The sequence below is a fragment of the Acomys minous genome, assembly GCF_964271855.1.
Source record: "Acomys minous genome assembly, chromosome: 2".
Taxonomy (NCBI): Eukaryota; Metazoa; Chordata; class Mammalia; order Rodentia; family Muridae; genus Acomys; species Acomys minous.
The window spans coordinates 118,830,582-118,896,335 of NC_140484.1; the positions used below are offsets into that span (position 1 = coordinate 118,830,582).

The window sequence follows — 65,754 nt, forward strand, 5'->3', positions numbered from 1 at the left end:
ATGCTTTCTTCTGCAGTTGTCACAGCAACAGACAGCCTAAGGAAGACAGCATCTTTCTCCTTTTTTTGACATGCATCCAGGAAAGCGCACAGTACCACAGCACTGTGGTAAGTGTCGCCTCACTACGGAGAACGACGTGAGGTTTAGAGAGAATCTGGTTGGCCTGTGTAGTCCTATGCTGTGGCACATGATGACATGACTGCTCCGATGTGTTGTTAAGCAGAAGGTTTTTTATTGTAGGTATGAGGAAGACCACAGCCAGAGGCGTCTGGGATGATCCAGAGCAGAGAGAGAAACTAGTAGATTAAACATGGCCAGCCGACTGGACTCTGCCAAGAGAGGAGAGTGGGAGATGAAGAAAAAGAAAAGACGGAGAGCGAGGATCAAGGGAGGGCATGAGAGAGGACTGACAGAAGAGGATGGAAGAAAAAGAGCGTAGCACAAACAGTAGGGCTATAAGAAGAATGAGAGGCTGGGAGGAGGGAAGTTTCTGAGCCGGAGAAGTTTGGGGTAAGGGGTGGTGTGAGAAGAGCCAGAGTGTCAGCATGGACTCTGAAATGTGTAATATGTCCTTGTGATATGGAGGAAGCCTGGGGATGACCGTGAACTTCGTTATGCTAATAGGTACCACAGATGGCCATTTGTCTCTCCTGCCAGGGATAAGGGGACTGGCTCCTTTGGTAGCTTCTGAGGAATAGTGGCTTTTGTCTAAGCACCAGCATTTGGATCTAACAGACATCAAAACAGTAAATCTGACTGACTCCGAGGGACAATTGAGTCTGCTCCTTACAGCTAGAGGGTTTATGACTTGCTTCCCGTGGCTCTCAACATCACAGAGAAGCCAAATGGAGCTGTTAACTTCACCTCGGGCAGACAAGAACAGGAACTACAGTGTGTATTGGTTATCTTCTGATGAAGCAAGACACGTTTGTTTATAAATTCTATTTTTAAACAGCCCCTTGAAGACACTCTAGTAGAACCAGAAATTGTTAGGAAGTCTTTCTGATGCCCCACATCATTCTTGGAACCATTGCTCCTAGAATCCCAATGTTAGGGAACTAATAGTCTCTGCAGATTCAGAGAACCGCCCCCCCATGTCAGCATTGCCACGTGGGTATAGTTCAGATGTGTTGTGTGTTCTACTGTCCAGATCAGGCTGGGATGATGGGAAGTACTCAACAGGTGTCTGGGAAGCAACACGCGTTGTCAGGCCAGAAGGCATCCACAATTGCCCAGTTTCACAAGGCTGACTAAATTGTAAAGCCAGAGGCAGAACCAAGCCACCCAGAAGGGTAGACCAAAGCTGGAGAAATTCAAGCCGAGTAATTCCAAATGGGAAGAGAACAGCAGACCCTTTCTCTGACAGTAGCTTTGCTCTGTAGGCCCGTGTATGCCTTCCTGTGTGCTACCTTCTTCCCTGCTGTTATACTTTGGCTCATAGTTTGAGGGTGCAGTCACTTATGGTGGGGAACAAATTGCAGAGTTCATAGCAATGGAAGCATGCAGCGGGGTGTAGTCAGCTCTGGGCGGACCAGCAGAGGACGACAAGCACTGGAAGTCAGTCCTTCATTTACACGAGGACCCTGGCCCAAGATGGTACCATCCACACTCACAGTAGGCCTCTCTCTGCTCAGTTAATTTCTTGGAAATAGCCAGAAGTCTATCTGCTGGGTGCTTCCAAATTCAGACAATTGGACAGTGAAGAAGAAGCAACACAGGTTGATGGATAAAGGCTGGGTGGTAGAGTCAAGGTGCATGAAAAGCAAGTGGGGACCAATGGGTTCTTTCTTTCTGGCCTGGAAGGCAATGTCTTCAGAGTGGGATTATTTAGAGCACACGTTATCTCCAGATGTCCCCTCTACCCATCCTTGGCTCCTGAGTTGGACAAGGTCTGGAATTGGCTGATTGTCTCATGGGAAGATTTGTCCCCACTAAGAACTACAAATGCTAAGGCTCCAATTCTGGCCTCAGAATTCTGGGACAAACTTTTTCTGATGTCCAGCACTGGAGAGGAATAGGCATTGGGACTCTCCATGGACACAGAGTCCACTCTGTTCCCTTTTGCTGTGAAGATGAAACTTTAGATGTAGAGCAATCACAGGTTCTGGCTTGTCCAGAGAGAATGACGTTTCTCAGAATGTGCTAAAGTCTCCCTTCAGCTTACCCCATGTGGGTACGCGGGTCCCATTGTCCAGGACACATGTCAGACAAATCTGCAACAGAGCCCTTGAGCTCCTAAAGAGTGGTGGGATCTCGAAGGACAGTGTTTCCACCAAGATGATGGAAGAAGTAGAACTGGAGGGAAACTTCCCTCTACATGACCCACAATGCATGCGCCATTTATTGAGAAGTTTATAACTGTGACAAGGGAAGAAGTAACCACCTTAACCTGTGCTGGGGTGGGGAAGGTCACTTGGGTCCCTGTGGCTGTCTGGATACACGTATGAATAACTGTTGATTTCCATCAGATGCTTTCTTCTCCAGGATCTGGAAACAGGCATAGAGAAAGCTAGAATAAGCAGTAAGACAATAGTCCCCTCTTTCCTGACTGTTAGACGACAGCATGTGCTTAATTACACAATAAACTGCCTCTCCGTTTTGCATTTCCACCAGCAGTTATGAAAACCTTTCTCTTCCTCAGCCCTAAGCATCCATCCAGAAGAGCCATTGCCTCACTCCGCCTAGTCTTTGCGTCTTCTGTCATCCAATAAGCTAAATATCAAGTGGCTTGCAGGGGCGATGGAGGCAGGGAGGGGCTGGAAACTCCTGTCTCATTTCCTAAGGAAGTATACTGGGTCAGATGCAGGCCTCTAAGTGCTTGTGCAAGTATGAATGCTTTTGAGCTGAACACTGACTCGCCTAGATAGATCACCAGTGGGAGAAACAGAGAAAAGATGCCTTCCAGGCATGTTTTGGCAAATCAATGAACTTAATCCGAGTTGCAGGAGTATGCATGAGGGGTTGCTTACAGAAGCCAAAGCAACTATACAGCTAAAGGGGAAAAAATCACTTCCCCCTCCCCTAATAGTTAGCAGCTAATAGGTAAATCCTGGGGCTGGAGGTCTCAAAAGTCTCTCTCCCATTAGCTTCTTTAAAACAAACAAACAAAAAAATTATAACCGGGCGGTGGTGGCGCACGCCTTTAATCCCAGCACTCCGGAGGCAGAGGCAGGCAGATCGCTATGAGTTCGAGACCAGCCTGGTCTACAAAGTGAGTCCAGGACAGCCAGAGCTACACAGGGAAACCCCCTGTCTCAAAAAACAAAACAAAACAAAACAAAAAATTATGCGTATGATTGTTTTTCCTGCATGTGTATCTGGGCACCTTCTTAGTGGGTGCTGGAAAAGTCCAGAAGAGGGAGTCAGAGCTCTTGAACTAGAGTTACAGATGCTTGTGAGCCACTCTGTAGATACTGGGAACAGCCTGGGTCCTCTGGAAGAGCAACAAGCGCTCTCGGCCACTGAGCCATCTCACCGTTCTCGCCATCCTCCTGGCCAACTCCATATATATTCTGAAAGCCTCTCCCTTTCTTTGTAATGGAAAGCCTAATATTGTGAAGATCTCCTTGGGGGAAATCACAGCTGCTGAGTTCAAAAGTGCACTGCCTGGACAATGCCACTCTACACCAGTTTGTGGGAGGAGTGATGAGTATTCTAATTCACTCTGGATTATACAGAAAGCTCTACACTTCCTCCCTGTCCAGACCATGCCATCTCCTTCTAGAATAAACCAAGTTAATGACTTGTACTCTAACCTTAGGATGGAGTGGGCTTGTAAGGCCCAGAGAAGAGAGCTCATAGACAGAAGGAGAGCGGTAGAAATTCTAGAACCAAGCACATAGAAGAATTTAACTACACAGCTTCCACGATCACAGGTTTTAGCAAACAGAACCTTGTAGGTCTCCATCCTCCATCCTCTCCCCACGTCTCTGCTGACTGCCATCTCTGTTTTATGGCCATTTGGGATCATTTGATGTCTATCCCATAATTGTGTTCTTGCTACGTTTCCTTTACACCGGAAAAAAAAAAAAAGATAATGTGGTTAGAATGCTTTCAAAAGTCCCTATGGAAATTAGTTTTCAGGGTTGTGTATCACATAGTGACAACAACAGAACAGCATACTTCCCCCTCAGTCCTGCTGAAACTCCCACCTCTCGGGGGTTGTGTGCAGGGTCCTAGTTAACAGGGTTAGGATCTGACCTCTAGGAACTGTGGTCTCCAGCCCTGTGACAGTGAGTTCAAGTCCTCATTGCTCTCAGGTGCAGTGGTTCAGCCTTCTGTACATCCTGAACAGGGCTGGTGTGTGGGGCTCAGTCCTCTGCTTGTTTTTACAAGATTGGTGTGTTCAGCATAGGTCAGTACCTTTTTTTTTTTCAGAGTCCATCTCTGAAGCTTTCCCAAGAAGGATCTAGAAAATTAAGCCTCATGAACCTTCCTCTTCATCTTTCAGCACCCAAGTGCTCTGCAGGCACCTAGATAACCCAGGCCACATCGATGCAGATGGCACCTAAGGATGATAAATAGGCCCATGGAATAGAGGTACAATAATTAAATGAAGGCCCGCAGTATAATGCAAATTTTCCAAATGATAGCATTTCATTTTTATCCTCTGTCATGTATGCCAAGCCCGAATCATCACAGTTTCCAAATTAGTAAATTAGAAATGCAATAAGATTCCTTTTTAACTTCATCAAAGATACAGTTACCAGAGTTGTTGATGTCAGGGCCTGGGCCCTGGCAGCTCTATCAAGCTAGGTGTGCCCATCTCTCCTCAATAGCTTTGTTAAAGAAAATTGACATGGACTCTGTTGCCTGCTTTTCAGTCATTTCCGCCTGGCAGGGCTGCCTTGCCCAGCCTCAGTGGAGGAGGATGTGCTTGGTCCTGATGTGACTTGATGTGCTAGAGTGGGTTGGTGGTAGGGGCTCCCCTTTTCTGAGGAGTAGGAGAGGGGGCATAGGGGAAAGGAGGGAGGGTGTAGCTAGGAGGAGAGGAGAGCGGAGGCTACAATTGAGATATAAAGTAAATTTAAAAAGAAAAAAAAAGAAACATGTAATAGTGCAAGGCAGAAAAGATACTTGTAATCAATATGAAGAGAAATAAAGAAGCCCAGTTAATGCCCTACCCAAGTCCATCCTCAGGGTCCTAACGGAGATTCAGTCTTACACAGTTTAAATAGCAGGAGGAGGAATGTGCAGCTAACCAGTCCTGGTCAGGGTGTGGTCCTGCCCATCACTGACCTATCGTCTCAGCTCCAGTCTCTCCTGAAGCTGGGAAGAGTGTGGAATGTCTTTGCAGACACAAGTCTCACCTTTAGCTGACACTAGGCTTCAGCGTGTTCCTTCTCCCAGAGTGAGACTCCTGGGGAAATCCCAGTTTCTTAGGGACCGTTGTTTTTGTTAGTCAGAGAGCCAAAGAGAAGGGCACAGAACACCTGCTTTCCTGCCAGGACTGTCACACCACCACTTAATAACCTTCATCTTTCTTACAGTTGGGCAGGACCACACGCTCAGTTACCCAGCACAGTCTCACTGGCCAGACAGCAGGCCTCCACCGGGTCTATGAACAAGTCCCTGTATCCTCGGCGTTGGCAAGCTGTTTCCTTAGTCCATGGGAAGATGCAGTCACTTGGGTTAGCTTCTTCCTAAGGACTCCGATTGTCTTCAGGCTAGTTTCTCGGGAGGAGGAAGGTATTTTCAGCATTCTGTCTGTGTACATCACAGGCTAAAAGAGCTTGTGCGGTGTGTTCACCGGGGAGTAGCATCGTGGTGTATCAGAAACACACTTGCAATGTTTCCTTTGCAAATTCCTACATGAAATAGAATCAGTTATCAAAACTATAACTAATACCGAGCTCTCTAGCCAAACATCTGTGCTGGTGTTAAAATAATTTTGAGAGCCATGATAATCATCACTATAACAACAATTCATATTAAATTAATAAACCCAGAGCATCCTGGCCAGAGTTTTATCGTGAAGTTTAAATAATAAATAATGCTGTTATTACCGACATAGAAAAGCATGGCTGCCAATTTGGGAACTCACACTGTGACCAGGAACTGTGCTGGCCTTATAATCCACAGTATTGCTAACAGCTACGAACTTGCCAGGTTTCAGTGTGACGACCCTGCAGAGTGATCTCTACATTGCATGTAAAGAAAAGTCTCAAAGCCTATCAGTGCTGGCCCCAGGCAAACGCAAAGTTAAGGTTTAGACTATGTAACCAAAGGCTGTGTTCATAATCGAGCACAAAGCAGATTGGTTTTGGCTGAAAAAAAAAATAGATTTTATTTTAGGAGAATGTTAAGGACTCAGTTGTTGTTGCTGCTTTTAATTCACCCAAATAGTCTTTTTTTTTTTAAATAATAAAGATGGAATATGGAAATTGTTATGTTCGCTTTTTTCCTGTCATGCCATAAAAACCAAACTAAAAGAGACAACTACTGTAAATAAAAACATAATTTGCTATCAGCGGAGGGTATACGTCTGCTGTGATAGCTACTGGGTTGTAAAAGAGTCTGAGTAAGGCAGCATCCTGAGTGAGCTATGTTGGGCAGAGTGAAGAGGGCAGTGTGTTAAGAACAGAGAGAACTAGAGGGGCAAATTGTTTTAAATGAAGCTACAGATGAATGTTGTTCATTTCTCAGGGAGGCATGGTGAGGGGTCTACCATACTTGTAAGTGGCTAGGAGAGCGCAGGAAGCATATTTATAACGAATGTGTTTGCAGTGTTCCTCTTCTCAAGTTCTCCCCAGAGAGCTGGGTCAGTTCTCGACCAGCTCATCTCAAGCTTCCTCCCCAAGCTTCCCCACTGATGTTGAAATGTTAATAGTCGTGATAATCAGGGCTATAAAGACAGTGCAGAGCTTTCTGGCTATGCTTCTGTGGTGGAGTTTTAACGACATTGCCATTGCGAACAATGAACAAATAAAAGACAAGATACAATTAACCCAAGCGTGGTGGCATACGTCTAAAATCTCAGCTAATAAAAAGACTAAGGCAGGAGGATCACAAGTTCCAACCCTGCTTGGGCCATGGAGTGAATGCAAAGCCAGTTTAGTATCATCTCAAACTAAAATATACCAAAGTATAAAATCGTGGGTGTTTCTTTTTATGCCCACCCTAGCAAAGCCAGCTGAATACCATCTCAAACTAAAATCATGTTTTTCTCTATGCCCACCTTGGCTCCTGAATAATGAATGACACAGAGACCTATTATATTTATTAAAAGCTGTAGGCACTATAGCTGGGCAGATACTGAGCTATTCTAACCTGACTATGCTGGCCTGGCCTAGTTCCCAGCCATATGGCCTGTTACCTGTCATCTTAGTCTCACCCAGGCTGTTCCTTCCTGATCTGTGACCTCATGGCCACTTTTCTCTCTCTGGTTCCCACCTTGGATCCCCTCACTAGGCTGGCCGTGAACTCACAGATACCCACCTGCCTCTGTCTCTCAGTGCTGGGATTATAGGAGTACGCCACCACACCTAGATACAAAAAAAAATTTTTTTAATGACAGAAAACAACAACAAAACATGTTAACCTTAAATGAGAGGCAGGAGCACTGAGAGTTGAGGGAAACTCTGCACCAAAAAACATTTGTTAAAAGAATATTAAAGCTATTGTTATTTTTCTGCATTTGAGTAATAAAGAACCATGTTTCCCTTGTGTGTGCTTTCAAACACCCATTCTATCTTTAAGGCAGGATATCAATATTAGAAACATTTATTATGAAACTGTTTTTCGCCAAAGAGCATGCCAATTTACCTGAAGTGTGCTTCAGGAAAATCTGCCTTGCAAAATCTTGACAGATCTCCTAGTTAATTTCAGCTGTCAACATAAAAGAATAGTCTAAGGGCTCAGCCCACCATAGGTGGTGCCATCCATGGGCCGGTGGACCTGTGTGGAAACATAGCTGACCATGAGCTGGGGAGCAGGAGGAAAGAGTGCTCTGTGATTTCTACTTCAAGCTCCTGCTTTGAGTTCCTGCCTTGAGTACTTCCTTCAGCAATGGACTGTGATCTGGAAATATAAGCCAAATAAACTCTTTCCTCCCCCAAAATATCACAACAACAGTAAAGCAAAACAGAACGCCAGATTTTGATATTCTCTTTCAAATATCTTTCTTATCAAATTTGACTTTATCTTTGTTTCATTTTGTAGTGCGTTGAGTAGCTAAGAGGGTACAATTTATGGCAGTGGGGTGGCCAAAGAGTCTGAGAGGGTGAAATTTTTACCTGAATTTGTTAATCTTTTATATTTCATTTCAGTGAACACGTTATTTATCCATTTAAAAACTGAGTGTCTTTTTGTGCTATATTTCAAATATATCAACAAATTAAATTAATACATCTATCACAGATATTGGCCCAACGTTTTAAATGGATTTATCACAACTACATGTAACATTTAAAAGTACTTTCTAGGCCAAAAACTCTTCTGAGTCTCTTTTAGAGTTTTCATTCATTTTTATTCTTACAAAAATTACCTCAAAGTATAGATTAGCACTGACTTTGTTTTAAAGATAAAGCGACTCTATTAATTTTCTACTGTTACTATAACAAATTACCCTGAGCTGGTATTTTAAATAACAGAAACAGAAATCAGTCAGGCATGGGTGGCAAATATCCTTCATTCCAGCAGTTAAGAGTCTGAGGCAGGTAGACACCACGTTTGCAGCCAACCTGTGGTGCACCTCAGAAGTGTAGGGAGATGTAGTTACTTTTCAAGTACTATAATAAGGCAATTTATAGAAGAGTTTATTGGGGCTTATAGTTTCAGAGGGTGAGTTCATGACCGATATAATAAAGAGGACGGCAACAGGCAGGCAGACATGGCACTGGAGCAGTAGCTGAGAGCTTGCTTACATTCTCATCCACAGATAGGAAGCAAAGAGAGACACACTGGGGATGGCCTGGGCTTTTGACACCTCAAAGCTCATCCCCAGTGACATAGCTCTTCCTCCAAAGCCACACCTCCTAATCCTTCTGAAACAGTTCCATCAACTCTGAGCCAAGTATTCAAACAGAATTGTGTCCTTCCAGTTCTGGAGACAGAAGTGTGAACTCCAGGCAGGGTGCCGTCCCTGTGCCCACGTATAGTGAAAGGACGCTCCCTTTGGGAGCTCCAGGAGAAAGCATCCCTTGTCTTCTCCAGCTTCTGGAGAGAGCTAATGACCCTTGGCTTGGGGCTGCATTCCTTCAGTCTTGAAGACCCAGATCTTCCGAACTGCCTCTTCCTGTCTCCCTGTCACCTCTTCTGCAGTGTGGGGTGAGCCTTCCCTGCTTCCTCCCTATTATAAGCTACCTGTATATATGTCCGTGCACCTTGTGCACATCTGGTGGCTGGCGAGGCCGGAAGAGAGCATTGGATCTCCTGGAACTGGGGTTATAGATGGTTGTGAGTTTTCATATGAGGACAGGAAACCAAACCTGGATGTTTTGGAAGGGCCTCAAGCGATCTAAAACACTCAGTCATCTCTCCAGAAGAGATTTTAAAAGTACTTTATGAAGCAAGAAATGAAAGCGCCCATGCAAAATATGCTAGCGAGTGTGACACGGACACGGTGTCTACAGCCACAGAAGTAAGTCATCATGCATCTTGAGTCCATTCAATCTGTGTCAGACGTTCTAAGTTTCTTAAAACAAACATAAAGAAACGAAGAGGTCAGTAGATCTTGAAGGAAACAATGATAATTTTCCTGAAAGGATTTTCTAATTTCATCCCAAGACCTAAGCAGAAACCTGGACCCATCTGTGCTACAGTAACAATTCAACACAGAATAATGTTTCCTCTGGCAACTGCTCTGCTCAGTCCCCTTGGGAATGCCAGATGTTTTTGGCTTCCCTTCATCTGCTGATAGGCACACAGTAGCTCCATAAGAACGCTAAGGATATACTGTCAGAGTTCAGTACCCTCAGCAACAGTGGCCACTGTGACGACTCAGTCCCTGAGCCACAGGGATGAAACAAGACCACCTAAAGATCACTATGGGAAAATCTCAGCCAATTCCAAAGCTGTTATTTGACGAGGAATTCAACTGCTGGTTTGTTTGTTTGTTTGTTTTTTAACTTTAAAGAGGTTCTGTTTTCCCCTTTCTGAAGATGGTGTGTGCATGCTTGATCAGACGCAGGAAGAATCTTCTTCCTTGACAAAGTTTGACAACAGTCAGAGCAGAAGGTTCCAAAGCTCACGTATATGTCATCCTCATCCCAACTTTGGATCAGTTCCTCTTCATCATTTTGAAAGTCACAATATATTGATTTTTTTAAGTTAAAGCATACAAACTTGTATGTGTTTATTGAGTACCGTGCGATGTTTCTGTGTGTGTATTCCTACAGGCTAAACATGTATATCCCCTGCTTCTTCGTGGTAAAAATGTGTTTCTCTCTTTTCCAAGGGATTAGGGAGAGATAGGGTCACACTGTAACCCAAGCTGGCCTCAAACTCATAGTGATTCTCCTGTCTCACCCTCTGGTTCTGGGATTACTGGGGTAGGGGCACCACACTCAGTGAAAGCATTGTCTTTGAAGGGGTTGTGTTGTGTTGACAACCCATTTTTGCTTGTTTCAAGGAGCAACTCTGGTAAAGGCGAGCTCCTCCCCAGCACCCCCCGCCACACACATACACACACACACACACACACACACACACACACACACACACACACACACACCTGGGTGTCCAGGTGACTTTTAACTGGAAACAGCTAGAAACTGTCCTGGTGTCTCAACCAATTTAGCTACAGCTCAGATCTCTGAAAACTCTGTTTTGACTATCTTCTCTGTTTTACAAACCCTAAACATTTCTCAGCTTCAAACCAAAGCTTTCAGAGTTGTAAAAACAAAGTACCAAGCATTCAACTAAATCCCAAGAGCAGAATAAATTGCCTTCTTATAAAAACCGAGGGCTAAAACCTTGGTACCTAAGAATCAGGCGCTTAGCAGATGGAGGCAATAGACTAATGTCTACAGGTCAAGATGCTCTTGGGATACTAATGCCTCGGAATAGAATTCACTTAGGAGGATAAAAAAAAAATACTTGATCGGCAATGTAGGAAATGAGCGGTTTTGTTCCTGTAAGTTAAGCCACTGGGTAATTTTTATTCAAATCTTCTGGGATTTATAACTAAATTTTAGTCTGTTTTCTTTTTGGAAGTGACACGATCCACATGCTATAAAGTTAGGTCCTGTCTTCGCTCCTCTCTCCCGTCACTACCTTTCTTCTTCTACCATGTAAACCCTGTAAGCATTTATAGTACATAAAATAATAGCTGTATGTCACTTTGACCTTGTTGAGATCCCTTTTAAGAAGAATGTTTGACTTGTAAACCTTTGGGGGCGGTCCATTGCTGCTATCACTATGCAAATGCCGAGCTGACCTAGAGCCATCCAGTAGCTCTCAGGGTCTAATCACTCTCTCAGAGTGAATGTCATCCATTCATGCATCCGGAAAGATGCATCTGTACTTGCCCTTTCTGCCCCCCATCTCTGGAGTCCAGAGGGACAGAACGCTGAAGAAAAGGGGGGCACTGGGTCTGAGTTCGCCCACAGGACAGTAAGAACCAACTGTCAGGGCCTCATCCACATGTCCCTAGCAGGACGGGAGACTACAGACCAAAGAAACCATGAGGAGATCCCTACGTGAAGGAGAGATAAACATGGTTTTTTGATATGATCCCAAGAGTGGGATGGGGAATGGACTTGTGAGAGAACAGGTGACGTTAATCTAGAAGACGAACCACCTTGTATGGGAACTTGATTGTTGCCAGCTGAAGAAAACCCATGATCAAAACCCGTGACCAGACTCTGGAGGGGGGGGGGAGGTATATATAGGAGCCCAAGAGAGGTGGCAGGGCAGTCGTTCTGGAGACCGGAGATAGTTTTAGCTGTTCATCGCTCCACTTTGAGATGGTCTTAGAGAGAGCCGCTCGAGGGAAGGCTTCAGGGCTCTGGGCTCCAATTGAGGCTCCAGGTTCCAGTTGAGACAGGTTCCAGCGGAAGAAATCCTGCTGACTGCACCAGGAGAATCGTTCCTGGGAGCTGATCTCCTTAAGGTTTCATTATTCTGTTCTTTAATCTCTTCTCCTTTTGTTTAGGTTAGTTGGATTATAATTGAGGTAATCTTGGTTAATAAGTTCATAATGAAATATAATTGCTAAGAAAATTGAACCTATACCTACAAATGTGATTATGTGAAAAACTTTTATTTACATTTGTTGTACACTTCAAAATAACCAGAAAAGGGGATTTGAATACTCCCAGAACAATGAAATAATGAACACTCCAGACCAAGGGCTTGCTCATTATCCTAATTTACTCTAGTTACATGCTGTTGTATATCAGCATAACATAATACCCGTAAATATGTACAATCATGTCAGTTAAAAATAATTTAAAACTTGGCAGTGGTGGTGCACACTTTTAATCCTAGCACTCGGGAGGCAGAGGCAGGTGGATCTCTGTGAGTTCGAGGCCAGCCTGGTCTACAAAGTGAGTCCAGGACAGCCAAGGCTACACAGAGAAACCCTGTCTTGAAAAACCAAAATTAATAATAGTAGTGGTGGTGGTGGTGGTGGTGGTGGTGGTGGTGGTGGTGGTAGTAATTTAGAGTTATTTAATTAACAATTATTTTTAAAGTCCTTTTATCGATGCCCATAAGAACATGTTAAATCAAAACAAATGTAAAAAGAGAATTATTCATTTCATAAGAGTTCTCTTTTGCCTTTTACCAGAGTTTTTTCTTGTGGCCAGTACTTAAAGCAGTGGGGTTATTTGCTAATAAATAGAAAAGGAATAAATGAACAAACAAGTGAGACCCTCTCATGCTCCCCCACTTGCAGTTGTCAATGCCTTCCTTCCTGCTCTGTTGTCTGGGGCACTGCCCTGGCCTCCTCTCACATATGTGGAGTCCTTAAGGTGAGCAGATCAGTCAGCAGAGCCGAGCCATGCCTTCCAGCACTGTTTTACCCTGTTCAGTGCCAATACACAGGTTAGTGAACAACACACTGCAGGCAGCGAGCGCTCTGGGTGTTCACTAGCATACAGGTTTGCAATTCACAAATGCACAAAAGTCCTCTGCTTGAGGTGAGATGTTTGGCTGAAAAGCCAGCGTACAGCTAACAGGGGAAATGCGGAGGAGCCCAGCGACAGGCCCTGTTTTCCTATGGCTAGGACAGGGAAGAGTTTCTGGCCTTTGGATGAGAAAGGTACCCCATTTTCAGAGGCTATTTATTGTTTGATCTCCAACATACATGGATCTCCAGAATCTTTTTTTTCTGAAGATTTCTCTTTTTTGAGAGAGGCAGTGGAGGGTCGGGGTGGGGGTGGGGGCGTGGGGAGAGAAAACCGTGCTCATTCAGGTGTGCACAGAGGACAGAAGAGGTCTTCTGGTTCCCTGGAGCTAGAGTTACAGGTGTTTAGTGAGCTTACCTTGGGTCCTCTGCAAGAGCAGTATGCTGTTTTTACCTTCTGGGACATCTCTGTAGCCCTTAAACAAAAAATTAAAAATTAAAAATTAAAAATAAAAAAATCTTAATTTTTCTCAAACTCTGTTCTATGGGTTCAATCTTTATGCATATTGCTATGTTCATACTTACTACACATAAAACTATAACTAATGTAATTTAGTTGTAATTATCAGAACACGCTAGCCTTTCAGGCTGAAGTAGCATTTCAACAAGTAAACAGGAGTTTACTTGTAAATGGTAGATGGCAAGGAAAACATGGGTAGAACTAAGGCGACTGTGGTCAAATGTAAGTGGGTAAGTCTATAGTGAAAGTAGCCGGATGGTGATGGTACTGTGTTGTCAACGTTTCTGTAAGCTTGGCATCTTTCAAAATACAAAACCAAAAAGATACAGAGGTGGGGAAACAGAGCGCTATTGTCTATGACCAAGTAGGCAGTGTGCTTGCTGTCTTTAAGCCTCTTCTGAAGAGATAAGAATAGGAACGCAGCACCCTGCCTTCTGTGCTCCCTAGCTGTCAACCACAGTAAGATGTAGGTGAGTTCGCAAATCTTTAAATCCTATCTGAGCACTGGAGTTTGTAGATGGGGTTTGGAAAGAACCAAAGCATCCCTAGGCCGCTGGGCCATGCCCCCTCCTGTCCAGATCCCAGCCAATCAATGTGGGCACGCCCACTGCACTGTTACATATGTATGACCCTGCCTGGCCTCCTGGCTTCTTTTCTGCCCCCAGGACCAGACAGAGGCAGGCATTTGCTCCAGCTTCTGAGAGTGGAGAGCAGGTCCACTCTGCAGGCCCCTCTCCGAAAGCTCATTTGCAACAGACCCCCTGCTTGCAGGCTCCCAGCTTCCTAACTCCCTGGCTATCCCCAGGGACCACTGACTGCAGACCAGGCCTCATGAAAGCCTCAAAGGCATCCCAGCGCTACAGAAGCATCCGGAGAAATGCCAGCCAGTGCTACCTCTACCAGGACTCCCTGCTGCTTAGGTGAGTGCCCTGCTGGGTTCTGCAAAATGAATACAGACTTACTTCTGGTGGGGTAGGGGTGGGGGGCGGGGGGTACAAGGGGTCATGTGGAACTGGGGTGGGGTCACAGCAATGCGCAGACAGGGAGACCGCTGCAAGCTACAGTTTCTTGACCAGAGCACCAGGCTCCAAAGCCTGTATCCTGTACTCACTTTGTCGCCCGCCAATTCTACACATGGACTTCATCTGCTAGTCCCTGTTTCCTCAAGTGCCGAAAGAGAGCAGACAGGACGTCTGCCACCTCGGATAAATCAGGTGTCCGTTGGGAAAAGCTTCCGATAAATTAGTAGTGAGCAAGAGTGGGAACAGAATGGGTTAGGTTTCTATCAGGGTTATTTTTTGTTAAATTCTGAAAGCTTCTCTGAGTCTAGAGAAATTTTTCCTTTGAGGAAATAAAAAACAGCTCAGTTAGAATCGGAGAAAATGTTTTCTCTTGCAAAAGCCATAGATTATTCATCTCCTCCTAAAAATGTATTGAGTTACATATTAAGTATTACTAGGGGGAACAGCCCTGTTATTATGTTGAAAAATGGTTCTACAGAGTAGCAATGCCCTGGGGGAGTTTGCCCCATGCTGTCACTTAACTCATTATTGTTTTGTTTACAAAAAACATGGCCTGCTTCTACCTCTCTTGCCTTGTATTTAAAATGAACACAGTGAACCCAGAGACATCTCTAGGTGACACAGGTTTCTGCTTATTTCTTCTACCTTCCAAGTCAAAGGAGGAGGAATCCTGTCTGTAAGCTTTGCTGGTCACCTCGGTGAGCCTGTAGATGACATTATGTCCCGTGTCCAAACTACTGCTCCTTAAGAGTGGAATCAGACACGAGAGCTCCTCTTCCCCTTTCTCCTCTGGCGTCTCTTGCCTTGAGAAGTCACTCTTTTTCACTGACCACTGAAGTAATAGACTCCCACAAATGAGTCTCTCTGGACTGCTGACACTACCAAATTCTCTGACACGGATCCTTACACACACGCACACTATCCAGACGACCCTGAGACAGTGAGGGGCAGAAACTGCACAGGAAAGATGCTCTTCACTGGAACAATTCTGTAATCAGACTCCCTCCACGATGCCCCTTTTCCATTCAGTAACTCCGACGACAGCTTTAATGCTGATGACACAGGAGACACCAGTGACCCAGAACAAATCTTCCAGAATATACAGTTCCAGAAAGATCTGGTGGCAAATATTCGCTGCAGACCCTGGACGATGAGGCAGAAGCTGCGGGCACTGAGGTAAGGGCCTCCACAGCAATCACTGGTAAGAGTGAATGTGTTTTCCAATAACCAACCGCATCCTGCCCATGGAAGGATGAGGTGAAGAGTGATGCAAGGACTCTGACCGTCTTCTTGAATCTGACTCAGAGAAGTCCCAAAGATGCTTGAGGGAGCCATCTAGTCACATACCTGTTATAGTGCATGTGTGTGTGTGTGTGTGTGTGTGTGTGTGTGTGTGTGTGTGGTGTTATATGAGTATGGGGGGTGTGATTGTGTGTGTATGGTGTGTGTGTTGTGTGCGTGTGGGGGTGTGAATTTGGGGGGGGTTGTATGAGTGGGGGGTATGAGAAAGAGTGGGTGGGATGGGGTGAGTGTGTGTGTGTGTGTGCGGTGTGGGTGTCATGAGTGTGTGTGTGTGTGGGTGTCATGAGTGTGTGGGTGTGGGTGTGTTGTGTTATGTTGGTAGACAGTCTGGGGTTTCCAAATACTAGATTTTCACATTATCTCCAAACTCATAGGAGACAGGGTGAGAGTCAAAGAGACATCCACTTAACTTCCATGCTTTTATCTCCCTTGGGAAGGACATCTCTGCAGGAAGCCAGGTTATTGGGATATTTTGAGTCTATTAGAGAGTCTGTCTCAGACATAGTTAACTGCTTAGACTTTGAAGACAGAATCCCTCCCTGAATTCAAATGCTACCTCTTCAGATCTCCCACTCTTTGATACTGAGCAAGTTTCCTAATTGCTCTAGATACAGCATACCCCCCTCATTTCTCTGTCTTTCTGTATGTATCTCTGTCCCTCTGTCTCCCTCTCTCTCTCTCTCTCTCTCTCTCTCTCTCTCTCTCTCTCTCTTTCTCATGGGTTTTCAAGACAGGGTTTCTCTATGTAGCCTTGGCTGTCCCAGACTTGCTTTGTAGACCAGGCCTACCTCCACCTTCTGAGTGCTGGGATTAAAGGTGTGCACCACCACGCCACTAGCATCTTCTCTTTAAAGCTAAAGTTATGGTAAACAGTGACTCCTACCTCCTGTAACAGTGTTGTTGGAAAAATGCCAAGAGCTAGGCATTCAGGTGTTTTCAAAGCCACTGCTAGTGGCACCCCTCAGAACCAGGACCACATACTATGGGAGATGAAGCCAGTCTTCCATGTCCTCTCTCATCTCTGTGACATTGGAATAGAACCCAAAGCTTGCTCGTAGAGTCCATACTCAACCACTGAACAACATCCCAGGTCTCTAGCATTTTAAATATTCAGGCAGCTTGATCCTTTTGTTCACTCAAGTTTGAACTCCTGAAGTTTGAGTGTATTGAACATTAGATGTGCTAAGCACTGTTGGTGTTAGCTTTACATTGAGTATGAAATATTCACACCTAAGAGTGGGGGGTGATTGCCACAGACCCCATAAGGGAAGTTGGCGGTATGGTCTTCATGACCCATGTCGCCTAGGTACCATGAACCAGCAGCATACATTCCTGAGAAAGCAGCCCTATACCTGATGTGCAGGCACCTACTGTATGCCCAGAACTGCGGTCACACGTTGCTCTTCAGGGCGGTTTTTCTAGATGTCAGTGTGCATTGCTTTTCCTTCGTACTTTCTATCTACCAGGCTTGTACGTCATCCTATCAAATCATCCTTTTCTGAGATTTGAGTTCCAGTCTGAGCAGCATGACCCTCAGGCTAAAGACACCCACATTTTCATCTCAGAAGACTAGAACAGATTTCCCTCTGCCCCCTTTCCACGGCTGTTTCTGGATCTCATCATTTCCATTCCTTGAGGGTGGGCAGCACTCTGTCCACTCATCAGACGAGAAGACTGAAGGAGACATTAAGAGAACAGCCTGCGCAGATACAGCCTGCGAGTGCCAAGCTCAGCTTTGAACCTGATACCCGGACTCCCAAGTCCAGGGTCTCTTGTGTTGAGCCATAGGGATTTTATGTAATCTTTGGAACAATTAATTCAAAACTAAATAAGAATAAGTCCTGTAGCCTGGGACAGTGGCACGCACCTGTAATCCCAGCACTCAGGGACACAGAAGTTGGTAGATCTCTGTGAGTTCAAGGTCAGCCTGGTCTACAAAGTGAGTTCAGGACAGCCAAGGCTACACAGAGAAACCCTGCCTTAGAAAATAAAAAACCAAAAACCAAAAACACACACACGCTTTCTCTTTCTCTCTCTCTCTCTCTCTCTCTCTCTCTCTCTCTCTCTCTCTCTCTCTCTCTCTCTCTCTCTCCCCCTCCCTCTCTCTCTCTCTCTGTGTGTGTGTGTGTGTGTGTGTGTGTGTGTGTGTGTGTGTGTGTGTGAAGGGGGGGGCAGCGTGGGTGAGAGATGACCTGTGTGTATACTAGTAGTGGCCAGGAGTCAGTATCAGGCATCTTCCTCTTCTTCTGTTTCTCTCCACTTTATTCTTTGAGACAGAGTCTCTCACTGAACCTGGGGTTCACTATTCTAGCTAGACTCAATGCCTTGTCTCTTCTCCCACCTACCTGGAGCTAGACTTACAAATACATGCTACTGTGCCCAGCTTTTATCTGGGCTGGGTATTCAACCTCACTTTCTCATGCTAATACCATAAGTAATTCACTCCTTTGAGCCATCTCCCCTGCCCCAAGTTAAATCTTTGTAATATTGAGTCCCAAGAGAATAAATGCTTACCATACTTTCAGATGCCTTTAGGAATAAAACACAAACCCAGGTGTCTGGTGGGTTCAGTCCTGCTCCCTGACTCACCAGAGCCCCAAAATGATGGACATGGGTCATGCCTCGAGCTGACAGCAAGGCTCCTTTGTCATCCCCTTGTAACCCACATCTCTTGCCCTTTACCTTGAAAAGCTACTGGAGTGCCACTTCACTAATTGGATCCACCGAGGCTTATCCTGGTGTCTGTGGAGGGTGCAGAAAGCACTAAACCCTGACGGCTTAGATCAAGGAGTGACACCAACACCAGGAAAAGCTGCTAGTCCATGAGGATGCGGCACACACTTGGTTCCTGCTCCTGGGCCTGTGTTATGTGGTCCTCTCCCTCATCTCTTTACACCTGTCATCCTCTACCACACAGCTGCTGTGCCCACTCATCTTTATCACTGCATCTTGGCAGTTAGGTCATCTTTACTGAGTAGGGAGCCCTTCCAGAAACACTTTTTTTTTTCATGTCTGTGCACTGTCCTTGACCTAAAATAAAGGTGCAAAAAAATACATGCAGGGAACAAAGTTACAAATAAGACTATGGAGATGCTTGCTGTTTGACTTTTACAGTATTTTATTTTTTGGAAATGCATACTGTATGTATATATAAAATGTGCCACTAATGTGATGGCCATGGTATGGGGTAGGACATCAACTCTTACTTTTCTGCACTTGTTATTTTGATCAGAGTAGGCCCAGTATGAGTGGTGGGCTACAATAATGAAGGGGGAGACAGGAAGATGAGGAAGTTCAAGGCCATTCTTAGCAATATAACAAGTTCAAGGATAGCCTAGGTCACACAGGAAACACAGTCTCAAAAAAAAACCCCAAAATATAATGAAGGTATCCCTGTTAGTGGAACAGAAGTCTAAAATGCAGATATTGGGGAAGTTATGATTTGAGGAGGTTACCTTTTCTGTGGAAATAGAAATTGACTTGCCCCTTGTGTCTCCTAAAGGAATTCCTTCTAGTGGGTGTTATCAAGAGGATTTGGGGAAGGCAAGTACAGGATATAATGACAGGTTTACTAAATAGACTTGTCAAACCAGCTGACTGACTAACTCTTTAACAGAGACAGTGATCACTAGCTGTGGATGAGCATCTCTGCCGTGGGGTTGGGTATCATTGGGTTATCTGAATGATGAGCATCTCTAAGGGCCTCTGATATCATCCTGGCCCATGGTGCTAACATTCACATTCCAGTCTTGTTATTCATTGGTTATTATGTTAATTGCAACTATCCCAATCAAATCAATCCCTTCTATGTACGTACATGTCGTTACCTGTGTGTGCGTGCATGTGTGTGTGTGTGTGTGTGTGTGTGTGTGTGTGTGTGTGTGTGTGTACATATTGGAAGTTAGAGGACAGCCTCCCGTGCCATGCCTCAGGACCCTTTCAGCCTCATTTTGTGAGACATGGTGTCTCACTTGTCTGGCACCTGCCTCACCAAGCAGGCTAGGTTGGCTCGCCTGTTTCCGTACTGAAATTCCAAGTGGTCACTATCACACCGGCATTTTTATGTGGATTTTGGAGATTGAGCTCATGTTTTAATGCTGCAATGAAAGCATTTTATTGGCTAAATCATTTCTCCAATTCCAAGTTCTCTCCATTTTTTAAGGCCAAGCATTTTCCAGGTGGTAGTGACACACACCATTAATCCCAGCCTTCAGGAGGCAGAGGCAGGTGGATCTCTGAGTTTGAGGCCAGCCCTGGTGTACAGAGTGAGTTCCAGGAGAGCCAGGGCTACACAGAAAAACTCAAAACAAGGACCAAACATGTGTTGTTGGTCATCTGTTGAGACTGGATCAGGTCTATGGCCATGTGAACACAACTTTGTCATACTCATTAACCTGACAGGGCCTGTCACTTGAAGCAGGCTCCTAGAAGGTAGCCGTGGTTTTCATGATTAAAGAACTGACTAGAAGGGGCTGGAAAGATAATAATCTTCCTGATGAACCTGGCTCATTTCCCAGTGCTTACATGACAGCTGGTAATGGTCAGTAGCTGCAGTCTCAGGGGAATCTAACTCCCTGACCTCCACTGGCACTGCACTCATACACATAAAATAAAATAAAATCTCAAGAAATGTAATAAAAATAAATACCTGGAAGAGGCAGGCTGTCAAGTGGAGGAGCTGAGGTATGGGATGGTGGCCACTATCAGAATGCCCAAAGCTGGTGATCCCAACCAGCTTAGGACAAACTTGGAGAAAATCAGTCATAACTAGCTGATATGAACTCACTATTTGCAATCAGTTCATCCATGTAAATGATAAGACAGTTTTAAGATGTGTGTGTGTGTACACCATGGGTGTACAAGTGTCTATGGAGGTCGGAAGGAGGTATCCAGGCCCTTGGAACTATAAGCCACCTTGTGGGTTCTGGGAACAGAACTCAGGCCCTCTGAAAGAGGAGCAAGCACTCTTAACTGCTGGACCATTCTCCAGCCCCTTAAAACAGTTTTAAAGACATTTTTTTCTCATGATCAGAAGTCAGGAAATGAAATATTTTTACCTCTACCCCTGTATCATTTGGTGTTCTTTTCCTGCCACGTCTTCATGTATTTTGAAAACTGATGAATGTGGTAAAGTTGCGGTCACTTTTGTGTCTCTCTTCTCTCAGACGAGCAAAGGAGATCGTGCTGAAGTTTGAAGGGAGGCTGACCAGGACGCGAGGCTACCAAGCAGCAGGAGCAGAGGTAAAGAACAGCCCTGCAGCAGGCCAGCCGCGTTTCCAACTGCCTCTTGAACCCAGCAGCTGCTGTTGCCTCTGTCGCCCCCACATAGGTTAGGAGAATCCATCACTGTTATCTGTAAAACAGGGCATGAGCCAGCACATTTGAGCTCCGCCCAACCTCGACCTGGGTACCACCAGGTATCAGTGGTATAGTATAGATAAGTCTAGTTCTTTAGGGAAAGGAACATTTTGGGGAGTTATCCAGCACCTTCCTGATTCCACCCCATACATACAAGTGCCACTGGCTTAGTCCCCGTATCTGGCTACGTCGTCACGGACTGGCGCTAGCAGTGATTCAGGTGTCCCACCGCTCATCCAATAATCCAAGCTACGGGACTTGATTATTCTTTTTCCTAGGCAGCAGGTTGAAACTATACTTTGAAATCCCTCATCGTCAAAGAGAGTCCATATTTTTTGTAAAATGCGGAAAATCATATCTATACTTCGTCATCCTCAACTTAGTATCTTTCTAAAAAATATATTTAAATCTTAAATCTCATTTAAGACATTAGATAAATATGTAATTTTTATTTAATCTGGTTAACAGCTCTGGTTTTAACTTTTTCCTCCACTTAAAATATTTTTATGTTGACCTATAGTTTCTATGTTTATCATTTTATAGAACTGTTTAATATTCCATCTCACCAATGTCTATTAGTTTTGTTATTCAGCTGCTAAGAGATATTTAAATTGCTTCTAGCTTTTCCTTATTACTAACTCTACAAAGGGCATCTTTGCCATATGTATATTCTCTTGTCCTTTTAAATTCATTTTTAGGTTCAATGTAGGAGCTGTGTCCACCTGAGGTATGGGATGGTGGCCAGTATCAGAATGCCCAAAACTGGTGATCCCAACCAGCTTAGGACAAACTTGGAGAAAATCAGTCATAACTAGCTGATATGAACTCACTATTTGCAATTAGTTAATCCATGTAAATGATAAGATAGTTTTAAGATGTGTGTGTGTGTAGAAAATGTAGAAAACATTGAGTTTGGAGGGTTTTTTTGTTGTTGTTTGGTTGGTTGGTTGGTTTTGGGTTTTTGTTTTTTTGGTTTTTTTTTTTTTTTTTTTTTTGGTTGGTTGGTTGGCTTTTATTTTTTGTTTTATGGGGGGGAGGTTGGTTCTTGGTAAATATTATAAATTATTTTCCAAAGTCTTGACATTTATATTATCATGCAAAAAATTAAATAATTGACCTGGCCTTATAACATCTGCACAATTGTTGCATGTTATATTTTAAGTTTATTAATTAAACAGGAAAAATGCAAATACATTCTTATTAAATTTTCTGAAACAAAAATATTCTTAGTAAATCTCAAATTAAGGCTGGTTATTAACTTTCTATGTCTAAGAATTATTTTTAAAAATCCTCCAAGGTTAGGCATTGGTGTGCTTCCTTCTCACTCTTCAGAGACTTCTTCTTGTTTTATGACCAAAATAATTTCTGACTCCTTACGCCAGCTGCACTGAAAGAGAGTTGATGAGATAAAGATCCAGAACAAAATCTTCTCCCTATATTCTCGTGTACTTCTGATCTGTGCTAGTGTTCTATAAGCCATATGAGATGCTGAGGGAAATGGTTTCCAATAATACGAAACCTTGCATTGCTTGACTTCAGACAGCCCATAATTCTCTCTCTCTCTCTCTCTCTCTCTCTCTCTCTCTCTCTCTCTCTCTCTCTCTCTCTGTGTGTGTGTGTGTGTGTGTGTGTGTGTGTGTGTGTGTGTCTGTGTGTCTGTGTGTCTGTGTGTGTGAGTGAAACATTTTAGCATCATCCAATTCACTATGGATAAAAAAAAAAGCATAATCTTACTTAAGGTGAAACTACATTAACAGGCTAGGTGTGGTGACACATGTCTGTAATCCCAGCCCTTGGGAGACTGAGACAGAAAGATTTAAAGTTTGAGGCCAGCCTGGGCTACAAAGCAAAACTCTGACCAAAACGTATTTAAAAGATGGAGATCACTTATAGGAGAGGTATTCTGATTTATCAGAAGAAGGGTTTTGTAGCAAAAAAAAAAAAAAAAAAAGTAGCCCAAATTTTCTGCCTTACTTGGACATTATCTAGTTCTTATTGGGTATGTTAGTTACTGTTACTGTTGCTGTGATAAAACACCAGGTGAGGCTATGAGCACTCACACCTCACTCCCGGTGACCATACCTCTTCCAGCAAGGCTGCATAACTAACTCCCCAAATGGCGTCACCAACTGGGGACCAAGTGTTCAAATACCTGAGCCTGTGGGGGACATTTGTCACTTAAACCACCACAGAGGCTGCAAGTCTCCAGCTCCTTCAGCGTTGCCCATGCCTGAGGTAAAGGACGTGGTCTTCCAGTTAAGCTTAGTTTGGGGCATAGAGATGGTAACTGCCGCTCCAGTCTACTTGCTAAATATGGCTGTGTATCCCACTCAGTGGCAGCTCAGGTGCATCCTTGGAAGCTAGACCATCCCAGCCTCCCAGCATGGAAGAGCCTTGGCACCCAGCACTGGCAAGTGCCCATCTAGGGCACAGACTTGCTTGTGGTTCGCTTTGCTGCACAGGGATGCCATCTCTTCCTCAGTTGGCACTTCTGCTTACACTCTGCCCAGCAAGAAAACACAGCCTGGGGGGCTCCAGCCTCTTTGGGAATTAAGCATTCTTCTCAGGAAATACCATGCGTGCTGTTTTAACAGTTAGCTCAGGTGGATAAGAGCTCCCCATGCCAAAAAAAAAAAAAAAAAAAAAAAAAAAAAGGCAAATTTACTAGGTAAAATAATTTACCAAATGACCCAAACTTACCAATTACCAGAATTTCCTAGCCAAAATAAAGTTACCAAAACCCGGTAATCCAAGCCCACAGTTGCAACTTAGTTCATGTAATATTGGTGGAGTTTTGTTTTGTTTTCTTTTTTTTCCCCCATCCATTTTTACTTAGCTTTTAAGACCTTGGCCCAGTCTAGTTTCTTAGATCTCCTCCTGTGGGGGGTCCAGGAAGGTTGGGTAATCACTAGAGAAGCATGGGATGTCTTGCCCATGCCTTACCTAATGGTGGTCATAAACAAATCACTGTTTCCAATCACGTTTGTTTCTAAGATTATTAGCATATGCTAATTATATATACATGGGTTTCACCTTTTGATCATATTCACTCACTATTACTCTCTCTTGTCCCCCTTTTACCCCGCTGATCCCTTCATGTCCCCAGGTGGAGCTTCTACTCTCATGTCTCTTGTTTGCTCATAAATCAGCAAGTTGAACTAAGTTAATTATATTAACATGGGCTTATTTACAGGAGCATGAGCAACTTCCCAGAGGCAACATGCCCCAAACCCCACCCCCGCCACCCAGCAATCATTAACTGCCTATAGACCCTAAAGGACAGGAACAGCAGCCTCCTGACCCCTACTCCAGCAGCAGTCCTTGGTTGTCTGTGAGCCGTAAAGGAGGGGCAGGAGCTGGTTAAGTCCTTCCTCCCTCCCTGATGCTCCTTGGTAGGCCCAGTCCTATAGGTAATCACAGCCACCACTCAGAGTGGGAAAGTGCAGTGGCCAGGCTGCACCTGGAAGGCAGCATTCCAGGACTTTCCACCCTATGCCTGCTTCTAGGAGGCCCTTTTAGGTAGAGCTCTCGTTACCAAATACCACTTACGTATGGGGAAGCTGGCTTCTCAAACCTCATACTGGTAGGAAGGTTACACCTCTCACCTACACAGCTCCCCTGATTTAGCCTGTTTCACGCACTGAAATCCTCAGACAATTAACATTGGGGAAAAGACTGGGTGCCAATCACCGAGCCCCACTGCTCCTTCTACAGATGAGCCAATGGCTGCCGAGGGTTACAAAAGAACTTTGTACAGTGAACACTAGAGCTCAGCTCTCTGGACTCCTGCCCTGGGCTTCTTTGATTTAGGACTTTAAAACAGTGTGGAGACTCCATGTTTATTAAGCTCCCGCCTTTGCTGAAGGAAGTTTTGAGCAGCCTTGCCTCAGGGGTCCTAGGGACAAGAAGGGCCAGAAAGTTTGTATTTTCCAGCTCTGGGTATAAGGCAGATGTGCCAAATGCTGATGATGCCAGGCAGACATATGGAAATTGCAAGAGAGACCAGTGACCCTAGCAAGGAGAATTCAGAGACAGACATATTTCTTCCTGGCTACTCACATGCAGTCCATGTAATTGCTCACGGGAGTAGCGGCTGTCTTTGGCTTGGCTCTCAGATCATGAGCTGAAGACAATTCCAACTTCTGATAAACCTCAGATTTCCATGTGCAAGCAGCCGTCTGGCCTCAGCAGACGCATCCAGAATGACATTACCCCGTGAGCCTGTGTCAGGGCCGTGTGTCGTCTTGCAGTTGGGAATGCAATAATCACATTTGTGGTTCTTCCTTGTGCAATGATATCATTTGCTTCCAACACAAACCAGGACTGTTTGTGTGTTAGAATGCACAACCTGCCAATTTTGCCGGAGAGCAGAGCTGGCCTGGGCCACATTCTGCTTTACTCTCCTTTGAGAAAGTCATGGTTTTATACTCTTGGCCATTGTGTGATAAGTCCAGGAGACAAAATTCCCAAGCTTATTCTTGGCAGCTTCAGCGAGGACAGGGGCTGAGAAATGTCTTATAGGATGTGAAATGCATCTATGGTGGAGCTAATTTTCAGGGAAGATTCTAGTCTTTCAACTGGGGTGCAAGTAGAATCATTGGGGGGAGCTGGTGAATCAAATCGATCCATAGTCTCCACTCAAAGGGCTACTGGGGTTCTGTGGCTGGCTCAAGTGGGTACCCTGAGATACCATTCCTCATGTGATGTCCACGTTCCTAGCCCTCTACCCATGAATAAGGCAGACTGTGGCCCAAAAGAATATAGTTTTCGGGGCTGGGCTGTAGCTCAGTTGGGAAAGCGGCTGCCTAGCATGTACAAAGTCCCGATCTCAATCAGCATCACGGAAACTGGATATGCTGGGGTCCCCACACATGGGTGGTAGTGACAGCAGGGTCAGAAGTTTGAGGTTATCCTTAGGTACGTAGTGAACATGAAGCCAGTCCAGAATTCATCAGATTCCATCTCCAAAAAAGGAAGGCTGACGCGATAGCTCAAAGTGCAAGCCATATGTATACTGCCTGGTCAGGACACAGGCAAGATAAAGGGCTACTTTATTCTTGGAGATGCTTCATGGCATGAGAAGCCATAATTAAAGGGTATGTCTGGGAGCCCCTCCTGCACCCAGAACTCCAGAGCCCTAGCTATTGCCGAGGTTATGAATGAGAAGTTTTCTAATCATGGCCTCTCCTGTCTAGCTCTGGCGGAAATGCGCTCGTCTGGCCTGTAACTTTGTGGTCATCTTCATCCCCTGGGAAATGAGGATAAAGAAAATTGAGAGTAAGTATCTTCTAGAAGAACGTAGGCACCGTACGGCTGTGGCCAGCCATGGCCTGAGAGTCTGATAGGTCTTGGCTGTCATGGAGCAGAATCAGCCCAGGGCACTTGTGCAGCTAGAGGCCCTGTTCATGTGGGACACAGAGATGAGGTCCTAGTGCCCTCACCACCTCCCGGGATGGGAAGAGTCCCTGTGACGCCTTTCCACACCCCTCCACTGCCCCATGTTCATTCCCAGCTCAGTCGGTCAGCCAGACAGCGGACTCTGAAGGATCAGTGAAAAGTGCAAGGATAAAATAGTGACTTCAAGACATAAACGTGGAAATGTATGTTTCACAGAATAGACTGTAAGAATTTAGAAAGTACATGCTAAAAATAAACAGATCATACCCCAAGTCCCTGTCTTTACCGCCTCCCACCACACACAGAGGAATGAAGAAGCTTTAAAAAGTCCCAAAGAAAACCATGAAGTTGGAGCCAAGATGGCGGTGTTCTTCTGAAGAGACAGGGGAACAGTTTTGGGTTTTGTTTTTGTTGTTGTTGTTGTTGTTGTTGTTGTTGTTGTTGTTTTTGGTTTTTTGGAAGTTGTAGACTCTCTCAAAAGCCAGCTCCTGACTTTAATACAATTCTACAACATGCTCAGTGTATTGCATAGAGCCCTTGATCAAATGGCCATAAAATGCAAAGATAAAAACATCCAAAAGATAAATGTAGTGATAAGAGTAAGAAAATAGGCTGGAGAGATGGCTCAGAGGTTAAGAACACTGGCTGCTCTTCCAAAGGTCCTGAGTTCAATTCCCAGCAACCATATGGTGGCTCTCAGCCATCTATAATGAGATCTGGTGCCCTCTTCTGCTGTGCAGGCAGAACACTGTATACAAAACAAATAAATAAATCTTTAAAAAAAAAAGAGTAAGAAAATAGTCCTGAAAAATTGCATGACCAAAATGTTAAAATAAAATACATTATTAAAAGCTAAACAAGCAAGCAGCGTGGTGCAGTGTAGGAACTGACCAGCTTTAAAGACTAGGCAAGCATTTCCTAAACAGGAGTTTCTGTATGGTCTTTCTGCACCCCACTGTTACTGGTCAACAGAGATCACTCTGTAAACATTGCTGAGACCCTTGGCTTAGCCAATTCAAAAAGGAAATATCTCTCTCATTTTAATCTTACACTGAATATATGAATGTATGATCAGAAATCATGAAAATCGTTAGAGAAAATATGAGAAATTACATCTTAACCTGGAGACCTGTTTGACCACTAAAGCAAATGGAGGAAACTGTCTAGAAAATTGCCTTTTCATTTAATTATTGGAAAAATAGTTTTTAAAAATTTGTGTGCGTGGGTGTGTTGCCTACATGTATGTGTCTGCACACCACATGTGTGTATTGTCCACAGAGGCCAAAAGAGGCTCACAGATAGCAGTGAGCCACCATATGACTCTGAGACTCATACCCACCCAAGTCCTCTGAAAGAGCAGCCAGCGCTCTTACCCACTGAGCCACCTCGCTAGCCTCAGAATATATATATATATAATCAGGGCTGGAGAGATGGCTCAGAGGTTAGAGCACTGGCTGTTCTTCCAAAGGTCCTGAGTTCAATTCCCAGCAACCACGTGGTGGCTCACAACCATCTGTAATGAGATCTGGTGCCTTCTTCTGGCATACAGATGTACATGCAGGCAGAACACTGTATACATAATAATAAATAAATCTTTTTTTAAAAAAATCAAAAGCTAGATGGAAAGTTAGAAAACACATTTCCAACATTTCACTAGAGTTAAATGTTCTCTTAACTTTAAATTTAGAGGAAGTAAGTGAACACAGAGCATTTACATACCCTTTATCTGGCTCCCCCAGTTAACACCATGATAGTTTTAATGTTGAAATTAAGACATAGGGCCTGAGAGAAATCTTGGGAAATGCTAAGTAATGCAAAATAGGAGGAAAGTATATGAAACCCTTCTGGGTTGCTAACAATTCCAAAACATACATGACTCAGTAAATTTGACTCACCCTAATAGCTGAGCACAGCACATAGATTGTCAGTATTTTTGGTAAACTAGAGCTGGTCTTTCTGTATGTAGAGCCAGAGGCCAGGCACAGGATGCTGACCCAGCTAAGCTGGGCATGGTGGGGTGGGGCAGGGGACAAGGATGACAGGGCACCAATATAGCATCGCTCTTCCTGTGTGTGTTGCTGGCCAAGGTGAACGACAGTGACGCTGGGTGTGGCCTTTCTGCACCATGAGGGTTGAGCACAGCCACTCTGCCCTCTTTCCATAGGTCACTTCGGATCTGGCGTGGCCTCCTACTTCATCTTCCTGAGGTGGTTATTCGGAATTAACATAGTACTCACTATGATGACTGGTGCGTTTGTTGTCATTCCCGAGGTAAGTGTTGTCCCAGGAGCTGGGAGGGGCAAGGCGTAAAGAACAGGTGGTTGCTGCTACCTGCTGCTCTCACTGTTGTACTAGGAAGGCTAGGTAGGATATGGCAAGCTTTCTGCCAAAGAACACAGTGATTGTGTCAGACTCAGTCACCACTACTCAAATTCACCGTGAATCCCAAAAGGCTTGAGCACTGGCAGAGACCAGTGAGGGCAGCTGAAATCTGAATTTCATATCATGGTGTTTTTCTTTTTGATTATTTTCCCCAACCACTTAATGATGTTTAAAAAAAAAGAAAACATTCATATCCATATCGCCTCCATGCTAATTTGCCTGCCCAGTATTCCAACTGAACTCCATCCTTATAAACAGAGCCATTCACTCCCTCAAGGTATAAGAGGTCCAGGGGCCTCATCAACAGTGCATAGATTGTCAGTATTTTTGGTAAGCTAGAGCTGGTCTTTCTGTATGTAGCGCCAGAGGCCAGGCACAGGATGCTGACCCCTTGTATTTCCTCAAGTGGGCTTACACAGCAACAGTACAGGCAGGCACACACTAATCAGATGAAAGAAAACTCAGGCACACGTTACTTTCCCATTGAAGAGAATCAAGCAAAAATCTACCGCAGCCCTAGAGATGCCATCGTGGCATCTGGACAGACACATGTGGACCCACCATTCCTTTTATCTGGTCCTCTAGCCTGAAGAAACATAACAACCCTTCCTCTCTCATCAGCTGATTGCAGGCCAGCCCTTTGGAAGTACAGTCAGCAAGACCATCCCCCGGGAGCAGGTCATGTCTGCACAAGATCTGGACACTGTCTGGTCCCTGGGGGTAAGGCCAATGTTGGCTACACCCAGGCCATTGCAGGGCGTGGGGGAGAGGGGGAAAGAGTGGCTGAAAGGGCTACAGTTCTGGGACTTGGAAATCAGAAACACCTCAGTACTCTCTTTGCAGGGCTACCTTCAGTATTCCGTCCTATTCTACGGGTACTATGGAAGAGAGAGGCGGATCGGGAGGGCTGGCTACCGCCTGCCCTTGGCTTATTTCCTGGTCGGGATGGCAGTGTTTGCTTACAGCTTCATCATTCTCTTAAAAAAGTATGACTGTCAATTTCTCAAAAACCATGTCCAGAGTTAGGTTAGTACGTGTGTGATCTTGCCTTATCTTGTCAATAGGCTTGCTAAAGTTAAGAGTCACTGTAGCCATTTTGGAGAGGAAGAGACCAAGGCTCAAGAGTTACACTCATTTTAGCCAGCACTTACCGTACTGTGACTACTTTGTGCAAGGCTCTGTGAGGGGGTCTGATTTAGATGTCATAGCTGCACTAATAAGATATGAGCAGTGATGTCTAGGTGACTAGGGGTGATAAAAAAGCAAACAGCTCTTTGGTTGTATGTTTATGTGAGACCAACTATAAAGCATCCCACTTACATGCCTCCTATTCATTATTGAGAGAAGGTCACAGTATAAAAGAAATTAACCTAGCTAGAGTTAAGTGTCCTGCAATGTACCACTGTGAGCTCCACCAACTTCACCCAGAGCTCTGTGGCAATTCACTTTTCCTCTGTGCATACATTGGCCCAGAAAAGCACCAAGCTCCTTTTCAGGTTAACGTTCTATGTTTCTGTATAAAGCTCAAGGTGGGGAGGTGCAGAGTTCACAAAGCAGCCTAGAGAAGCCCTGGCCCCCATTGCTTCCATGTTTGTCTTTGGACATCATTACCGCGCCCCCTGGTGGCCGGGTAGCAAAGTGCACATAGAGGTGCTTGAGATCAGAAACTACATAGCAAATAAATAGGCAAACCCACAAACTTTGAAGAGACGTACAGTGACTTGGAAAGGCTCTTCAGATGACCAAAGGCTCTCCAGCTTAGCTGCTGTTGGCCTTGAGACACCACCAGAACAACTTTAACCCTTTACTAGGTGGTACTCTTTAAAAGCAACTCAGAGCAGATGTGAGCAAGAGATGTAACTGGGAAAGAAGGCCAAAGCTTATTACCAGAGAAATGGCCTAAAAGACAGAGAGGGATTTCTCCCGCCTTCAAAAATATACAAAAATGTCCCATGGAGGAGAGAGTTGGCAGTTCTTGGGGATCCCATGGGGAGCAATTACCATAGGCAGAAGCTTCAGGCACACAGCGTCAGCCCAGAGGGAAGGGGAGGCCTGTAGCATCACAGCTGCAGACATGAGACCTCCATGGACAAGCACACCTCACTGGCCACCACAGCGCTGGTGGTGTGCGATCACATGATGGACTCACGTGTTGATTACCGTTGCCCTTTACACACAGATGAAAAGATGAGCTGAGGGGCCAAGTGTGACTAAAGTCCAGCCAGTGACTCTGCTCACAAGCAGAGACTGAGGAGCTATGTAGCACAGCTTTACCCAGGTCACACAAACGCTCCATGTCCATTTGTGGCGCCATGGAGGGAGTGATCTCACCCCTGAGATTCACTCCTCATGTACTGGGGCCTCTCTTGCAGAATGGCTAAGAACTCCCGCACCAGCCTGGCCAGTGCTTCCAATGAAAACTACACCTTCTGCTGGCGGGTGTTTTGTGCCTGGGATTACCTCATAGGAAACCCAGAGGCTGCAGAGAGCAAAACAGCCGCCATAGTGAACAGCATCAGGGTGAGTGAAGGGGGCCGGACACCAAGACAGTCAGCGCCCCCTGCTGGCCAAGCCAGCACTGCTCCCTTCCTTCCCAGACTGGCAACAGGCTCAAATAAAATATATTAAAAAAAAAAAAAAAAAAAAAAAAAGTGAACGTAACCGGAAATGCACCTCAAGAACCCACAGGATATGAGAACAAAAGCTCCATATGTCTCTTTATTTCTGTGTATTGTTTCATGGTCTTAAACTTCTTATTTGTGTATGTTTAATAATTTATACAACAGACTAAAATCTATAAATGAATAAGTACGTCTACATTATACATATAAGTTTTTTTTATCTTTAACTTACAAGTCAATGTGATCAAAATCAGTCAGAGTTTTGGGTCATCTGAATGTCACAGGCAACCAAAATACAGGGAAACTATTCTGAGAGAGAAAACACTTCCATCATTCAAAGTGTCACAGCCTTTCTCTGCTTTCTTTCCTCCTAATCTTAATTCTTCTGCTTAAGTAAGTATTAGATGATTGGTATCTAATTTGTTGCTATCAGTAGAAACTTATATAAGAAAGTCATAGATGTTGATGATAAGATTGAGATAATAGATCAGGGGTTTTTTTTGTTTGTTTTTGTTTTCAGCACCAGGCTGGCCTCACACTTAGTATGTAGCCAAGAGTGACTGGGTCCTCCTAAGGCCTGAGATTACAGGGTGTGCCATCGTACCCAGTTGGATAAATTATTCTAGTGATTATAATTGATTATTATGCTAAGCTTCTAATGCCGTGTGTAATTTTCCTCCAAGGAAGCCATACTGGAAGAGCAAGAAAAGAAAAAACACAAAAACATGTAAGTATTAATATGCCCATTAATTTTTGCCTCATTTGGTAAAAAAGTTATCTTATTTTCATAATTGTTAGGCAGCTACTCTTTCCTCATAATGTCAATCTCCTTAGCAATGTGACCTGGGGGAACCTCCTCCTTTCCACAGCAGCCTTCAGGGTTGCTTCCTCCTTTGGGACCTGCTAAAACTGGACAGGAGGTCTGAAACGGACCGCTTTCCTGTTCTTTTCCTTACATAATTAAATAGCTATTTTTAGTAACAATTTCTAGTTTGCTAAGTGAAGGGAACACATGAGTGTAGTTAGGACTAATTTTATTTAGAAACAAACCTCTGAGTGCCTAAGAGGCAAAGAGCATCCTGCCACTACCACAGTCTTCGTGGATGATTTCCTGGGGGCTCCATTTGTCGCGAGGTCTTTAAACAGAAACCCACTGCAAGGGCATTGCCACCAAGGGGTGACAGTCCTGTCCTCAGTAAAGCAGACACCTCCACTTGCCTCACGTCATTGCTGATTTCATAGTCCTTCTGGGAATGCTGGGAGCAGGGGCGGTGCTGGAAAGAACTGCACACAGGCATCTGGGAGAGGTGAGTTCTAGCCCTCCCTGGCATAAACCCGGTGACCCAGAGAGCTGACCCACAACCTTTTGGACTTACATTTCCTCTCCGTTGAAACGGCAGGATGGGGTCCACCAGGTCTCTCAGAGGCCAGAGAACAAGCCCCGACAGGCACCTACAGTCCCTGAAAGCACTGACATCAGTTTGCATTAGCATCCCTGGCACTGAGATGCACAGTCTGTATCTTTAGCAATATCTAATCAAATTATTTAAATGATCCCTGGCGTTTGAAAATGATGGCCACCTTTAAGTTCACTCTTGATCCAAGAGGGCTTATCCAACAATTCACTGCTGGTGAACCAAGGAGGAACTAGTTTTCTCAATCTTCTTCCACAAACCCTGGTCTCAGTCCTCTTCTTCAGAGGAAGGCAGACATATACCAGGTACTCAGGACCATGACAGAAACAGAGAAAGAGGACAGTTTACTCCAGGCCAGTATGGCTTTACTGGTGTAATCATCAGGAAAGATGTCCGGTGCTTGGCCGTGAGGAGCCAGCCTCTGTATCCTCTGTTACATTCCCCCTAACTGGTGTCTTCTGAGTAGTCACCTGGCCATGGTGACAGTGTGCTCTGGAGGCGAGAGCCTACCTCACTCAGTTTTTTCTACCCCAGTGCTCCACAGTTCTGGGCCTATGGTGTTTTCCTTCCAGAATGAGGAGTAGCCATGTCATTTAGCACACTAGGTTTTCTTTTCGTACCTGGAAGATGTCATTCGCCAATCCATTTAGGAATCAGCTTCTTTTTATGCATATGAAGGGCAAAATGTACATAAAGGGAATTATCTTGACATGCCCAAGCTCCCCCGCAGTGAGACTTCCTGGGAGGAGTGATTCAATTCTTATGTGCCCTTTCAAATCATCTGGGCCCCTTCTCCTGGCAGAGCTGAGCAAGTTGGCTTGTACGTGGCATAGCAACCCCGACATTGCTCTGAGCAGCTCTCACAAGGTCCTGGTCCACACTCATGTACTGTTGTCTATAGTCTGGATACGCTCTGGAGAGAGTGCCCATGGATTCACCCAGGGCCACAGGAAATGGAGTGGGTGCCTCTCTCTCTCTCTCTCTCTCTCTCTCTCTCTCTCTCTCTCTCTCTCTCTCTAATGCTGGGTATTTGGGGAGCAGTCCACTGCCTTGAGAAAGCATCCAGGTGCCTGGAGCTGTGGCCAGCCCCGTCACTCACCCTCATGGTGATGGCTCGCCTGACCTCCCCTCCCCCGACCATCACTCCTGTTTACTGGAATTCTTTCCCAAGTCAACTGCAGACAAGCAAGCCTTTACCTAGAACTCTGGTTTCAGAGAAACCAGGCTAAGGCTGGCCCTGAAAAAATGGGCAGAAGAAAAGGCTCTGGGAACAGACCAGCCGGTCAGCTTCCCAGGACTTAGGAAAGTGGATATGATCTATGTAAATTCCAGAATTACTAATGATTTCCAAATCTTCTCACGCCATCAGAGGCTTTTGGGAAGTGAGACCAAACACGGGAAGGAATGTTCCCAAATCCCGTCTCATGGTGGCTGAGCTTCTTGGTTACCTCCTGGCTCATGGGACACATATTTATTAAGCACTTAGCTGTGCTGAGGGCTGTGGACACAGGGATGAGAAAGACCGAGGAGTCTGTGATCCCTCCCCCTCCAGGGGAAAGATAACTAGCAACCAAGTAAATATCTGAGAGATGCCAAACTCACGGTGTGGAGTGATGGCAGATTCACCAACTGTCGTCTGAAAGACAGAGGGCCAGGCTTTCTCCCCTCCCATTCCTCTTTGCTGGGAACTTTGTATGAATTCTGTCTGTATCACAGGACTCTGTGTGGGGGGGTATGGGGGGGAGGGTATGTATATATTGGTTAGTGTATGTGGGAATACATATGCTCATGGATGCCAGAAGTAGATACCAGGCGTCCTTCCTCAATTCTGTCTACCTTCATGGCTTAAGACCTGAAGTTCATCAATTTGACTAGCCTTGCTGGCCAATGAGTTTCAGGGATCTGCCTGTCCCTGCCTCCCCAAAACTAAGTGCTGGTGCTACAGGCATCCTCCACCTTGGCTGGGCATATTTTAAATGTGAGCTCACGCCTGCATGACAAGAACTTTGCAGCTGTGTCATCTCCCCAGGCCTGTGGGATTCCAATTTTAAGTGACAAACCTCAAACTGAAACCCACATACTTGGATCCTAAAACCAATGTTTAGTGGTTTTTTTGTCCCAAGCTGCCGGCTGGCCAAATTTACAACTGTTGATCTCCGGAAAATGAGAAGTTGGGGTGAGGGTGGGGGGAGGAGCAGAGAGGCCCAGAAGCAGGGGAAAGATCCCCTCCCCAAGTCCCACCATCTGCATCCTGGTCCTGCTTCTCTCTTGCAGGGCAGTGACTGTCTGCCTGAGAATCATCGCCAACATCCTGGTGCTCCTCTCACTGGCTGGGAGCATCTACCTCATCTACTTTGTGGTGGACCGGTCCCAGAAACTGGAGCAGTCAAAGAAGGAGCTGACACTTTGGGAAAAGAATGAGGTACCCAGAGGCCAGCAGTTAGGCTTTATAAAGCAAATGCTATTGGGGGTGGGGGGTGGGGGATGGCAGCATTGCCTTCTCATAGGTGAATTAGATAGGAAGCTCTCTAGAAATGAGGATAGCCTGCTAGCTCTAGATGAGAGTAGGAGTCTCCAGCTCTGGTAGCATCAGGTCCTGGTGAGATAGCTAGAAGACCTTGGCTGAAGAACTCCTCCAGGCATTCACACTGACCCTTATGGTTCAACTCTGCCAACCTAACTTCTGTTCCTACACGTCCACAGTCTCAGGCATGAACTCCACACACAGACCTGCATCGGTAACCATGCTGACCCACAGTGTGCGCCTCAAACCCCACTCGCTGCCTCCATCCCATTGAGGTCATTTCCAAAACCAGCCACACAAACTGTTCATGTATTGAACAACAACCCCCGCAACATGCACACACACACAGACACACACACACACACACACACACACACACAGCTAAGTGCTTAATAAGGGAACATTCCCTCCCATGTTTGGTCTCACTTCCCAAAAGCCTCTGATGGTGTGAGAAGATGTGGAAATAATTTTTTATCCACAAATAGAAAAGTACCAAGTAGGGGGTTAGGGAGAATTTCAGAATTTCTAATATTTCTGTGACTGTTGTCCTGAGCATTTGGCCCAATTTGCCTGCCAAGATTTGAAAGACAAAAATAGCTCCAAACCACCTTTCAGATTACTCTGATTAAAAACAAAAACAAAGAACAAAAGACAAAAACAAAAAACCCGACTAGCATCCATTTTAAAAGCAGTTAGAAGGGCATTCACCTGTCCTGCCTATGTTCACCTGTGCTTAGTTGTTTCCTAGAACTGAGATTATACCAGGTAGTCTTTCTCACATCTCCTTTCATTTTATGCCAATTATGTGGGTTAAGTAAATCTGTACCTTTTTGCACACTTACAAAGTGGCAGACCTTTTAACATCTGCTCAGAAATCATTTCTTAATTTAGCTCAAACATCTTGGATAACAGCTTAAACTCCTCTCTTCTGCCTAAGTCCAGACAAACAAGAGCCAGGCATGGCGCTCCGGATAATTAATCCCCAGCGTACAGAGGGATATTCAATTACCTCTCTGCCTTCCCCTTTCTGATCGCAATAAGTACAATTATTTCCATCCTCCACCCAAGGTCAGGGAGGTATAAATACAATGAGATAGTGGTTGGCAAATGTGACAGAAATAGGACTGAATCCCAGTCGGCATGCTTACGTAACCCTAAAGGAGAGTTCCAGAAAGGAACACCCCATGGTGGAGTGGTGGTAGCTCTGAGGAAAAAAGGGGGGCTATGGTTCAGAGACCAGGGGAGGTTTATGAACAGGGGCTCAGTGTCCCCATGAACTACCATTCACATCGGTAGGTGGCCAAATACATAACCAGATGTGGATGAGAGATTTGGGATGAGGAAGCATGTTCTCTCTCCATAGGTGAGCGTGGTGGTCTCTCTTGTCACCATGCTAGCACCATCTGCCTTCGACCTCATCGCCGCCTTGGAGATGTACCACCCACGAACGACTCTGCGCTTCCAGTTAGCAAGGTATATAGATAGCATCCTGGTGGGAGGAGCCTCAAGGTGGCTCATCAGCCTCGCGGTGCATCAACAGAGGGACAGAATCCCTGCAGAGCTAAAGCATGCTTCCTTTTCCTCCACACTTGGCATAGAGATTTCCCTAGGGACATAGTGCAAGAAAAGCTGGGCGCAGTAGGAATGAAAGGGGAGGAGCCAGGGAAGGAGAGAACAGAATGGTGCAGACAACACAGCTGGAGTTACGGGTAATGAAGAAAAGGAAGCAGAGAAAGAGGAGGAGGGACGGAGAGGAAGAAGGGGGAAGCTGACAGGAAAAGCAGACGCAGAAGAGCAGCAAGATGATGGAATGCATGTCTGGTTTCCCTCGTTATTGAATTCCCTCTGTGGTTTGACTCTGAGTGGTGAAATAGCCCTTCATTGTTTGCCAGACATGAGAAAGGCAGCCCGTACCCAGCACAAGCTATATAATGCTATGGGATATACCAAGGCAGCCAGTGGATGCCACAGCAAATACCATCAACAGATGTGGCGTAAGCAGACTGAGTCCAGGGGAACATCCCAAGACTGCCTCCGGGAGAGCTAGAGCCATGTTCATGTCTAGCAGGGGTTTTGTGGACATCTTTCTGAAAACCTGCTTTTCTTCCCTGAAGTTCTGTCTCCTTTATTTTAAGTTGATGTGTTGGTAAGCAGAGAGCATGACGTAGGGGACAGCGGAGCCCTGGTCACTTGCTCCCTACCCTGTCCACACTGTCTTCTCCATGCTATCCCACTGATACCTCGTGACACTCCGTAAACCTCAGACCACTCTAAGAAGGATTGCTTCTGCTTAGGAGTCGGTAGATACCTTCTGGAACAAAACATGGCAGTCAATATTTTTTATTCTGCCACAATCCAAGCTCTAAGGGAGGACCGTGAAAATAGCCACTGCTGATGGAGCAAACAAAGGGCTGGGCTGTCAGCCAGCACTTAATTTACTAAAATAGGTGAGAGTATTGTTTGACTTGAAGACTCTAGTTACCTGACTCCTAAAACCCTATAGTCATAAAGACAGAAACCCATCACTAGAAAGATCCAGAAGTTGACCAAAACCTCACAGCATGGGATAGACCTGGGCAAGCCTTGGGCCTCCACACCCTCACCCTGCTGCTTTCTCTTCCACTCTGCACCTCTCCAGCCTGGATGAGAAGTGCCTTCCTCAGTTCCTTCCTTGCCCACAGGCACTGGAGAGAATCAATTCCGTTATTGCATTTGGTGTAACGGCAATCCTATTAAACAGATTGGCCTCGTTTTTCATATTCAAAACTAAAGAAACAGAGCCACGGAGAGACGTAACCCCAGACAAATGAGGCATAATTCTGGTAATAAGAGCAAGGCATATTATTTCAGGTCCATTACTCACCAGGAGACCATGATCCCTTTCATCTGAGATGCAGTGAGATCTCAGACAACAGCCCAGGCTCTGCTGAGAGCTAGCTAATGAGGCCCTTCTTCCATCAGCGCTCACCACGAGTACCACTGGAGGGGCCGTGGCCCACATAGGCCGAGGCAAATGCTAAGATCATCCCGGGGTGATGTGTAAGGGAGTCCCTTTATAGTTTTAGAGAAAAAGCAAGTGGCCAGGGTGTCTCCTAGAGAAGCTGTCTGCCTACACATGGAGTCACCTGCACCCCGTAGAGACGAAGGAGACTGGCGCGGATGTCTGAATCGTCATTTCCGTGTAGAAGTATTCTCCTTAAGGCACAGCTGCTTCCCTACTGCTGGAATTGAGTCCGCGTTTGCACATCACTGGCCCAGCAAAGGGTCTGCCGAGGCTGCTTTCCTTGCCCGTCTTATTTCTTCAGCCAGGATCCCCCATAAGACACAAGGCTCCACTGTGGGCAATGCCAGGATGTGTTTCCCAAATATCCCAGTATAGAAGAACAGACATTGTCTCTATAGTGATTGGCACCAACTGTAGCAAGTATTCAACACTCTGGCATCTGCTTGGGTGGGGTAATGGCAGCACTGTCCCTCTGCACTGCTATGGAGCCCACACAGTATTTCCAAGGATGGGTGCTGAGATCTCCAGGTGACGTGCTGGTCCTGTCAGCCTTGTAGACTCAGCAACTCTTGGCACTCCACAGTTCTGTTCACTCCTCCTTTGACTGGGGAGTAAAACATAGACTTGCTGAGGAATGATGCTGGGTAAAACCTCACAGACCAGAAAGCAGGGTCCAGACATGCTATCACCCTACTGAACCCATGTTCTTTTCTCCTGCACTGGTGTTTCTAACAGTCTGGTTCAGGCATGGCTACCATGGGATCACCTGGGAAAGATGTAGATTCCAACCCCCATCTACACTGCTGAAGCTCGATGTGTTTTGTTATCATTTTTACATTATTGTGTGTGCGCATGCACACGTGCATGATGTACGTGATCCATACATCACGAGGACAATCTGTGAGAGCCAGTTTTCTCTTTCCACCGTGTGGCTCCTGGAGATCAAAGTAAAAGGTCAGGCATGACCAGTAAGTGCCTTTACTCACTGAGCTATCTCACCTGCCTTATAATCTTTGGTTTTTCAGTGATACCCAGGTAATTCAAAGAAAGCCACATGCAGCAACCATTGTCTTATTAGCATGTCCATAATGCTAGAACTCGCTGGTAGCTCTAGACTGCTGTTCCTGTGTGTTAGTGATCTTGTTTCTCAAAACAGCTTGTGGTTTTCAGGGTCCTGGTACTGTATCTAGGAAATCTCTACAGCTTGATCATTGCTCTTCTGGACAAAGTGAACAGCATGAACATTGAGGTAAGTGTCCCGATGGGACAGCACCTGTCATCACTACTGTATGGTACCTGTCATTGCTGCCTAGACTGTATAGTACCTGCCATCCCTGCACAGACTGGACAGCCTTCCTCCCACTACTGTACAGACTGGACAGTCACCTGCTGCCTTGATTGAATGGTCACCCAACATCAAGGCCTAGATTGAACAGCCCCCGACCCATCACTGTCCAGACTGGACAGTCCCTTTTCACTGCTCCCCACACAGTGTCCCCATGCCAGTGTTGTCATCTTCTTTGTCCCATTTAGTGTTTATGTAAGTGTCTCATTTGGCATGCCCAAACCACTGTGGTCCTTTTAAGCTGTGGAGAGAAACTTAAGACCCATTTCCAAGATTAAAAAGAAAAATTAGCAGTGCTGTTATGAGACTCTGAGCTGTTGCCTCCACATTTCCCTGGGCCATGCTATGTTATTTTCATGGCTCCATCAGGAAAGATGATTGGCGGCTCTTTCAAATAACCCCAGGAAGATGAGCAGGCCATAAAGCTCATCAAGAATAGCTCAGTGTGAGCTCCAGGCTCAACCTCACAGGGCAACTTTAATGTTCATTTCAACCTGCTCAGCTTTGGAGGACACCTTGAGTGGGAGTGGGCAGGGAGGCAGAAAGAGGAGCTTTCTGAGGGTCATTTACTCAAAGTATGCATAAATTTCAGGGCAGATAGGCCAAAGAGGCCATGGAGATCCAGGGCTTTGAAGTCACACAGACCTTTGTGCTGACCTGCCTCTGTCTGGAGCATTAACTTACCACTCACTGAAGTCCAGGGTCCTTGTGAACTTGACCTAAAATTCCCTTGAGGTTGAAAAGAGATGATTGTTCTCTATGAAAGAAATGAATATGGTTCTATGTCAAAAACCATAGAACCATTTCTGATACTCGTTAGGGAATAGTGAACACTGTCTGTTTCAGCTGGTGTCTTGTGAGTGTGGCCACCTCCAGCCAAATGGTAAGAGGGAGGGAAGGATGAGAGGAACAAGAAGTGAGAAAAAGAGAGACTAGAGGTGGGAGAAAGATACAGAGTGTGGAGGGAAAGAGGGAGGAAGAGAGAGAGAGAGAGAGAGAGAAGAGAATGTGGTTATTCTAAAGCAATGCAGTGTCCTCCTTCATTCATCCAAGCTGGATTCTTACTTATAAACAGTAAACAACCTTTCTTTCTTCCTTCTCTGCACCTCCCAACAGGAAGCTGCTACTAAAAACATCACAAGCCATTGGGCAGATCCTTCCACCGCCTACGCCACCAGGACAGTGACCGAAGAAGGGCAATGGCCCACACCTGGGTCAGGAGTGGAGCTCAGGGGAAACACCAGCACATGGGGCTTGGAAGAGACAAGCACTCTGACTTCTACCATGTCACACACAAAGGCCAACAAGACGGTGCCCTACATGCAGGGGCCCCAAGGCCAGTGCTGGGAGACATATGTCGGCCAGGTGTTTCCCTCTGCCCCCTGGGAAGTCCCTTCAACACATCACCCTAGCAACTGCCTAGGTCATTACTGTCCCTTTTTCATAGAAAAGGAATATGGAATCCAGTGAGGTTTTATTTTTATTTTTTATTTTTTTTATGTTCCAGCTCTCAAAATTAACTATGGTGATCAGAGCAAAGTAGTAACTAAACAAAGTCCTTTGTGAGATGCTATCATCAACGTCATAGGCACAAACAGGGAAACTGAGGCACACATGTGTTTCAGAACCTCAGACCTTTGGGTATTCCGAAGCTTTGTCTTGGATCTTGTGATCCAAATTCTAATTAACAGATATTTCTCTAAATAGCCATGATGTAGTAGAACCCCCTCCGTCTGCCACTGTGCTGGATAACAATCTGAAGGGAAAACATTAGAGGCCCCTGGCTCTGGCTCCGGGGAATGGACAGAGACAGGGGACCAGGGAGGACAGCGGAGGAGACAGAGGTGGGCGGGGCATGGTAGTAGCAGCGTATTGCAGTGTGGCACCAATACATTGCAGGAGATGCTGAAGCTGTCTGTCATTGACATGCTCTTCACGGTGGCCAGCATCCTCCTCATAGACTTCTTCCGAGGACTTTTTGTCCGCTACCTGAGTGACTATTGGTGTTGGGACCTCGAAAGCAAGTTTGTAAGTACAATACTGCGTGCTTGGGGAAGGTTCTAGAACTAGATCCATCTCCTCCTGTTGGCTTGCCTAGGAATCAGTCAGGCACATGTTAGATGGCTTTTTTTCTGGGAAGTCTACTTCTGTCCACCTCAAATAGAGGGAAACAGACCCAAGAAGTGATTACCACTCAAGTCTAGCTCGGTGAACCTATGGGCTTCTTGGAGTTGCTTACAAGAGCCTGGGGGGAATGGTAACTTACAGACACGTGGGTGACTCAGGCAGCTACTTCACCGAAATGCCCACCCCAGCCCAGGTGCTGATGACAGCAAAGCTTGCTGCACAACTTGCAGGCAGCTCCATGGAAGAGTTGGTTTTCTCTCTCCTTGTGAACTGCTCATGCAGCCTAGAGGAGGGGCCTTCTGAGCCTTGGACATCTCCTGAGCCTCTAAGTCTTGGCTTTCCTAAGTCTCCTGACCCTCCTCCATCAAGGAAGGGATGTTTTAGTCTAAGGAAACAGCTCCATAAGAGCATGGCCCAGGGAGTGAGGTAGAGATCCTCAAAAGGGGTTCTTGGGGGGGGGTGGAGAGGAGAGAGTGGGTACCACTGAGCTCTCGCCCTAGCCTCTCCTTTCACCGCTTGCTGGGTGACCAGCAAGACAGTGACCTCTGGGTATCTGCACAAGCAAGGAAGTCAAAACAAGTGGCCATAATGAACCACTGTGTGCAAAGGACTTCATGACTTTCTTCTTAATACAAATGCTTTTCTGTAACAGCCTGAGTACGGGGAATTCAAGATTGCGGAGAACGTGCTGCACCTCGTCTATAATCAAGGCATGATTTGGTAGGTATCAGAGCCACTTCCCAGCCTCGCTTCTGTTGTCTGGGCTAAGGTTTCAGTGAGCTCAGACAGACCCATGAATACATGCAGTCAATGCACATCATTGACAAGGGACTAATTCTCAGGTGAGGTGATTTTTTTTTTATTAGTGACTTTCTGAGGATTTTACAGGAAAGAGTGACAGAGGGAGTGGCTCTTTTTTAAACAACTTTTGGTCGCAGCCACCAGAGCATCTGCACAGGGACAGGTGGGATCCCGTAGCTGGGAGGTGGGTGAGCCAGGAGGAGGGGCTGCTTCTTGCCAGGAAGGTGTTGGGAACTCCGTGGTTACACAGGAGCACTGAGAGCCAGGCCTGTCTTCCGGCATTTCCCTATGGATGGAGACATCTGGCTTTACCTATGGGCCCACAAATGGTGCTGTAGCTCCACATACTGTCAGACAAGGAAAAAGAGAAAGAGGCTTGGATATTCTATGCATTCAGAAAACACAGCCTCCACCATCAGTTATAGAATGCACTGGAAACCAGTAGTGTATAAATCTCGTGTTTGAAACCATATGTACTATTTATTTAGTATATGCTAGATCCCTGGAATGTTGAGCTAATTTTTACTGCAAGTGCATCAACTGCAGTCACTGTATACAGCAAAAGGTAAGGGAACAGAGGCCCAGGAGACATGTCTGCCATAAAAAAAGCAAACAATTCACTTTTTAAACCATTTTACTTATTAAACACTTTATTTTCCTGCCACTAAGTATGAACTCCAAAGGGATAGGTTCAATTACATGTCCAATATAAACTGATTGAAAACTAACGTAGAGGTCCTGGGTTTTGTTGTGCACTGACATCTGCGCAGTGGTTGGGTGCCCTAGCTTGGCTGTGGGTAGTCGAGTTCTCTCAGCTCACCTGCTTTGATCTTTAAAATGTCCTCTTCTAGACTTTACTGGCAATATGTCTTTGAGCAAATTGATTAGTTTTCCACGCTTTGCCTTTCTGATCTATTAACTTTGGTTATCTATCCTTCTTTTCACAATTCCAGAAGATTAAATAAGATAGGGGAGGGTGCTGAGACTAGGGGCCAACAAAAAGTCAACAAGGGTAGTTGACCTGTGTTGATTTGGTCCGAAACTCAGTAACTTATTAACTGAGTTCTTGTCCCAGACCTCCAAAGTCTAGGGTTTATGCAAGGGCCTGGTTCTCCAGTGTCTGCTTCTCCCACAGAAGAGGCCTTTCCCTTTGCTAAACTAGGAGCAGAAGGACAAACACTTAGAAAGGACTGTCACCACAGCACAGCTACAGGGGCCTTGTCATAGCCCTGGAATGTGGCGACTGTGTCTCGGCTCTTTAGAGCTTTCTTCAGTTCCCGAAGTATAAGGTGTAAGTGCAACGGCTCAGATCCTTGCTCCACCACGGGGCCTCGGGTACAAAGCCCTGAGTGTGGACACACAGAGGCTGATTTGACCTTCTGCCATTTCAGGATGGGGGCCTTCTTCTCTCCGTGCCTGCCAGCCTTCAATGTCCTCAAGCTTATCGGGCTGATGTACCTGAGGAGCTGGGCGGTGCTGACCTGCAATGTACCCCACCAGCAAGTGTTTCGAGCCTCCAGGTTGGTAGCAGTAGTGTCTGCCTTGGGCTGAGACTGTTTATCCTCTGCGCATGCCTCTTCCAACAAGGGACCTCTTATCACAGTGTCCATCAAAGCCCTGCCTTTTCTCTGCTTGGTTTCCCCATGACGTCACTGCCTACACCTCCCTGCCCCTTGGAATCAGTTTTCCTCCCTCTGAACTTCTTGGCATGCATTTTTAAAGTTTTTACTGATATCCAATCTGGAAAAAAACGCATAAGTTAGAAATATCAGACTTGAACGTCACAGACTGTACACAAAGGTATAACCAACACTCATGGAGAGGCAGAATAGAAGTAATTCCCAGAATGCCCCACTCCTCCTTTGCAGTCATGCCTGATTTCCACAGAACTAGTAGGGCTTGTCTGGTTTTGTCATTTATGTAAAATGTGACACACACACAGAATGTGCTTTTTTGTGTTCAGGGTTTTTTTTTTCCACTCAACATTATGTATTTCAGCTTCATGTCACTGAGCAAATACATACACTGACCTGATTTCTTTATCTGTGCCATGGCTACTTCCAGCTGCTCACTATAAAGGCTGACACCCCTAAATATTCTGTTAAGTGTCTTTTGTCAGGAGCACCCCACAAAGTGTAATGCTGAGTTTTAAGACACGTACAAACTAGTTTTCACAGTTATATAAAAGTTTGAATTGTTCTAGAATCCTGACAACATTCACTCTTTCCTGCATTTCATTGTAGCCACAGGGGTAAATTCATAGCACGTCTTGAATCCCATGACTACAATACTTTGTCACAGTAGTTATCTGAGTGTCCGCCTGTCTCTATCAAACTTTTTTTTTGACCTGGATAACAATCTATTTCTATTTTATCTAATGACCACACATTCATGGTTATGTTTGGATGTGTATGGTTTTATATGGTTACATGTCGTTATTTAATCTATTCATATTCTAAACACATATGTGTGGATGTTCATATGCATTCAGTTTGGGGGGATGGAGACAGAGAGGGACTTCACACACCTTCTCTGTCAATCCCATGTGAACTGCATTACAGAATGCCTGAGTCTGGGAAGTCTACAAAGTACATCTTTTGGCTCACTTTTCTGAAGGCTTGAAAGTCCATACAAGATATCCTCTAGAGGAAAGAACAGGACTTCCTATGTGAAAACAGGAAAGCCAAAAGAGCAAATGGGATGAGCTGAATTTATATATCTTAGGAGAAGGGAGTCTTGTTGGACCAAAGATCCCACAAAGGCAACCACGTGTCAGTGTGCACTGTGGAGGGTACAGACACCCGTACCTGTGTACCACATTTCACTCAGGACTTCTGGTTAAGTCTTTTTCAGCAGAGAATGAAAAAGATGGGAAAACCTTCAGACAGAGCAGTTGGGCATCACTAGATTGACTATATATAGGGCCCCATGTGCCAAATTGGTCTGAGCCACCATTGGGGAAGCCTGGGCAGCTGAAGGCCCTGATCCCAACCTGGGACTCAGGGACCAGGCACCAAGGCTTACCCAGAGAGAACATTCACTCTCAACAATAAGGAGCAGAGAAATAAAGAAAATGACAGTAAATGTGTATCAAGTCAGGTGGTTGATGGTCATAACTAACAGACCTAAGAGGGAGCTCAAGGCTGGCAGCAGGAGACGGCGGCATTAGGTAAGGACCCGGCTGAGTGGAAGGCAGTTCTCAGGGCATGATGAGTAGAGCTAGCTGGGTAGAAACCATGCACAAAACGGTGGAGTCACTGCCTTCTTGGTTTACAGCTCACAAGTGCCCAGCTAGTGTTTGTAATGTGACTGGAAGCTTCTCTATGAAATCTGGTTTCCAGATTTCTAAGCTGTGCATGCCTCTCACACACAGCACAGATAAGTGTATGTCTCTCACTGCCCGCTTTCTCTCTCTCTCTCTCTCTCTCTCTCTCTCTCTCTCTCTCTCTCTCTCTCTCTCTCTGTGTGTGTGTGTGTGTGTGTGTGTGTGTGTGTGTGTGTGTGTGTGTGTATGCAAGTATGCAAGTATGCAAGTGTTGCAGGAGGTTTTTCTCCTGTCCCTATGCTCCCAGAATAATGACTCATGAGACTCAATTATTATTTACAAATACCTAAGTCATATATCCAGGTTCTTCTCTGACTAGCTCATTACTTAAAATAACCCATTTATACTAGTTTACATAACTTGAAATAACCCATTTATACTAATTTACATAACTTAAAATAACCCATTTATACTAACTTACATTCTGGCTGGGTACCTGGGCTCAGGTACTGTGCATCCGTTCTTCTCACGTCTTGCCAGCTGGAATCTCCATGCCTGGATCTCTCCCAGCATCCTTTCTGCCTTCCAGATGTCCCACCTATTTTCTGCCTCAGCCATAGGCCACAGGTTTTTTTTTTAACTGACAGGTGTTGCGTCCACACAATACACAAGAGATTCCTACTACATGCAAGTGCATCTGCACATGAAGGTGCACGTGTGCAGGCCAGAGGTGGATATCAGGCATCTTTCTCAATTACTCTCCACCTTATGTTTTTTGCCTGTCAGGCCAGGGACTCTCCCCTCCCTGCCTCCTCACTGTTGGGATTTTTTTTTTTTTTAAGATTTATTTATTTATTTATTGAGTATACAGTATTTTCTTGCATGTGCGCCTGCACACCAGAAGAGGGCACCAGATCTCATTATAGATGATCATGAGCCACCATGTGGTTGCTGGGAATTGAACTCAGGACCTTTGGAAGAGCAGCCAGTGCTCTTAACCTCTGAGCCATCTCTCCAGCCCTACTGTTGGGACTTCAAGCATGCTGCCCACTCCAGCCTTTGGGGATCGAACTCGGGTTCTTATGCTTGTGTCACAGGCACTTAACCAACTGAGCCATCTCTCCAGGGCCCTGGTAGGAGGTGGTGGCTGCTTCCGGGTGGGTTATGCGGAGGCGCCCACGTGGACTCTGGAACGACTGCGGCATGACGTTTGGTCTTTCTGCAGATCCAACAACTTCTACCTGGCCATGCTCCTGTTCATGCTCTTCCTCTGCATGCTGCCGACCATCTTTGCTATTGTCCACTACAAGCCATCTCTGAATTGCGGCCCCTTCAGGTAACACACACAGGAAACTCCAGCAAGCGAAAAGACAAATATAATATTTTTAAAAAGCAAAAAACAAAAGCATGGTGTGGGTCATCGTACCTATAATCGTAATGTTTGGGAGGTCTAGGCAGAAGGACTGTCAATAGTTTAAGGTCAGCTTGAGCTACCAAGTAAGACTCTGCCTCAAAACTGAAAACTTACATACAAGTAACATACAGACTGAGCAGCTGTACTTGTGTATTTAGGGATATATGTATATGCATGTGGTGGCAATTAATGCAAAAAAAAAAAAAAAAAAAGACCATGAGTTTGAAAGAGAGCAAGGAGGTACTTAAAGAGAGGTTTTGGAGGGAGAAAAGAAGAGGAGGGAAAAAGGAGCAGATGGCTGCGTAGAAATCCATGTGGCTAAAACCAGGCTTTATTTGGAGACAGTCCATGTCAGTCTTCAGTCTACAGCATCTCCCTGTAACCATAACGAAGTCCCAACTGTCCTCTCTCCTTCAATGCCTACACCGGTTTTGACACAGGAACCCTTAGAGGTGTCTTCTATACTCGTTAGAAGGCCTGTGCGTGCAAGTGTGATTAGAGGCCCCGCCTCCAGGCCTAGTGGGTAATTAGATGGCTACTTTATAGAACTTCTGGGAAAGTCTTGAATCTTTGCCATTTGGAGATTTGCCTCCTGCTTTTATAGCTGGTTTTGGAGATCAGCATATAGACACCCAAACATTTTTTGATAAGTCTTGAAACACTCCCTAGCCCAAAGCAGTCAAACCTGGAGTTACCTCTTTCCTTTCTCACAGCGGACAAGAGAAAATGTATGACATTGTGTCAGAGACGATAGAGAATGACTTCCCCGCATGGTTTCATGCTGTGGTTGGACACATCAGCAGCCCTGTGGTGATACTCCCAGCTGTACTGCTTCTGTTGTGAGTGATACACCTCCCAACCTCCAGAGGGCGCCATTCCTCCTGACCTGGGGGATACTAAACCTCCCAGCCTCCAGGGGGTGCCACACTTCAGAGTAACACAAACCACCATGCCGCAGAGACAGCTGCGTGGCTACTGATTCAACAGCATCTGGGAGATTACTGTGGCCACTATAAGGGGGCCGGACACTATTAGTACCAGTATAGTATTCTGCAAAAATGTAGATGATTTTGAAATATCATATTTCAGCTGAGAAGCTTAGGTTTATTAGGGCTTACAGAGAGAAGTGGAACCAGTAGCCGTAACTTGACTGGTTGTGAGGTATCTATTGATGTTGGTACCTTGGTTTTATTGTCAGGGTGCAGAATTTAGAAGCAAAAGGAAAAAAAAAAAGTGAAGTTCCTCTATCCCCGTGGCCACGGGTATAAGAGAGAAGGAAGATGTATTTTGGGGTCAGGGGTCAGTGAGTAGCCTACATCAAACCCGGCAAGCCTCACTTCCACTGCCACCTGAGCAGGACCTGAAAGCTGACGCGTCAGCTGAAGCCCTCTCACTGTTCCATGTCCTTCCATCCCAGCATGCTCATCTACTACCTTCAGAGCATCGCCAGATCGCTGAAGCTCAGCAGCCAGCAACTCAGGATGCAGATCCAAAACGCAAGTATTTTGTGAGCTCAGCTCTCATCCATGCCAAGGTCCGCCCCGGCCCGTATGCCTGCACCCTGTCCGGCAGGGGAGTGCAAAGTAGTTCAAACCATGTCCTGTGGTACCGAGTGACTATCCCCAAAGCCCGCCTCAAGTAATTTCTAAGACAGTGGCTGCTTTCATTTGCTGGGGGCAAGCCCGCTCACTTGAGTACTCTCTGCGTGGCTTCTCTGAATCCCCCTCCCTCAGCATCAAGAGGAGGGCAGGAAGGCATCCAGGGGCTTTTTCTGAGCCCTGTCTACCCAGCCTTTCATAACCCTGAGAGTCATATTTCCAGTCGGCTCACCTTTTTTTTTTTTTTAATCTTACCTTTATTTAACAAACCAACCGACAAACCTTGTAGCCTTTTCACTAAGGGGAGAAAAACAACTGCTCCCAGAAACACAAGTTTATGTAAAAGGATAACAAACTAGCTTTGTGTGATGTGTCAAGTTAGAAATCCATTTCCAGTTGCAGGGCATTTTGCCCATAGGTATCTCCCTAGTGGCTGATCTGTGTTTTCTTTGTGACTCAAGCTGTTTCAGGCTGAGCCTCCCTAATCTAAAGATCTAAACTGCTTCAAGACCTGAAAGTCTTAAACTGTCAACATGAGGTCATGCGGGTAAAATTCCACACCATGACACTCTTTTGTAAACAGACCTGTTAAAAATAACATTGTATAAAATCACCTCCAGGCCAAATGTACTTAGTACATCTGAAGTGAAAGGCATCTCATTTGAGACTTGGGTCTCAGCCTCAAGGTCTCAGCCTCAAAGAAACCAGAATATGAAACACTACCGCTTCCCACTCCTTCAGATACAGGATGCTCTGCTTGCCTTGGCAGGGTCTCACGCACCCATGACTTAGTTGTTCTTATAGGAAACCCGTTGGGGGGAAAAACCTTGGCTCTTCCATGTTTGCATTTATTCACTCAAATAACAGGCCCAGTTCCTATAGCTTGAGCGTTCTGTCCTCAGCAGGACTACCATGCTCAAGGTGTGAACAGTAGCACAGAAGTCTTTCTCTATCTCCTCAGAATAAAATGTTAACCACTTCCCCTTAAAACCGAAGCAAACTGATTGTCATTCACATTTCAGACAAGATCGGAAGATAAGAAGAAGGTTGCACAGATGGTGGAGGGTAAGTGGATCTTAAAATACAAATGTCTGGTCTCTAAGTTGATTGATGATCACTTAAAAAAGGGACAGAGGGTCAAAACCGGTGTTGGAGTTTCAAGACTCACCGGGCTCACTAAAGCAAAACCCATGCCGTGCACTGCTCCCAGCGTGCCCAGAGCTGGAACTAATTCCCACACCGCTGTAATCAGAAGGGGCTTTGAAACAGGACAGAAAACTCCGTGTGGCAAAGTATAAAATGCTCAAGAGTGTTTATTTCACCATGTTGTGTATGTCGTCGCTGGCACCGCTCTCTTCCCGTGTGAGCCCACCTCCCAAGCCTCTGCCCAGGCTCCCACATTCCTAAGTTCTGCCTTTTCTGGCCCAGCCCTCACCTAGCGATGCCAGCCAGGCAGGTCCAGCCACTGAAGCAGTTCTCAGAGTAAAGACACAAAGCTGAAAACTCTCCAAGGCCATACCTTCTTCCCTCCCATCAAGGAGAAAGAAGAGAAAGCTTTGCCCCAGAAGGAAAGGAGTGTGGGGAACAGATATCCAGTGTAGCTAGAAGGTCAGATTTTGGGGTGGAGGCACAGGTGCAGCTCAAATAAGAGTCAGTAGCTCCTCCCCTTGAGGCCACTGGTAGAGCACACTGGGAGCCAGGATGCTCAGTTGGTACCGCTGGGCTAGCACAGCCCACACTACCTGCCCCAGCATAAAACAGAATGGAACTCAACCGATCCCATGAGCCAGCCCCTGTAACTACTTTAAGGTGAACTATCTGGAAGAGAGCTCTCCTCCTGCAGGAGACTCAAGCCTGAGGGTCCACTCCATGTGGAGGAGTCACCAGGTGACAAGGTCACACACAAAGTGACTGTGGTTTGTGTTATAAAACCTACTGTATCTGCTTTGTGTCAGCAAGCTTTCTGTTGCAATGACAAATACATCATGTTCTTATAAAGACACAAAGGTGTGGGGCCGGAAATCCACGCGAATCCCACCTCTGCCACCTTGTGGTAGTCACATAGCCTGGTAGCCAAGTTTCAGGTTGAACTTCCTATCTCCTTATAAGGACTTGTCCAGCTAGCACCTGAAATTTCCTCTTCATGCAAATGATGCATTTCCAGCACATTGGCCCCAGCCAATGATGTACAATAACCCCCCCAATCCCTACCCATTCCCCAAGGTTTATATAGCCCTTTACTCACTCCCAATCAAGAAACACCTATCTCACTCTCTCTGAGATGGCTGTTTGTCCCAACCACAATGACAGTGAATATCCTGCATAACCCATCTGACCCAGAAAAGCTGCATTGCTTCCAATCTAACCTGGTGCACAATGGTGCCTGGACATCCCAAAGGAAAAAGCAGACTGGGGCAAAAGAATTGGTTTACTTTGGCTCACAGTTTCAGGCCCCAATCTGTGTTCCATCAGCCCCGTTGCCTAAAAGGAGGGAGCATACCACCCTGAGGGTGTGTATGTTATGCCAAGCAAACCTGTTCACCTCATAGTCAGAAGCAGAAAGCATTCTCACAATTACCTTACAGCACATGACCCCTATGACCAGAGAGGACTTACCACCATGCCCTAGTCTTAAAGGCTCCACCTTCCCCCAAGAGTGCCAGGTAAGAGACCAAGTCTTAGCATGTGGGCCTTGTGGGGAACCTGGACATGTCAACTGCTCTCCTCTCTGCCCGCAGCTCGAATCCAGACTCACGAAGAAAGCACCAAGAGGCTTCTGAAGGACAGTGACCTCATCAGCCAGCTGTCCTCAGCATACATGGCAACGCCCCAAAACAATGGCAACATGGTCAACTTTGACTCTCTGAGTAGCAAGAGTCTCAGGATGGAGACAGTCACAAGGCCCCTGCCCCAGAGTCCTGGACAAGGGTCCAGGGGCCCCTGCTCGCCTCTTCCGAGTGGCTCTACATCAAGGCCAGAACAAGACACCAATAGGTGAGGGTGAACTCTGACGCAAAAAGAAACCAGCCTTCTTGAATGTGATGCCAGTGGTAGACCAGAACTACAGGAGGCCAAGGCTACTAAATTCCAGGTCTGCCTGGAAGAATCAGAGGGCAGGGATTGCTGGGACCCTGAGGATGCAGAAGTGGTGGGAGAGGGGAGCTCAAGATTTTTGAAAGCTGCATTATCATGTAATCTGTAAGTATGCCTCCCTCATAGCCTAGTATGCATTTCTGTAGCCCCGGAAAGTAAGCTATCTTCTTAACAGTTCATATCCCAAGTCAGCATTTTAGGGTGCAGAAGCAGAAGGCACAGCCCCCCGGCTGTCACCCTCAGTAACCAAGGGAGTTCACCAAGACTTTTAAGAACCTGACTCAGGCCAAACTTGCATCCACCTAGGGACGAATTTCAGGACGAGCCAGTTTATGAAGTAGAGTTGAGGTTAGTAAAGGCATTTTAATTCAGGCTTAAGTAGGAGGGTTAAGTGAAAGAGGGGTACACTCAGAAGGAAAAGTAAGATGCCCAGGGGAGCACCAGTGGGCTCCTCAACAGTCACAGCTCATTAGTTTCACTTTGTTGTTGTAGGTTGCCCTTTGCTTGCAATAGTCTTACATAATAGGACTTTGGCGGGATTGAAGTCACTATATGCAAAGATTTATTAAGAGACTTCAATGAGATTCTGAAGAACACCTGATAGGATTACAGTTTACGAGGCAAAAATGTAGGTCTCAGGGACACAGAGTGTCAGGATGCCGTCACCGAAAACAAAGTGAGCAGTCTTGTTTGAGAGTCTCAGGCCTTGTCTAAGGGAGGAATAAGACTCTATCTGAGATCACATACACTCAGGCCTTACCCCTGGTTCCTTACTACACATGAACTATCTATGTATGAGAGGAATATGGACCCCATGTCACAACTGTCATAACCAGTGTTGAGTGGGCTGGAATTCCTGCCTCTCAGCTGGTGGGAGGCTCCAATTACACCCTGGGGTGAGGTGATGCGGTGAAGAGCTCCTCCCCCTCTTCCCCCATGTCCCATAGCTTCCCTATCTGTCTACCTGGCCTCACTCTGTTTCCAGTCCTGGAATGGCACACGGTCTCTGCTTCACATGTGGACTGACTATGTCATTGGCGAGATCTTGAGGGTGTTACTACATGGGCCAAATGTTTCGGTGTCATCTTCAAGGAAAGGGGTGAACCCAGGATCCCAGAATGAGGGAGCAGCTCTGTGTTGACCCAAAATCACAACCACAACTATGTTCATCATTTGTGGCACAGTAGACGCCATGGAGATAAATATAATTTTCTCCCTCCTTTCTTCAAGTTTTCATCCAACTTGAGATTTTGTTTTTAAGCAAGTTGTCTTCATATCCTTGTGGTACCTTGACAAGGAGGGATCTAAGTCCCTTCTTGGGAGATCACAGGGTGGGGGTGGGGAGCGTCAAGCCATACTCACTGGTCCTTTGAGCAGATCTGTTTCCCCCAAGTGGACACTCAAGGGAGTGTCTGAGAAGCTGGAGGGCAGGTTAGCCCACTAGAGCAATGTTCCCAACATGAACTCCACAAACATTGGTCCGGTGAAACGCTGCTTACAGAAGCAGTGATAGGCTATATTAATGAAGCCCACCTTTCTGTGCCCCCCCAATGGAGCATTTCTTGTCACTTCGTGGTGCTGAGATGTTCACTGCAGTTCACAGATCACCCAGAGATGCTGTGGAATTCCCGGACATGTGGAGGGAGACCGAGGCTATATCTACTTAACTACTTCTGTCTTACAGGTATCCACGTGGGTCTTGTGTCAGCACTGGCAACCTCCACAAAAAGAGATCCTGCTCACCTGTGACACAGACACAGCCCCTCAAAGACATCCGCTCTGAGCCTCTTTCCCGAAAGGACTTTAAGCCCATCAGATCTCCTTTCTGTGGACCTGAGGTCTCTGCCTTGATGACACGGGGCCACAGACCCCGTGCTCCCAGATACTATGTTGTTAATGCACATGACTTTCACAAAAAGACCCAGCCAGCTTTCTGGCCAGAAAGACATTTCAAGATAGATGCTTTTGGTGACATTGTAGAGCTTCAGCCCAGGAATGTGCAGCAGCAGTACATGTCCTGGGCCCCCGGCCAGCCTTGTTCTCCAGAGCTGAGTGAAGAAGATGAAGAGATGCCGAGGAGAGATTTGGTCCAATGGTCAATCCCCCCAGGCTCCCTGACAGATCTCCCTCGGGCTTCTTGTTTTTATACTGGTGACAGGTCAGAAAGCGACAACAGAGACCCTGAGTACCAGCGCAGGGTGTACTATAGATCTGAGGATAAAAGTTTTGAAAGCCAGCTTGATAGGCCTACAGTTATAAACAAAAAACCACGGTCCAGGAATGCCCGGTACCCACAGCATCCTCTGAAGGCCAGAGGCAAAGCCAAGTTCGAGCCATCCTTCACAGAATCCGACTCTGTGTCCGCAGCATCTAGCAGTGACCAGCAAAACAGCAATAATGACCAATACCTGCAGGTCCTGTCCAGCCAGGGCAGATGCCCGAGGTCTGCCAGCCAGCTGGGCAGGAGGAAGGCCAAGCCCAGGCAGGTGCTGCCCATGGATCTAAATGACCTAATTTGCTCAAATGTTTAGGCTTTAGGCTTCTTTCCTCGTCCTTTCTTGAAGCTGGGCCCCTTTGGAAGTATTGGGAGCACACGGCCCCTCCCTTTCTGAAAGAGGGGACATGTCGCTGGAGTGCTGTCTTAGAGATCTGTGGTGCTTCTTTAGGCACCGCTGCTGTCTGAGGTTCTGAGACCCTGAGGCGGTAACTTCCTATTCACAGCAATGGTGAGCAAGTGACAATTCTTGGTGTGTCTTTAATGTCTTGCACACATCACCACATCAGGCTGTCATTTCAAGAAAATGCCAAGCCTTTGATTCCATTCATGGTGGCTGTGCTCACCAGCAAGCCAGACGTCTTACTGGGACTGCAAACACCAACATTGACACTCTTGTTTATCTTTAATGATATGAATGAGTGCTTTGCACTATGGTCTTTCGACATATAAACATCAACACTCCATAGTGAGCTCCCAAACTCAGGTGGCCACCGTTGATGTGTTCACAGTACTTCGTTTATGAGGACAGTCAGTTCAGTAGTGGCCAGCGTAGTACACTGAAAACTTATTTAACTCTGTATTCATCAGGACATAGGTTAGAAATCATCCCAAATTTGTAGCTGGGGTTTCCTGGCTCAGTACGAAGGATGGGGGGGGTGAGACTCAGTATGCTGAGCTGGAACCGAGGCTGAAACATCCCCCAAGAGCTTCTTTCCTCTCAGCTGTTTCGTGTTTGCTGACTTTGTTTTGCCACCCTGCCCCTCCCCCACTGCCCATAGAAGGCTTTCAGTTCAAGTAGGAGGTGAGGAATTCACAGCCACAGAGATGCCAGGCTTGCAGCCTCCACCCAACAAGCCCACAGAAAAGAGCAGAGCCGACATTACCCACTTCTGTTGTGTCTGCCCTTGGGAATCATTCTTTGGCTCCTCTGACGGGTCCTGTGCAGGGTGTGGCAGCTGTGTGTGTTCCATCCCGCAGTAACCAGCTCAGTGCCCTGACTCCTATTGCCATAGCACTGTTTTGTTAAGTTCTGACTTTTAACATTTCTGTCTACTCTACTCTGAGTGTCTTTGGAACAAACATGGCAGCATGGTTCTCCATTCCCAGTAACTGGCACACAGTAGACATTGCACATGTGTGTTTTCTATCACTGCTGTCGATCAGAATAACAATGAAGACTCTTCACAAATTGAGTTTCTCTGGAAACAGAGAATATCGCATTGACACTAAGCCATGAGCGTACAGAGTCCGGAGCAAGGGAAAGGCCTCACAAGCCAATGAAGCTTGCATAAGCTGTTTCAGTCAACTCTCCTTGTTAGTAAGATCACTGCTAAGGGTAGCACCAGCTCAAGGTCAGATGGATGTCCTTGCAGAGGTACAGCCTGTACTGGATTGTGGAGGCCTTAGTGCCAGACTGTGGTTCTGGCCAAATTTCGGGTAATCAGGTGCATGTGCGCCAATCTGCCTGCTTCATGCCCCTGCCCCTCCCTCCCCCCCCCCCCCCCCCGCCCGGGCTTCATTTACTTTTGGTCAGAGCTCAACACAAGCAATTCTGCTTGATTCCTGTGATTTTCACACCACGATAACAAGCTGAGTGGCTTAATAGGAAGCACACTTACCATCCTGCCATTTTCAGGGCTTAGGAGTGCAGGCACGGCTAGCTGGGGCCCTGTGGATTTCCAAACCAGATGACGGTTGATAGAACGATGCCTGTATCCCCCCCCCCCCCCCCCGCCCCATGGGACTTCTCTCAGAGAGCAGGGCAGGAATGGGGCTGCTTCCTGCGTAAATCAAGCCTAGACCTACTCAACCCCATAGAGACAAAGTCCATGTCATGTCAGAGTCAGTCAAGCTATTTCCCCACTAGAGAACAGGCTCCACAGAAGTCATGTGACCTGCAGTCTGCTAATCTAATACATAGAGAAGTCCCTGCCTCCTCCCCCATGCTTTGGTATTTGAATTGGTGTGTCTTTAATGTTTGCTTTAATGTATTCAGTCGGGTCCACATATGCAAATTAGGGGCATTTTTTCCCTTGTCCTTTTTCCTACCCAACCACGCCCCCACACCATGACTTGTGCTATTTCAATAAATGAGTTATCCTCCAAAACAGTCTCCTGGGTTGTTGATGCCTGTTGGACTCATCACTGTTGCACACTGAGACTGCTGGTGTGCAACAGCTGGTGGGGGAGGGGTGGACACACCAGTCCTCTTCTCTTGGTCTCACCATGCAGCAGTAAGGACTGACATCTCATCAGAGGCCTCAGGCACTCTTCCAGTCTCATATGGCTCTCGGTTAAATGGCCAGTCCTTGAGATTCTGAAAGCTTTTGATTGTCCCTGTGGCACAGCACTCTACACAGCATGGCTGGTGATCTTCACTGGCAGTGAAGTGTGTACCTATTTGGCTTCCAGTCCCTTTTGGCAGAGAAGATATGGACCTTTATTTTACAAGTCCCTCGAGGAGCCCAGGGCCACCCAGACAACCCTTCTTTCTGATTCCTAGAAGTTGGCTCATGGAGGACCTTAATTATGCCATCCAAACCAGGTCATCTTTACTGTAAAACAGCCCAGCCACAGAGTGAACTTTGATACTGTTGAGTGTGGAAGACCTGCTGCTTCAACTTGGTCAGGGGAGACTGGGAAAGTGTGGGTAGAGCCATTGAAAGATCACTCTGCCGACTTCTGAGGATATAAAGCATACTTATCTGGGGCCAGTGCTCTCTGTGACCAGTGACAGACACTGAACTCTTAACTTTTGGGGGGCCAGGGAGAAAAAGAATCGCATCCATACACTCAGCGGATTAAGCAGAATAGCTCCTGAAGTGAAAGTTTCTGATTTCTTTGAAGACTCAGTTGTGTCATTGGGTGTTTATCTGGAAGCTGTTTTGTGAGAGGCCAGGTGGTGCTTTTCTGGAAGATGTCTTGTGAGAGGGTATGTAATGTTTTTCTGGGCGCAGACATATGAGGGGGCATGTGACAGTTGAAAGGAGTATAAAAAAAAACACATCAAAAATCAAGTGACCATATGTGTGTGGATTCATATCTGGGTCTTCAATTTTATTCCACTGATCAACCAGCCTGTTGCTGTGCCAGTACCATGCTGTTTTAATTACTATTGCTTTATAGTACAGTTTGAGATCAAGTATGGAGATTCCTCCAGAGGATCTTTTATTGTACAAGATTATTTTAGGAGGGGAATAAGGGGAAAATGGGAGGAAGGGAAGAATGGGAAGATACAAGGGATGGGATAACCATTGAGATGTAACAAGAATAAATTAATAAAAAACTTTAAAAAAAAACACGAACAGTGGGGCGAGGCTTTTTGCATTAATAAACTGTGGAAACACTTTGCTGGTCTTCGCTTCTCGGAGATGAACATTCCAGAGAACTTTTGGTACACTGGCTGCTTCTACTGACTCGTGCCAGTTCAGCAGAGCTGTTTCCGCTGGGTCATGCCAACGCTAAGGATTCCTGTTGCTGTTGGTGTTGGCTATTAGGCTGAACTACTGGTATCTTGACAACACAGAGTGGAACTGGCCCAAGGAACTACATCTAAACAGGTCCACAAGTCCTTTTCCCTATCAACATTTTCTCCCCTTCCTCTGGTCGGTGGGTTAGAAGAGAGGTTGAAGTGTTTAAGAACCCTAAGTAAAGTAGGTTGTAAAAAATCTAGCCTACAGGCTCCAATAAACAAGAGCAAACAGGCTTCCACAATTTCATGCATACACATCATAGATACATACATGCATACATGCATAAATACATGCATGCATACATGCATACATGCATAAATACATGCATGCATACATGCATACATACATGCATAAATACATAAAACCATACATATAAGTTGGGTGTGGTGGTGCACATCTGTAATCCCAGAACTTGGAGAGGCAGAAACAGGCAGATCTCTATGAGTTCAAGGCCAGTCTTATCTACAAAGAGAGTCCAGGACAGCCAAGACTACACAGGGAAACCCTGTCTCAAAAAACAAACAAACCCCCCACCCCAAAAAGAAAAAAATACATAAATACAGACAATCAGAGAGATGAACACATTTTTGGAAGAGGCAGGGGGCTTCAACACATATTTACTTTTGTCCTGGTTTTATACCCTCTAAGACAAAGGTTCCCTACGTATGATTAAAAATTATCTCACTCAAAAATAGATACAATCATTACACAAAAAGGGAGTTACAGTAGGACTATTGATAGTAAACTTCTTCATTATAACTATATCTAACTAGATATGTTTTCTCATTATAATTTTAAAGCAATGGTTTTATTTATACACTCATGAGTTCAAAGCAGAAGTTTCATTTTTTCTAGTTCATATGTTTATTATGAATTCAAAGGATATTTTTTATATCATAGTTTTTCTAAGAAACAGGGATCTGTCATATCTTGTATAGCTAACCATTTATTTTTATATTCATATGGCTTTCTTATCACGCTTTCTGACTTTCTTTAAAAGTCATGAATTTATAAACTCATCTTCAGGAATTGTGAAATCATCAATGTCTTATTATAGAACAGAATTATTACATAAAAGTACATCCTCATATTGATTACGCAGGAAATACGCTCAACCAGAGTGGGTGGTGCCTATGAAACAGTCACACCACACCACAGGCAGTGAGAGTCTCTTTGTGTCCAATGTATTATGACATATGCAACAGGCATGGGAAAACATAATAGCAAGAAGCAATCCTGGGTCACATTTCCCGAGGCCTTGGCTTCAGAGATAAATCCATCACTGTAGTGCAAAACAGTAGCCTGTCTCCAGAAAGCTTCACTCGATTAATGTAACTTTGCCTGGATGGCTCCTGGCTATTCAAGACATTCCAGCCCATGGAGGCAGGAATCTTGGAGGTCTGCCAAAAATACTGAATACCCTGCTAGTTGTTAATGGATGGATGAATAAGTGTACTAATGACTGAATCACATATGGTAAGGCCACTGAATTAGAGGCCAAGATAACTCCCAATTCAAGCCAGCAATGTTAGTTTAAACATTGCCATTTACAAAGTCCACGCAGGTAATCTTCCTGAGGAAGAGTGCACAAGTTTTCAAATGCTGTGCCATGTTGACTCAAGGAGGCCATGGTCTAGAGTGGTGTTCTACAGTGCTTGGAATGTCATTTAGTGTGGCCCTACAGCAGTGCCACAGTGAGGGGGTCTACCCGAGGTTCTGGGGTTGGGGCTGAGACCTAGAGTTCCCTGGGACATGGAAATAGGTTAGGAAAGCCAGGCCTACCTCCAGACTCCTGCAGGAGCAGCAACCTGTGTGGCAAGGGGGCTAGAGAACATGAGCAGACCTTGGGGCATTCCAAGAAAACAGAAGCATCCAGTAACATCCAGGGCTGGCGTGTGAGTTCAGAGCATGTGCATATGGCACCTGGTATTGGGTGATTCCAACTTAGAGAAGTTTAGGACACCCAATAATACAAAATTGAGTGTGATGAGAATGCATGCTTCCCTTGGTGGGGGCGTCAACAAATGTTTGCATGTTGTTTCCATGGAGCCATTTTGTTCTTAATGATAAAGCACTATAGAGGTATACTTGGGAGATTGATACAGAAGGGTATTGGACCATAAGTTCAAGGTTCAGCCTGAGGTATAGCTAGCTTGGGCTACATAAGAATACTCAGAAGAGAGAGATAATCAGAGTACTCTCTATCCCCAGTACTAGAAGTCTTTCCTCTAGTGTATATCCACTTGTTAGACTGGCATATTTACAGACACTGTATTGTGAATATATGTAGATAGGCATCCATAAGCAATATCTGCCTTAAGTAAATGCTATTATTCTACATCAAGTACTGTATTTATTTGTATTTTGAGACCTAGCATAGAAATATGCAAAGATGCAGTATTTAATTATTTGGCTAAACTATATCATATCTATCCTTTTCTTCACCATGGATATTGGGATAATGTATGTATTTTTCCCTATTAAAAATGTGTGTTAAAACATATCTTTTGTGTGTTTTGTTTGAAGTTATTCCTATAAAAGAGAAACCTGAACTCACTGGAGACGAACTTATCAGGCTTTCGTAGTTTCCTCTCTGTTAATCTTTGCAAGCCTACGTGCTGCATTCCCTGCTTTGACAGGGGACAAGAATGCTTTCCTTAGAGTCTCACCCAAAACTTAATGTTGCCACATTATGTAATTGTTGTCAATCTGATAAAAAAAAAAAATCAAACTGTTTAAATTACTTTTTCTCTTTCCTGTCTCCTCAAGCTGATAGGTGATTGGCCTTTCAGCAACTTTACTCACTCTCCTGCAGTGTCACCATCGCCACTGTGAATGGGTTTCCACAAGGCTCCTAATGAAAGCATAGCTTGCTGATCACGCATTCCCCACCCCCCTTTCAGAAAACCAACCCTATCTATTCTGTAGAAACAGAAAGCTACCGTGCTGCCTTATCAAGCTTGCTTTACTTAACTATGGTTTCATGAGATGCCTGTGTAGCTTAGTTGTGGTCCATAGCAAAGGAAACAGTCTGCTTTATCACCCTGTTATCAAACTATTATTGGCTATCTGATCCACTGTATTGTTAGAAGTCAAGGGGGCTGGAGAGAGAACTCAATGGTTAACAGCATGCAGTCTTTAGTAGAGACCTGAGCTGAGCTCTGTTCTCAGCACCCATGTTGAGAGGCTCCCTGTTCTCCCTCCTAAAACAGTGTGTTCATGTGCATATGTATACACACAACACACACACACATACACACACTCTCTCTCTCTCTCTCTCTCTCTCTCTCTCTCTCACACACACACACACACACACACACACACACACACACACACACACACACTTATCCTAAAAATCACTACATAGTAAATGTGTTTTCCCCTTTTCGGTTTTTGTTTGTTTGCAAGCGATTGGTTTCTTTTTTCCTTTTCCCAGTTCCAGGTAGGCACTGATCTCCACCTCACGGTGCCGTGACTAGATGACAAGATGCTAAATGACTCAACTCAGGTAAAGCACAAGTGTAGGACGGCAGCTGGAAGGAAGTAAGCTTGATCAAACAGCAACTGTTGCTAAGGGAATGGTAAACAGGCACCCCTGGGCTTATTCACTGGATTCATAGTCTCCTGAGCTAATGCGATAAATAAACTGCAGCATCCCTGCCCTGAACACCTATCCCAAGTTCAGCTAGGGGTCCTGTGAAGTCTGCCAGGGCACCTGGTGCACTGAGAGGCTGGGACCTTGTGGAGCACACTGACCAGTGAGCCTGCAGAGCTCAAGTCTTCCTCTTCACTATCGGCTCTCAACTATGGCCCCAAGCACACTTCACAGGAGCTCCTGTCTGTGCCCCTAGCATAGTCTGTGTGCACAGCCTCTCTCTCCTCCAGCCAGGAGCTTTCCCTCCCCTGGGTCTGCCTCCAGCAACAAACGGATGGAGCAGCTCTAGAGGCTACCTACGCCTGCCTTCTGCAGCCAGTTCCTCACAGGCCTTGGATACATCATTGGCTTCTCTAAAATATTTTGTCTATCCGGGACTTCCCACTTTGAGCAACCAAGGAGAAAAGTTAATTAGAATTAATTTTGACTTTGTTCTGTGGGGCCTGAGAAAAATGACTTAACAGTTAAGAGCACATACTTTGGTTGCAGAAGACCCAACTTCAGCTCCCAGCACCTATGTTGGTTAGCTCACAGCCAGCGGAACCTCCGGTTCTTTTGTATGTTATGCCATCTTCTGGTCTCCGTGGGCATCTATACACACATACATACATGTATGTACACATAGACACAAACGTATAAATAAAATAAAACTTTTTGTAGATTAAAAAAAAAACCCTACTACTAAAGCAAGATTGACTTTCCTGGACGAAAGCGTAGTTCAGTGACAGAGCATTTGCCTCAAATGTGTAGGTTCGGATCCAACATAAAGAAAATGACTCAAGATTACTTTCCTTCTTTTAGCTTTTATGTTGTGTAAGCTCAAATACAATTCTAATAGGCCCCAGACTGAGTCTCAACCTAGAGGCACATAACTTTATAGAAATACATTATTCTGAGTTCTAATTAGACTTTTAAATTTAAAAAGCTTTTAGTTAGTAAATGAAATAATGAAGCATCATACAGTGGTTTATTTTTGTTTTGTTTTGTTTTGTTTTTTTGTTTTTCTTTTTACTTATTTATTTATTTTTATTTTATGTGTGTCGGTGTTTTGCCTGCACGTCTGTCTGTCTGAGGGTGTCAGATCTTGGAGTTATAGAAAGTTGTGAGCTGCCATGTGGGTGCTGGGAATTGAACCTGGGTCCCTTGGAAGAGCAGTCAGCGCTCTCAACCACTGAGCCATCACTCCAGCCCCATACAGTGATTTAAAATGAGAAGAAGTGTCCAGCTGACTCTGCACTGTTCTAAGATCACACCTTACTTGACTGGAACATTCTGAGACAGGAAAATACCAGCATCCCTAGCGTGCAGTGCTTCATGGAGGAAGAATACCCTCAGAAAGGTAACATTGTGTGAACATGCTAGAGTGTTCTTATGAAGAGGAAGAGATCTACAATGCCCTTGGCTAACATTATTTTATGGGACCACTAGTGTACATACTACCTATAATTGACCAAAATAACATCTTCATATGGTACATAGCTCTATATAAACATTAACAATCTCTTATGCCTGTGGATACACACACACACACACACACACACACACACACACACACATACACTTTTTTCCTGCTCAAGACATATATGTACTTAATTGAACATAGATACGATACGGTGTGTAAATGTTTACCGCATATCTAGCACCATTCTAATTACTATTCACTTCAAGCTATTTGGCTTCATTTCAACTTCTGATACTATTACTTCTTTCACTTTTCAAATAAAAAAAAAATTAGAAAAATTTAAGGCCTGGAATGGCTACTCATTTGCCATCAATGCTGTATACTCGCTAGCACAATGTGTGACTTGAGGGATCTGACGAGTGCTGGATTTGTCTTTTTTTTTTTAATTACCTTTATAGTTTTTCAGTGCTAGAGATGCAACCCAAGACCTTGAACATGGTGTGCATGTATTGAATAGCTGAACTGTACCTGCCAGCCCCAAAGCGCCTCTCTCTCTCTCTCTCTCTCTCTCTCTCTCTCTCTCTCTCTCTCTCTCTTTCTCTCTCTCCACATTCTGTAGCCCTGCCTAGGCTGGAACTCAATATGTGTACCAGTCAAGTGTCAGTCTTGTGTTAATCCTCCTTCCTCTTCCCCCCAAGGGCTGGGATTACAAGTGCATGTACCATGCTTGGCTTCCAAGCACAGGCCTTTGTGTCCACAATACTGTTATCTTTCAACTTGTATTTTTGGTTTATGTGATGTAATATATGACCTATTTTCTTATTGGTTCTTAAACAGAGATCACATTTGGAAAAAGACCTTACATTAATATCTAAGTAGTATTCCATTGTGTAAATGTACCACCGTTTCTTTATTCACTCTTTAGTTGAAGGACATCTGGGTTGTTCCCAGTTTCTGGTTGTTATGAATAAAGCTACTATGAACGTGGCTTGAGCAGATGTCCTTGTTGTATGGTGGAGTGTCTTTTGCATATATGCTGGGTCTTGAGGTAGAGCTACTCCCAATTTTTTGAGAAAACGCCAGATTGATGTAAAAAGTGATTATACAAGTTTGCACTTCCACTAGCAATGGAGGAGTGTTCCCCTTTCTCCACATTCTCACCAACATGTGCTGTCTGTCACTTGATCTTAGTCATTCTGATGGGTGTAAGATGGATTCTCAGAGTTGTTTTGATTTGGATTTCTCTGATGACTAAAGACAATGAACATTTCTTTAAGTACTTCTCAGCCATTTGAGATTCCTCTGTTCAGCACTGTGTCCCATTTTTTAATTGGATTATTTTTATTTGGGATGTTGGTGTTTAATTTTTTGAGTTCTTTATATATTCTGGATATTAGCCCTTTGTTGGATATAGGGTTGGTGAAGATCTTTTCCCAGCCTGTGGACTGTCATTTGGTTCTATTGACAACAGTGTCCTTGGCTTTACAGAAGCTTTTCAGTTTCAAGAAGTTCCATTTTTGTTCTATTGACAGTGTCCTTTACCTTACAGAAGCCTCTCAGTTTCCTGGGATTCCATTTATTAATTGTTGATCTTAGAGTTATTGGTGTTCTGTTCAGGAAGTTGTCTGCAGTGCCAGTGAGCTCAAAGGTCTTCCCAATTTTCTCTTCTAACAGACTTAATATATCTGGTTTTATGTTGGGGTCTTTGATCCACTTGGACTTGAGTTTTGTGCGGGGTAAAAACTATGGATCTATTTGCATTTTCTACAGTTAGACCAGCACTATTTGTTGAAGATGATTTCTTTTTCCTACTGTATGGTTCTGGCTCATTTGTCAAAAATCAAGTGTCTGTAGATGTGTGGATTTATTCTGGGTCTTTGATTTAATTCCATTCATTAACCAGCCTATTTCTATGCCAGTGCCACGCAGTTATTATTTGGTAGTATAGCTTGAAGTTAGGGATGGAGATTCCTCCTGAAGTTCTTTTATTGTACAGGATTGTTTTAACTATTCTGGGGTTTGTTTGTTTGTTTGTTTTTTTCATATGAAGTTTAGAATTGTTCTTTCAAGATCCACAAAGGAGACTTATAACCAAACGTTGGGCAAAATGTAGGGAGTCTTATGGGAAGGTGGGGAATGGATAAAAATATCTGGAGGTGACAGGAGCTCCACAAGAAGACCAACAGAGCCAACTAACCAGGGCCCAGAGGGGCCTGCTGAGACTAAAGCATCAAGCAAGGACCACGAATAGACTGGACCTAGGCCCCCTACACAGATGTAGCAGATGGGCAGCTCAGGCATCCTGTGGGTCCCTTAGTAAGGGGAGTGGGGATTGTCTTTGACATGGACTCTGTTGCTTGCTTTTTGATAATCCCCCCCCCCAACACAGGACTACCTTGACAGGACACATGGCAAGAAGACCTGCTTAGTCCTGATTCAACTTGATAAGTTGATGTGGGAGGGTGGGAGGGGTCCCCCTTTTCTGAGGAATAGAGGAGGAGGGAGAGGGAGGGGGGAGGAGGCTACAATG

The 65,754-nt window shown here is 45.4% G+C and overlaps 1 protein-coding gene across 1 annotated transcript; it reads left to right on the forward strand.

Moving 5' to 3' along the window:
* Nucleotides 1–14,358: 14,358 nt before the first annotated feature.
* TMC3 (transmembrane channel like 3) lies at nt 14,359–56,792 on the forward strand. The gene is made up of 22 exons (XM_084773960.1): nt 14,359–14,449; nt 15,581–15,727; nt 21,019–21,094; nt 26,407–26,488; nt 28,773–28,879; nt 29,612–29,710; nt 29,834–29,976; nt 31,363–31,510; nt 32,295–32,338; nt 35,301–35,448; nt 36,914–37,023; nt 39,725–39,803; nt 41,016–41,264; nt 41,799–41,927; nt 42,679–42,746; nt 44,219–44,347; nt 47,318–47,428; nt 48,220–48,345; nt 48,924–49,002; nt 50,127–50,169; nt 51,843–52,098; nt 53,882–56,792. Exons 1-22 carry the CDS (start codon nt 14,361–14,363, stop codon nt 54,726–54,728), a joined length of 3,309 nt encoding a protein of 1,102 aa, XP_084630086.1. The 5' UTR covers nt 14,359–14,360; the 3' UTR covers nt 54,729–56,792.
* The last annotated feature ends 8,962 nt before the right edge of the window (nt 56,793–65,754 follow it).

Bases quoted from the DNA above. Each gene is read 5' to 3' on its own strand.
- TMC3 (XM_084773960.1), top strand. From the start codon at position 14,361: ATGAAAGCCTCAAAGGCATCCCAGCGCTACAGAAGCATCCGGAGAAAT. The intron at 32,339-35,300 runs GTAAGTATTAAT...TCTCTCTTGCAG, and splicing joins AAGAAAAAACACAAAAACAT to GGCAGTGACTGTCTGCCTGA. The intron at 48,346-48,923 runs GTGAGTGATACA...CTTCCATCCCAG, and splicing joins CCAGCTGTACTGCTTCTGTT to CATGCTCATCTACTACCTTC.